This window comes from Arachis hypogaea, chromosome 17, assembly GCF_003086295.3.
Source record: "Arachis hypogaea cultivar Tifrunner chromosome 17, arahy.Tifrunner.gnm2.J5K5, whole genome shotgun sequence".
Lineage (NCBI taxonomy): Eukaryota > Viridiplantae > Streptophyta > Magnoliopsida > Fabales > Fabaceae > Arachis > Arachis hypogaea.
Genome location: NC_092052.1, coordinates 111,953,821 through 112,025,909, shown reverse-complemented (window position 1 = coordinate 112,025,909; position 72,089 = coordinate 111,953,821). Strand labels below are relative to the sequence as shown.

The 72,089-nt window shown below is 36.0% G+C and overlaps 1 non-coding gene and 1 pseudogene across 1 annotated transcript; one reads left to right on the top strand and one right to left on the bottom strand.

Moving 5' to 3' along the window:
• Nucleotides 1-5,883: 5,883 nt before the first annotated feature.
• Nucleotides 5,884-5,992, bottom strand: LOC112767581 (small nucleolar RNA R71). The gene has a single exon (XR_003185023.1). It is a non-coding gene; the product is annotated as a small nucleolar RNA R71 (small nucleolar RNA).
• A 52,000-nt stretch (nt 5,993-57,992) lies between these two features.
• Nucleotides 57,993-62,228, top strand: LOC112765349 (uncharacterized; annotated as a pseudogene).
• The last annotated feature ends 9,861 nt before the right edge of the window (nt 62,229-72,089 follow it).

The following is a 72,089-nucleotide window of genomic DNA, read 5'->3' as shown; positions in this document are numbered from 1 at the left end:
CCATTCATTGAGCTCAAGAGGCGTATGAAGCTCATCACCATGAGATCCCGGAGATGCCTCAAATGCACTTTCCTCCACAAAACTATTGGGAGCAAATCAACACCTCCCTAGGAGAATTGAGTTCCAATATGGGACAACTAAGGGTGGAACATCAAGAGCACTCCATCATGCTTCACGAAATAAGAGAAGATCAAAAAGCAATGAGGGAGGAGCAACAAAGACAAGGAAGAGACATAGAAGAGCTCAAGGACATCATTGGTTCCTCAAGAAGGAAACGCCACCATCACTAAGGTGGATTCATTCCTTGTTCTTATTTCTTCTGTTTTTCGTTTTCTATGTTATATACTTATCTATGTTTGTGTCTTCATTACATGATCATTAGTAGTTAGTAACTATGTCTTAAAGTTATGAATGTCCTATGAATCCATCACCTCTCTTAAATGAAAAATGTTTTAAATCAAAAGAACAAGAAGTACATGAGTTTCAAATTTATCCTTGAACTTAGTTTAATTATATTGATGTGGTGACAATGCTTCTTGTTTTCTGAATGAATGCTTGAACAGTGCATATGTCTTTTGAAGTTGTTGTTTAAGAATGTTAAATATGTTGGCTCTTGAAAGAATGATGACTAGGAGACATGTTATTTGATAATCTGAAAAATCATAAAAATGATTCTTGAAGCAAGAAAAAGCAGCAAAGAACAAAGCTTGCAGGAAAAAAAAATAGGCGAAAAAAAATAGAAAGAAAAAGAAAAAGCAAGCAGAAAAAGCCAATAACCCTTAAAACCAAAAGGCAAGGGAAATAAAAAGGATTCCAAGGCTTTGAGCATCAGTGGATAGGAGGGCCTAAAGGAATAAAATCCTGGTCTAAGCGGCTAAACCAAGCTGTCCCTAACCATGTGCTTGTGGCGTGTAGGTGTCAAGTGAAAACTTGAGACTGAGCGGTTAAAGTCAAGGTCCAAAGCAAAAACAAAGAGTGTGCTTAAGAACCCTGGACACCTCTAATTGGGGACTTTAGCAAAGCTGAGTCACAATCTGAAAAGGTTCACCCAATTATGTGTCTGTGGCATTTATGTATCCGGTGGTAATACTGGAAAACAAAGTGCTTAGGGCCACGGCCAAGACTCATAAAGAAGCTGTGTTCAATAATCATCATACTGAACTAGGAGAGTCAATAACACTATTCGAAATCTGAAGTTCCTATAGATGCCAATCATTCTGAACCTCAATGGATAAAGTGAGATGCCAAAACTATTCAAGAGCCAAAAAGCTATAAGTCCCGCTCATATGATTGAAGCTATGTTTCATTGATAATTTGGAATTTGTAGTATATTCTCTTCTTTTTATCCTATTTGATTTTCAATTGCTTGGGGACAAGCAACAATTTAAGTTTGGTGTTGTGATGAGCGGATAATTTATACGCTTTTTGACATTGTTTTTAATATATTTTTAGTAGGATCTAGTTACTTTTAGGGATGTTTTCATTAGTTTTTATGTTAAATTCACATTTCTGGACTTTACTATGAGATTGTGTGTTTTTCTGTGATTTCAGTTATTTTCTGACTGAAATTGAGGGACTTGAGCAGAAATCAGATTCAGAGGTTGAAAAAGGACTGCTGATGCTGTTGGATTCTGACCTCCCTGCACTCAAAGTGGATTTTCTGGAGCTACAGAACTCGAAATGGCGCGCTTCCAATTGCGTTGGAAAGTAGACATCTAGGGCTTTCCAGAAATGTATAATAGTCCATACTTTGGCCAAGAATAGACGATGTAAACTGGCGTTCAACGCCAGCTTTCTACCCAAATCTGGCGTCCAGCGCCAGAAAAGGAGCCAAAACCAGAGTTGAACGCCCAAACTGGCACAAAAGCTGGCGTTCAACTCCAAGAAGGACCTCTACACGTGCAACACTCAAGCTCAGCCCAAGCACACACCAAGTGGGCCCCGGAAGTGAATTTATGCATCAATTACTTACTCATGTAAACCCTAGTAGCTAGTTTATTATAAATAGGACCTTTTACTATTGTATTAGACATCTTTGATCAGTTGTATGCTATCTTAGATCACATTTGAGGGCTGGCCTCTCGGCCATGCCTGGACCTTTCACTTATGTATTTTTAACGGTATAGTTTCTACACTCCATAGATTAAGGTGTGGAGCTCTGCTGTTCCACAAAGATTAATGCAAAGTACTACTGTTTTCTATTCAATTCATCTTATTTCGCTTCTAAGATATTCATTCGTACTTCAATCTGAATGTGATGAACGTGACAATCATCATCATTCCCTATGAACGCGTGCCTGACAACCACTTCCATTCTACCTTCGACTGAATGAGTATCTCTTAGATCTCTTAATCGGAATCTTCGTGGTGTAAGCTAGAATGATGGCGGCATTCAAGAGAATCCGGAAAGTCTAAACCTTGTCTGTGGTATTCCGAGTAGGATTCAATGATTGAATGACTGTGACGAGCTTCAAACTCGCGAGTGCTGGGCGTTAGTGACAAACGCAAAAGGAGGGTGAATCCTATTCCAGCATGATCGAGAACCGACAGATGATTAGCCGTGCTGTGACAGAGCATGTGAGCATATTTTTCACTGAGAGGAGGGGATGTAGCCACTGACAGCGGTGATGCCCTTGCATAAAGCCAGCCATGGAAAGGAGTAAGACTGATTGGATGAAGACAGCAGGAAAGCAGAGGTTCAGAGGAACGAAAGCATCTCTATTCGCTTATCTGAAATTCTCACCAATGATTTACATAAGTATCTCTATCCCTATTCTATTAATTATTATTCGAAAACTCCATAACTGTTTTATATCTGCCTAACTGAGATTTACAAGGTGACTATAGCTTGCTTCATACCAACAATCTCCGTGGGATTCGACCCTTACTCACGTAAGGTATTACTTGGACGACCCAGTGCACTTGCTGGTTAGTTACACGGAGTTGTGAACCATGGTCTTGGCATCATGTTTTTGGCGCCATTTCCAGGGAAAGAAAGAGCAATGAATTTTACATAATTAAAGTGTAATCACGATTCCGCGTACCAATTAGTCGTGCAGAAACCGTAGAGGACCACTTTCACTGAGAGGATCTTACAGCTTGCCATGGAAAGGAGCACGCATGGTTGGAAGAAGGCAATAGGAAAGCAGAGGTTCAGAAGAAACAAAGCATCTTCAGACGCTTATCTAAAATTCCCACCAATGAATTACATAAGTAACTTTATTTTATTTTATGTTTTATTTATATTTTAATTATCAAAACCTCATAACCATTTCAATCCGCCTGACTGAGATTTACAAGATGACCATAGCTTGCTTCAAGCCGACAAACTCCGTGGGATCGACCCTTACTCACGTAAGGTTTATTACTTGGACGACCCAGTGCACTTGCTCGTTAGTTGTGCGGAGATGTGAAAAGTGTGAATCACAATTCCTTGCACCAAGTTTTTGGCGCCGTTGCCGGGGATTGTTCGAGTTTGGACAACTGACGGTTCATCTTGTTGCTTAGATTAGGTAATTTTATTTTATGTTTAAGCTTTTTATTTTTATTTTCGAAAAAAATACAAAAAAAATTAGTTTTCGAAAAATTCATAAAAATTTTCAAAAAATTTTTTATGTTCTTCAGAGTTTTTAAGAACGAATTCTAGAGCTTCATGAGATATGGTGAAACCTAGCTGGCTGTTAAGCCATGTCTAATCTTTTGGACTAAGGTTTCTACCTTCTATTGTAAAAAGGACATGCTTGTATGTGTTATGTTAAAGCTTGGCTGGCCACTTGGCCATGCTAAATCTTTTGGACCGGAGCTTTAGAATCACATTGCATGAGCCTTTGGATTCTCATTCATAACTCTATGCTGAAGCTTGGCTAGCCATTGGCCATGTCTAATCTTTTGGACCGAAACTTTAGACTAACATTACAGGAATCCTGGAATTCTTATTAAAAATTTTGAATTTCTTTATTTTCCTTTTCTAAAATAATTTTCGAAAAATACAAAAAAAATTAATAAAACCATAAAAAAAACCAAAAATTTTGTGTTTCTTGTTTGAGTTTAGTGTCAAATTTTAAGTTTGGTGTCAATTGCATCTTTTTAATTTTTCTTTAAATTTTCGAAAATTCATGTATGTGTTCTTTCATGATCTTCAAGTTTTTCTTGATGATTTTCTTTGTTTGATCTTTAATTTTTCTTGTTTTGTGTCTTTTCTTGTTTTTCATATGTATTTTCGAATTATTAGTGTCTAAAGTTTAAAAATTTTTAAGTTTGGTGTCTGGCATATTTTTCTTTTCTTAAAAATTTTCAAAAATATGTTCTTGATGTTCATCATGATCTTCAAAGTGTTCTTGGTGTTCATCTTGACATTCAAAGTGTTCTTGCATGCATTATTAGTTTTGATCTTAATTTCTTATGTTTTGTGTCATTGTTTTGTTTTTCTCTCTCTTCATTAATTCAAAAATAAAAAATAATATCTTTTCCTTATTTTACTCATAATTTTTGAAATTTTGAATTGATTTAGTCATAAATTTTCAAAATTTGGTTGTTTCTTGTTAGTCAAGCCAAAATTTCAATTTAAAAATTCTATCTTTTCAAATCTTTTTCATTTTTCTTCTTAATATTTTCAAAAATTTCAAAATTGATTTTCAAAATCTTTTTCTTATTTTTGTTTCATATTTTCGAATTTATTGCTAACAATTAATATTTTGATTCAAAATTTTCAAGTTGTTACTTGCCTATTAAGAAAGGATCAATCTTTAAATTCTAGAATCATATCTTTTATTTTCTTGTTAGTCAAGTAATCAACTTTAATTTCAAAAATCAAATCTTTTTAATTTCTTTTTCAAATATTTTTCAAAATGATTTTCAATCATATCTTTTCAAAATTGATTTTCAAATCTTTTTTCAATTAACTACTTGACTTTTTGTTTGATTTTAAAAGTTTACTATTTCTTATCTTTTTCAAAACCACCTAACTACTTTTCTCTCTCTCTAATTTTCAAAAACCCTTTTTTCCAAAATTCTTTGACTAATTGTTTTAAATTCTATTTTTATTTTATTTTTCTTCTTAAATTCGAATTCTAACTAATAATTAAAATAAAAACAAAAATATTTTTTCCCTTCTTTTAAATTAAATTTCGAATTTCTTCTCTCTCTCATCTCTTTCTATTTATTTTATTTATTTACTAACACTTCTCTTCTTCTTATAATTTGAACCCTCTCCCTCTCTCTGTGTTCGAATTCTTCTCCTCCCTTCTTCATTCTATTTCTTCTATTCTTCTACTCATATAAAGGAATCTCTATACTGTGACATAGAAGATTCCTATTCTTTTTTGTTCTCTTCTTTTTCATATGAGCAGGAACAAGGATAAGAACATTCTTGTTGAAGCTGATCCTGAACCTGAAAGGACTCTGAAGAGGAAGCTAAGAGAAGCTAAAGCACAACACTCTGGATAGGACCTAACAGAAATTTTCGAAAAAGAAGAAGTTATGGCAGCCGAAAATAACAACAATGGTGGAGATGCAAGGAAGATGCTTGGTGACGTTACTGCACCCACTTCTGACTTCTATGAAAGAAGCATCTCAATTCCTGCAATTGGAGCAAACAACTTTGAGCTTAAGCCTCAATTAGTTTCTCTAATGCAGCAGAACTGCAAGTTTCATGGACTTCCATTGGAAGATCCTCATCAGTTCTTAGCTGAATTCTTGCAAATCTGTGACATTGTCAAGACCAATGGGGTTAATCCCGAGGTCTACAGACTTATGCTTTTCCCCTTTGCTGCAAGAGACAGGGTTAGGATATGGTTAGACTCACAACCTAAAGAAAGCCTGAACTCTTGGGAAAAGTTGGTCAATTCTTTCTTGGCCAAATTCTTTTCACCTCAAAAGTTGAGCAAGCTTAGAGTGGAAGTCCAAACCTTTAGACAGAAGGAAGGTGAATCCCTCTATGAAGCTTGGGAAAGATACAAGCAATTGATCAGAAAGTGTCCTTCTGACATGATTTCAGAATGGAGCATCTTATGTATATTCTATGATGGTCTGTCTAAATTGTCCAAGATGTCATTGGATCACTCAGCTAATGGATCTCTTCATCTAAAGAAGACGCCTGCAGAAGCTCAGGAACTCATTGAAATGGTTGCAAATAACCAGTTCATGTACACTTCTGAAAGAAATCCTTTGAATAATGGGATGACTCAGAAGAAAGGAGTTCTTGAGATTGATACTCTGAATTTAATATTGGCTCAAAATAAAATATTGACTCAGCAAGTCAATATGATTTCTCAGAGTTTGACTGGAATGCAAGCTGCATCCGGCAGTACTAAAGAAGCTTCCTCTGAAGAAGAAGCTTATGACCCTGAGAATCCTGCAATGGAAGAGGTGAATTACATGGGAGAATCCTATGGAAACACCTATAATCCTTCATGGAGGAATCATCCTAATTTCTCATGGAAGGATCAGCAGAAGCTTAATCAAGGCTTCAACAATAATAATGGTGGGAGGAATAGGTTTGGCAATAGCAAGCCTTTTCCATCATCTTCTGAGCAACAGATAAAGAATTCTAAGCAAAGCCTCTCTGACTTAGCAACCATAATCTCTGATCTAAGTAAGACCACTCACAGTTTCATGACTGAAACAAGGTCCTCCATCAGAAATTTGGAGGCACAAGTGGGTCAACTAAGTAAAAGAGTTACTGAAATCCCTCCTAGTACTCTCCCAAGCAATACAGAAGAGAATCCAAAGAGAGAGTGCAAGGCCATCAATATACCTAACATGGCTGAATGCACAGAGGAGGAAGAGGCAGTGAATACCAGTGAGGAAGACCTCAATGGACGTTCATTGGCCACTAAGGAGTTCCCTATTGAGGAACTAAAGGAATCTGAGGCTTATACAGAGACCATAGAGATTCCACTAAACTTACTGTTGCCATTCATGAGCTCTGATGAGTATTCTTCCTCTGAAGAGGATGAAGATATTACTAACGTCCAAGTTGCTCAGTATCTAGGAGTAATCATGAAGTTGAATGCCAAGTTATTTGGTAATGAGACTTGGGAGGATGAACCTCCATTGCTCATCAACGAACTAAATACCTTGGTTCAACAAAAATTACCTCAGAAGAAATCAGATCCCGAAAAATTCTTAATACCTTCATCATATGCACCATGACCTTTAAGAAGGCTCTATGTGACCTTGGTTCAAGTATAAACCTCATGCCACTCTCTGTAATGGAGAAATTAGGGATCTTTGAGGTACAAGCTACAAGAATCTCACTAGAGATGGCAAACAATTCAAGAAAACAGGCTTATGGACTTGTAGAGAATGTCTTAGTGAAGGTTGAAAGCTTTTACATCTCTGCTGATTTCATAATCCTAGACACCGGGAAGGATGAGGATGAATCCATCATCCTTGGAAGACCCTTCCTAGCCACAGCAAGAGCTGTGATAGATGTGGACAGAGGAGAGTTAGTCCTTTAATTGAATGAGGACTACCTTGTGTTTAAGGCTCAAGGATCTTCTTCTGTAACCATGGAGAGGAAGCATGAAAAGCTTCTCTCAATACAGAGTCAAACAGAACCCCCACACTCAACTTCTAAGTTTGGTGTTGGGAGGCCACCATTAAGCTCTGAGTATCTGTGAAGCTCTCTAAGAGCTCATTGTCAAGCTATTTTGACATTAAAGAAGCACTTGTTGGGAGGTAACCCAATGTTATTTAACTATATTTATTTATATTCCATTGTCATTTTATGTTTTCTTTAGGTTGATGATCATGTGAAGTCATAAAAATAGCTACAGAATTAAAGCAAAATGAAAAACAGCATCAAAAATAGCACACCCTGGAGGACAGGCTTACTGGCATTTAAACGCCAGTAAGGATAGCAGAATGGGCGTTTAACGCCCAGCCTGGCAGCATTCTGGGCGTTAAACACCAGAATGGGCAGCACTCTGGGCATTTAACGCCAGAAAAGGGTGTTTGGCGTCTGGTTGGCGTTAAACGCCATAAATGGCAGACAGACTGGCGTTTAATGCCAGGAAAGGTAGCAGAGCTGGCGTTTAACGCCAGAATTGGCACACAGAGGGCGTTTGAACGCCAGAATGGTGCAGGGAGCAGAATTCCTTGACACCTCAGGATCTGTGGACCCCACAGAATCCCCACTTACCCCACCTCTTCTTCTCTACTCTTTACACCTTTCCATAACACTCTTCCCCAAATACCCTTGACCAATCCCATCAATAACTCTTTCCCAAATACCCTTCACCTATCAAATCCTACCCTCTTCCCCATATCCTTTTTACCACTCACATCCATCCATCATAAACCTCCACCACTCACCTCCATCTCTCCTCCAAAACCATCATACAAACCACCTACCCCCACCCATTCAAATTCAAACCATCTCCCTCCCAAACCCAACCCCTATTCCAAGAAGCCCCTCATCACTCCTTCCTTTTCACACATCATAACCACCTAAACCCCCCTGGCCAAACCATTCACACACCTCCATCTCCTCCATCTCTTCTTCTTCTAATCCCTTCTTTCTTCTTTTGCTCGAGGACGAGCAAAACTTTTAAGTTTAGTGTGGAAAAAGCTCTGCTTTCTGTTTTTCCATAACCATTAATGGCACCTAAGGCCGGAGAAACCTCTAGGAAGAGGAAAGGGAAGGCATTTGCTTCCAACTCTGAGTCATGGGAGATGGAGAAATTCATCTCAAAAGCCCATCACTAGAAAAAGGATGGAGCAAACATGAGAGCCCACTCATGGACCTCAACAAGAGTATGAGGAAATTTCTCATCAAGAAATCCCTAAGATACCCCAAGGGATGCACTTTCCTCCACATAATTATTGGGAGCAAATCAACACCTCCTTAGGAGAATTGAGTTCCAACATGAGGCAACTAAGGATGGAGCACCAAGAGCATTCCATCATCCTCCATGAAATTAGAGAGGACCAAAGAGCCATGAGGGAAAAGCAACAAGGGCAAGAAAGAGACATAGAGGAGCTCAAATACTCCATAAGATCTTCAAGAGGAAGAACTAGCCGCCATCACTAAGGTGGACCCGTTCTTTAATTTCCTTGTTCTTATTTTTCTGTTTTTCATTTTTTTTATGCTTTATGTTTTGTCTATGTTTGTGTCTTCATTACATGATCATTAGTGTTTAGTGTCTATGTCTTAAAGCTATGAATGATTCCATGAATCCCTCACCTTTCTTAAATGAAAAATGTTTTTATTTGCAAAAGAACAAGAAGTGCCTAATTTCTAAAATCATCTTGAAGTTAGCTTAATTATTTTGATGTGGTGGCAATACTTTTTGTTTTCTGAATGAATGCTTGAACAGTGCATATTTTTTATAGTGAAGTTTATGAATGTTAAAATTGTTGGCTCTTGAAAAAATAATGAAAAAAAAGAGAAATGTTATTGATAATCTGAAAAATCATAAAATTTATTCTTGAAGCAAGAAAAAGCAGTGAAAAGCTTGCGAAAAAAAGAGAAAAAAAGAAAGAAAAAGAAAAAGCAAGCAGAAAAAGCCAGTAACCCTTTAAACCAAAAGGCAAGGGTAAAAAAGATCCAAGGCTTTGAGCATTAATGGATAGGAGGGCCCAAAGGAATAAACTCCTGGCCTAAGCGGCTAAACCAAGCTGTCCCTAACCATGTGCTTATGGCGTGAAGGTGTCAAGTGAAAAGCTTGAGACTGAGCGGTTAAAGTCGTGGTCCAAAGCAAAAAAAGTGTGCTTAAGAGCTCTGGGCACCTCTAACTGGGGACTCTAGCAAATATGAGTCACAATCAGAAAAGGTTCACCCAGTTATGTGTCTGTGGCATTTATGTATCAGGTGGTAATACTGAAAAATAAAATGCTTAGGGTCACGGCCAAGACTCATAAAGTAGCTGTGTTCAAGAATCAACATACTAAACAACGAGAATCAATAACACTATCTGAATTCTGAGTTCCTATAGATGCCAATCATTCTGAACTTCAAAGGATAAAGTGAGATGCCAAAACTGTTCAGAAGCAAAAAGCTACTAGTCCCGCTCATCTAATTAAAACTAATCTTCATTGATATTTTTGAAACTTATTGTATATTCTCTTCTTTTTATCCTACTTTGTTTTTGGTTGCTTGGGGACAAGCAACAATTTAAGTTTGGTGTTGTGATGAGCGGATAATTTATACCCTTTTTGGCATTGTTTTTACATAGTTTTTAGTATGTTTTAGTTACTTTTTATTATATCTTTATTATTTTTTATGCAAAAATCACATTTCTGGACTTTACTATGAGTTTGTCTATTTTTCTGTAATTTCAGGTATTTTCTGGCTGAAATTGATGGACCTGAGCAAAAATCTTATTCAGAGGCTGAAAAAGGACTGCAGATGCTATTGGATTCTGACCCTCTTGCACTCGAAGTGGATTTTCTGGAGCTACAAAAGTCCAATTGGCGCACTCTCCATTGCGTTGAAAAGTAGACATCCTGGGCTTTCCATCAATATATAATAGTCCATACTTTCCCTGAGATTTGATGGCCCAAACTGGCATCCAAAGCCAGCCTAAAACATCTTGGCGTAAAACGCCCAAACTGGCACCAAAGCTGGTGTTTAACTCCAAGAACAGCCTATGCACGAAAAAGCTTCATTGATCAGCCCAAGCACACACCAAGTGGGTCCCGAAAGTGGATTTCTGCACTATCTGCACTTAGTTATTCATTTTTTGTAAACCTAAGTTACTAGTTTAGTATAAATAGCACTTTTTACTATTGTATTCGCATACTATCTTAGACTTTTATCATCTGTTGTTCATGTTTTAGAGGCTGGCCTCACGGCCATGCCTAGACCTTTTTCACTTATGTATTTTCAACGGTGGAGTTTCTACATCCCATAGATTAAGGTGTGGAGCTCTGCTGTTCTTCATGAATTAATGCAAGTACTATTGTTTTTCTTTCAATTCACGCCTAATTCTTCTCTAAGATATACTCTCATACTTAATTCAGTTAAGTCAGAATGAAGGGGTGACCCGTGACAATCACCCAATCTTCGTTACTCGCTTAGCCAAGATCCGCTTGCCTGACAACCACAAAGCGGTCTACATGATGTTCAACGTAGTCATTGGACGACAGTTGGAGTATATTCTCTTGGATATCTAATACACGGACCAAGTCTGTGAGATTAGTATCTTCGTGGTATAGGCTAGAATCATTGGCAGCATTCCTGGGATCCGAAAAGTCTAAACCTTGTCTGTGGTATTCCGAGTAGGATCCAGGAAGGGATGACTGTGACGAGCTTCAAACTTGCGAATGTTGGGTGCAGTGACAGTGTGCAAAAGGATCAATGGATTCTATTCTGATGCTAGCGGGAACCGACAGATGATTAGCCATGCGGTAGCCGTACCTGGTATTTTTCATCCGAGACGAGAAATCCAACAGTTGATTAGCCGTGCAGAAACCGTAGAGGACCATTTTCACTGAGAGGATCTTACAGCTTGCCATGGAAGGGAGCACGCATGGTTGGAAGAAGGCAATAGGAAAGCAGAGGTTCAGAAGCAACAAAGTATCTTCAGACGCTTATCTGAAATTCCCACCAATGAATTACATAAGTAACTTTATTTTATTTTATGTTTTATTTATATTTTAATTATCAAAACCTCATAACCATTTGAATCTGCCTGACTGAGATTTACAAGATGACCATAGCTTGCTTCAAGCCGACAATCTCCGTGGGATCGACCCTTACTCACGTAAAGTTTATTACTTGGACGACCCAGTGCACTTGCTGATTAGTTGTGCGGAGATGTGAAAAGTGTGAATCACAATTCCGGGCACTAAAGCTTCACTAAGAAACCTGGAAAGACAAATAGGCCAATTGTCCAAACAGCCTGAAAGACCAACCAACACTCTCCCTAGTGATACCATTCCAAACCCCAAAGAGAAATGTAAAGCAATACAACTGAGGAGTGGAAGAATATTAGAGGATGGCAAGGCTAGCAGTAAGAAGCAAGTGACAATTGAAGAAAAGAACCAGAAAGAGCTCAAGGAGAAGGATGAGGAACCACCAGCTTCAAAGAAGGGAAAGCAGGCTATTGAGGAACATTCACAAGAACAGAGGAAAGAAGTGAAGGCTTACACTCCTCCTCTGTCATACCCTCAAAGATTGCAAAATGAGCTCAAAGATCAATATTTCCCAAAGTTCTTAGAAGTTTTTAAGAAGCTGGAGATCAACATTCCTCTTGCTGAAGCATTGGAGCAAATGCCCTTGTATGCAAAGTTCTTAAAAGAACTTATCAACAAGAAGAGGAGCTGGCATGAAAAAGAGACAGTGATCTTGACACAAGAATGTAGCACAGTGATCCAAGAAGGCCTCCCACCAAAACTCAAAGACCCTGGGAGCTTCTTCTTGCCTTGTACCATTGGTAACATAATCATTGACAAGGCACTGTGTGATTTAGGATCCAGTATCAACCTAATGCCTTTGTCTATGATGAGAAGGCTATTTATAGAAGAAGTGAAGCCTACACAAATGTCATTGGAGCTAGTGGATAGATCTCTGGTAATTTCCAAGGGGGTAATTAAAAATCTCTTGGTCAGAGTTGGGAAATTCATATTTCCAGCAGATTTTGTAATCCTAAACTTAGGTGAAGAGGGGAATGACTCTATTATATTGGGAAGACCTTTCCTGGCCACAGCAAGGGCTATCATTGATGTGGAACAAGGAGAAATGACTTTGAGGGTAAATGATGAGAAGATCACTCTAAATGTCTTCCAGGAAATACAGCATAATGTTAAAGAGAAAAGATGTATGAGGGTTGAAGAAGAATTTCTACATTGGAAAGAAAAACCCAATGAAGCACTTATCAGCTCACCTCCGAAGCAAAAGACAAACAATGAAGAAGAACAAAAGGGAAAGGAGGATGTAAAGAATGAGAAGAGAAGGCAGGAAGAAAGTGAGGAGTTGATCATAAGGAAGATAGACCCTGATATAAAGCCTGCTGTAAAGACAAAAGAGCCACCAAAGAAAGGAAAGAAGAGCAAAAAAAGGATTCCAAAAGGGTGGAGAAACAAAAGAATCCCAACTGAAGGGTTCTCTAAAGGAGACAAAGTGCAACTGATATACTAACAATTGGAGACAGGTCCACAAACTGATGATTACTACACTGTCAATAAAATACTCTCGTTGGAGCATATAGAGATTGACCATCAAGGCACAGGAAGAAGGCTTACAGTGAGAGGGGACAAACTGAGGCACCATAATCATCAACCACCTTAACAAGGAACCAATGTCAAGCTAGTGACAGTAAAAGAGCGCTCCATGGGAGGCAACCCATGATTTAATTTTCTTGCCATTATTTTAATTTCAATAATTAATGGTTTTTCTAGCATGAAATTGAGCTCTCATGAGTAGATTTGATAATTGCACACATCATTTTGAAGCATATGTCTGATTCCTAAGTTTGGTGTGCCTAAAGGCACTCTAAAATGGCTTTTCAAGTATGCTGATCATATAACCATTCTAAGATACATACTCATTCATTTTATTGAAGTATGTAGCCAAACATTAAGTTTGATGTTCTGCATATGCTATGAATTTTTAGAAAGTCACTTTTGCTCAAAGACTCAAATTCATGAAAGAGATAAACCATATAGTGCATCATTTTATGAATTTATTTTGTTAAGGTAGAAAATAAAATGTCCCTTGTAATGAATATACCAACCACAGAACAAAAAAAATTTGGTGTTCACCAATGTTTTGCTCAATTCCTTGTGACACGGTTAGATATTCATGTATAAGAAACATATGGCTGAGATTTCCAATTTCCTATAGCTAGTCATTTAGTTGAATTTTTTTTCTTTAAACCACCACCTCTGTGAACTAAATCTTTGTTATATTAATTTAGGTGGATAAACATGAGGAAGAGAAGACTGAAGGAGAAGACAAGACCATGCATGTACAGTTGTTACAAAAGTAAACAGTATGTCACATGTGCTTGGAAGTAGACCCTTGGGAAGTACAAACCTACACAATAGTAGAGAAGGGTCATTACCTAGAAAATCAAACCCGTGTGCCCAATGAAGAGGTAATCCTTGTCCTTACTCACCCTTACATGCAAACCGTTCATTCCCATGATCTTAACAAAGACTTGCCCAATCTTCACCCTTCATTGCAACTTAACCAAACTACCAACCTATTATTCTGTTTCAATGATTCATGTCACTGCTATAAAAATTGGCTAGCAATACCTCCTGAGCCACACATCTTTGCCTGCTTCATATAACTCCTTCATACAATTTACATCCTCTTTTCTTCCCTTCATCACACGGTACCTACTTATCCTTCCTTTCATCCTAAACTGTGCTTTAACCAAAGCATCATTACCCTTATTCTTTGCCCCATTCAAATGGCTTCATCAAGCTCCAGAACAAGAAAAGGAAAGCAACTAGCTCTAGCCGAACCATCAACTTATGATACCAAGAGATTTAAGTCCCCGTTCTATGAATCACAGTATCATAGGTGGATGGAGGAGAAGAAAATAATTCCAGAAGTCAGATTCAGAATGAAGGATGGTGAGTATCGTATCATGAGGAAAATCATTGAGAAGAGAATATGGGAACTCCTCTGTGAACCCCTCACAGATATAACCGCAACTATGATACGAGAGTTCTATGCTAATGCAGTACGATAAGGAAAAATTGAACTTCCCTACAGAAGTTATGTGAGTGGGGTGGAAGTGGACTTCATTCCAGCTACAATCATGCGGGTCTTACAAATAAGAATAATACCTTTCAGAGAACCCAGTTTTGATGAGAGAACAAATGGTAAAAATAATCCTGATGAGCTCATAAATGACATATGTCTGGAGGACAGAGATTGGGTGAGAGATTCAAATGGGGAGCCATGTCACTTAAAGAGGATGGACCTCTCGCCTGAGGCCAAGGGCTGGTACGAGATAGTGAGGAGATCAATCCTTCCCACTAGAAACCCCTTAGAAGTCACTATAAGAAGGGCAATTATGGTACACTGCATACTAAAAGGAGGAGAAATAAATGTCCCTCAACTTATTGCAGACAGCATCCAAGAGATGGCCGAAAGTAGCAGCAAGTCAGCTAGGCTTGGCCACCTAAGTACCATATTGCGTTTGTGCAATAGAGCAGGGGTGCTTTTTGAAGATTCAGACACAGATTGGGTGCAGGATGGAAGGACACTCACCAGGCAAAGACTAGAAGATCCCAAAGAAGAAGAAGGAGGCCACAAATAGAAGAAGAACAAGCCTCTGAACCACAAATGGAGGAGGAACAAGCTTCTGGTGCAATGGACTTAAGCCAAATGCAAAGAGCCATTGAAGAAATATCTCAACAATACATGAGAGCACAGGAGCAATATTTGAAGCAACAAGAGCAGTATTTGAAAGCCCAAGAGCAACAAAAGCATTGGCAACAGCAAATGATGGAACAACAAGAAAACTTCCAGCTCAAGATGTTGGATCAACAAAGAGAGTTTCAAGCAAGAACTCTTGATTGGCAAAGGGAACAATCGGCACACTCTCAAGAATCATTTAATAGATTATCCCTACAACAAGCCAAGCAAGGAGAGTACATCCAAAATCTTTACCAATGGAAGAATATATATCATACAATTGGAGAGCATAAGAACTTGGACAGGATGGAGTATGATATAGAAACTCAAGCAAAGTTAGACTATGTAGTCTATGGCATACCAATATTGAACCGAGAGATCAAGCCATATGTTCAATGCCAAGAATTGGTAGACCATCAGAGAGCAAAAGCCAAGAAAAATTCAGCACATATGCAACAAGAATTGAAGGATGCTGGGCTCTGGGATCAGGTAGACCACATTTGGGATCGTAGATGCCTTGTTGAAGAACCCCAAGAAACAAGCAAGAAGCGGAAGAAGAAAGGAGAATCCAGCAGAGGAAAAGAGCACAACAACTAGAGGTGGTGGAGTCCCTTTTATAGTTTTAATTAAATAAGGAAGATGCATATCTAAAACATGATATGCCTCTAAATATTTTATATTCTGCACTTTCATATCTTGAGTAGATTTCTTATTAGGATTTGCATTATGCTTGTTATCACTCATCTGCATTAAATTCTGTCTTATTTTCCTTTTGCATCAATAAGAGAAAATGTTTGAAATAAAAAGTGATTGTCCAATGTAGTAGGAATTAGAATAAACTTCAATGGTGGTAATTGCTTGATTTGATGATAAGCTCAATAATAAAGGCTGCAGGATAGGATGTATATTTGTAGTGTGAGCTTAGTTGCTGTTGTAAAGCCTTCAATTAATAATCATCCTTGGAAAAAGAGAAAGCAAGAAAGGAAAGGAAGAAAAGCCAAGAATTGGCAACAAGAAAAAAACAAATAATAAGGCTAGACACCAATAGCTTAGACCTTAGGACATATGCCTGTGGTGCTTCTTGTACTAGGATATGCTTGGACAATTAGGTTCTGAGGAGTCTTTTAAAACTTGGTAACTTGGATTAACTAATTCGGGATTACCAACCGAAAGTTCATTATCAAAAGCAACCTAGCTACAAAGCATTTAGTGACCCAAAGAGGTGCTGGGCATCAATGTTCCTAAGAAGAAGTGTGAGCCAAGTGTCTGTAGTAAATAGGTGATGAATTAAGCCAAAAAGCTTCTGCAACACTTAGCTACAATTGAAAAACAAGCTGCTGAAGCAAAAGGAAGAAAGAAAAAGTTAACAAGGATCAATAAAGAATAAGGCAATATAGCAGCAATTCTAGTTAACACTCAAAGAGATATTTCTTGATTGGAAGCTGGTAATAATTGAGCTGCATCATGTCTGCATAAAACCCCATGAATTAAAATTCAATTATCTGCTGAATAAGGACATATATGCTTCTCTGTTTCATTTTATTTCTTCTCATGTTTTAGTGCTTGCTTGGGGACAAGCAAGATTTAAGTTTGGTGTTGTGATGACAAGTCATCTTATGCTAGTTTCACAAGTATTTTTCATTTGTTTCATTAGGTTTTATGCACTTTCTTGCATAATAAGTAAGTGATTGGAGTAGAATTTCATGTTTCCTAAACTCAATTAAACATTGTAGATTTTTGTATAAAATCATGACATTTATGCACAATTTAATTGATTATTATAGATGATGCAAAACCTTATGATTTTGGTGAGACTTTGATGGCATGTTTAATTGATAACAGGTAAAGAAATGAGAAGAAGAAACAAAGAGGAAAGCAACATGCAGAAGAACACTGCGTTCACTCAATGAACACTACGTTCACAAGGCGCATACGCGCACTAGCCTCCCCCGCGTGACGAAGCAAGTTTGGAGATCCACGCGCACGCGTAGATGGCGCGCCCGTGTGTATCGAGGATCAGCGTTCACCAACAATGAACGCTACGTTCATTTCGAGTGAACGCCTACGATACTTCCAGAGTGGGAACTTTAAAAAGGAAATCGACGCGCACGCGCACATGCCGCGCCCGCGCCGATGGAATAAAAGTGGTGATGGATGCAGATGCGTACAAGACGCTGGAACGCAGAATTGATATTTTGCTATACATGCGCAAGCGCACAAGGCACGCACACGGACATAGCGTTCATGGCGCGAACGGAGCGTTCAGTTAATGAACGCTGCTCAAGGGCGCGCTCGCGCATAGTACACGCCCGCATCAATAATGAGGAATGCCAGGGACGCGCTCGCACACAGGACGTGCCCGCGTCGGTGAAAGAACGCTGCGTTCAATTTGAGAACGCTACGTTCACCTGAAGCTGCAACAAATGGCCATTTTGATCTACTTCATGCAAGACCAAAAAGCCCACTCCAAGTGCTGAAGGCCTGAAATAGAAAGTGTAAATATAGATAGGAATTTAATTTCAGAGGAGCTCTCTTTTAGTTTTCAATTTCTAGAATTTAGAATTGAGATCAGATCTAAAATTTTCTTTTCTGTTTTCGTTTTCTCTCTTCTGTAATCTTTTACTTTCTGTTTTGGATCTGGAACTTGGATTGAAGAATTCTTCTGAATTATTTCAATTCGAAGTCATCTTTTACCGTGCCTTTTTGCATTTTGAAGAATTGGAGATCTGATCATAGCTTTTCTTTCACTTTCATTTCATTTGCAATTTCCTATTTTCTGTTTTGTGAAGAAAGCAATTGAGATTTACATTTTCATTTTATTTTCATTATTCTACTACAATTGTCAATTTCTGTTTCCAGTTATGTTTTGATTCCCAATACCCAAATCCCTTTATTCTTCATGCAATTTAAGTTTCCTAGCAATTTAGATTCTGTAATTTAAATTACTTGCACTTTAAGTTTCAGTTATTTACTTTTCTTGCCATTTAAGTTTCAGCTCTTTTACTTTCTTGCACTTTAAGTTTCTGCAATTTTACTTCTTCTACATTTAAGATTCTGCAATTTCCTTTCTACTCTTTAGTTTACTTGCAATTTCACTTCTGTTAATTAAAATTCACTCAAATCATCAAATATTCGCTTAACTAAATTCATCACCATACTAAAGTTGCTCAATCCATCAATCCCTGTGGGATCGACCTCACTCTTGTGAGTTATTACTACTTGATGCGACCCGGTACACTTGCGGGTGAGTTTTGTGTGAAATCATTTTTCCCTCATCAGTCACTATCCATTCTGCGCAATGCACGCGTACGCGTCGCATGCGCCGCCTCACCAATACAGTACGCCACCCAGATTTTATCTTCCCCCCTCCTAAATCCTACGTCTTTTTCATTCCTAATTCTTTCTTCTTTCTTCTTTCTTCTTCCTTCTTTCTTCATTATTCCTTCTTACTATCTACTACTTTCTTCCTCCCTTTTTCATCTTCTACCTCAGGTTCTTTTCTTCCTCCCATCTACTCTTTCATTCTTCTTTCATTATTGCATATTAATAATTTATCTTTCTTCTCAAAATTTTCTTAGCTTAGTTATTTGTGGTTTCTTTTACATTCCTTTTTCATGCACTTTTATGTTGATGTTGGAGTTCTATTTGGGCATTACCTTATTATCATAAAGCTTGTGGATACCATGAGGAGTGATTTGACAATTGACATGTAATTTTGGCTCTCATATACATTTGGATCCATTATTTTCATTCCTATTTTAACTTGCACACCAAGTGTTTGTGAAAACGCTCTCATGGCATTCTGAATCCTATTTTATTTTACTCTTACACTTTAATGCCTCTTTTTCACAACACTTGTACTCCACATGTATTTGGGATTATCATTCACAATTGTCATCATACAAGTGCTCTTTAATTTGGCACATTTAATAATTGATGCTTGAGTTATGCTTCTCATGCCTATTACTTGCATACTTTTACCCTCTTGCATCTAATTATTATGAATTGTCTTCTTGCTCTTAATTGATGTCTTACCTACATGTTGTAGCTACCATGTATTTAAGCTATCATCTTTTCTTTGGCATTCATTATCACTTGGAATTTTTTTCTTCCGGTTCTTTAGTTATCTATATTTAACATTCTCCCTCTTTCTTTCTTCCTTAGGCATGGGTACCAAGAAAGGAAAAGAGAAGGCCACTGACAAGACACCAGCAAAGAGAGGAACCAAGCGAACACCGGCTAAGGTGCCACCATCTACAAGTGTCAAGTCGCCAACAAAGCGGGTGAAGAGGATCATTAAAGTTGATGAAGCAGAGAAAGCCTTTCCCGCACGGGACTCCACATGGTTCACTAACTATTACTGCGAGCAGATGTTCCACATCCTAGCTGATAGGAACTACAATAATGAGCATCTACTCATTGTCCCAACACACTTTATTGATTTTGTGAAACCCCGCATCGAGAGGAGACAGTGTGGATTTTTTAGGAGGCAGCCGCGGGAGGCCAACTTATCATGGGTAGTTGAATTCTACTCCAACTTCTACTCGCCTACCCTGCAGACTGTCTATGTTCGTTAGCAGCAAGTCCATGTCTCCGAGGGTGCCATACAGAGAGTACTAGATCTTCCACATAGCCCAGAGGGATTGGATGCATATCAAGAGGCCTCTCTTAAGCGCCAGATGTATCAGTTCGACTGGGATAGCGTCCTTGGAGTTATAAACCAACCTGGCAGTACCTGGATCTACGGGCAGCATCGGTCAAAACCTAAGAGCATCTTAGCCCAATCACTTACCTTGGAGGCTTGCGTGTGGGCACAGATTATGTCCCACTATATCTTTCCGAGCACTCACGAGTCCACCTTCACAGGGACATGGATGTTCTCATCTGGTGCATCCTGACAGAGCAACCCCTCACCCTGCCCCGACACATCCGGCAAGCCATGGGACACGTGCAGATAGCGGATAACCTGCCTTTCCTCGTATTGGTTTCAAATTTAGTCTCTGCAGCAGGTGTGTCCTATCAGGTAGGAGACACAAAGGTCATGATCCCTAGGGCCGATCAGTATGTCCCGAATGGGAAATATATCAGACCACCAGTTCCTTCTGCGAGCCGGCCTCTAAGCCCATCTCTGGATACTCCTCCTTCTTCTACTCTACCTTCATCCACACCACAAGCACTATCCACCCATCAGATGTTCCTTCAGATCCTTGAGCAATTCGACCGACAAGACCGGCGGATGAAACAAATGGAGCGCCGTAACAAGCGCTGATACAACTATCTGAAGGAACTCATCGTTGGTACTCACCCACCTCTAGAACAGAAGGACACCCCGGACTCCCCTTCACCTAGTAGCACAGGGAGCCATGGCAAACCAGATAGCGGAGGCGATGCTTCCAGCCCTACCTTGCTCCTTACTGATGGCACGGAGGACCGTGCCAAGCCTTAAGTGTGGGGAGGTCAGTCCTTGACTTCTGGAGGTAATTTCTCTCTCTTAACACCAACATTTTAGTTTTTCTTTTGTTAGATAGGATAGATTGCATGGTAATAACTGCTTGCATGTATGTTCTGCTTGGTTAAAGTAATGAGTTTCTTTTCAAGACCTTATTTTATAATATTTCACTAATTTAAATTGAAAATTTGTGTTAAACTTGTTTGAAGATTGTAATTTGGAACATGGTTTATAGCTAAAACACACAACCTGTGAGATTTTGAGCTTAATTATATGGTTACATTATTTAACCTTGATTCCTATTCTTGTGTGTTTTCTTATCTATGATTGCAATCTATAGTTTGTTCCATTCTATATGTCCATTGTTTAGTGTATTTGCATGCATACATATGATTGAGGCCATTAATTATTATTAGCTCACTTATTCTAAATAGCCTACTATTTCAATTACCCTTGTTTGCCACGTTGAGCCTTTTAATCCCTATTTGTTCTTTATATTACCACATCACTAACCTTAAACGGAAAAACAATTAACTATCCCATTTGAATCTTTGGCTAGCTTAGGATAGAGATTGTGTGTCAACTAAGTGTGAAAAAATGTGGGAACTTGGGTTGATGAGAATATGTTGTGTTTTATTGACAAAAATATTGGGAATTTGGGTACATACTCATGTGGAACCAGAAAAACCATATGCATTGACATGTTATGTTTGCTTTCATGTTCAAAAAAAAATTAAATAAATAAATAATAAATAGGAGACAAAATTACCCCAATGTTAAGTTTGATAAAAGATCAATACATATGTGGTGAAATTAAGGAAAATTTGATATATGAGTATGTGAAAAATACAAAAGTCTGATTTTAGATAGCTAGGCATGATTTTAGAGTTATATAGAGTGTGTGTATGTTAGGTGAAAACTTAGGTTAGTCAAAGATTCATATTATAGCTCACTTGGCCATACATATATCCTCACCCTTACCTTAGCCCCATTACAACCTTGAAAAGACTTCATGATGTTTGCATTGGTACACTAAATAATTGTTGATTGGTTAGATGAAGAACAAAATTTTAGAAAGCATGACTAGAGAAGAGTAGAGTGGATTAACCCTAAACACTTGAGCGATTAGAGTGCGTATACACTACCAGTGAGGGTTCAATGCTTGATTCTATGTTCCCTGCTATCATGAGCTATCTTCTTACAAGTTTACCTGTCTTTTATTGTGTGATTTGAATTAGTGGAATCTGATTTATATTTGTCTTGGAGAACTTGTTTACTTTTAACCAAGTAGATAGAAACATCTTAGCATATAGTTGCATTCACATACATAGGTTGCATCTCATGAGTCCTACTTTCCCCCATTCATTTCTTTTGTCTCCTTGAGCTTATCATGAGGACATGCTAATGTTAAGTGTGGGGAGATTCATAAACCACTATTTTATGGTTTATTTTGTGCTAATCTGAGTGGTTTTTATCAAGTCTTTGCACACTTATTCAAACAATTTGCATGATTTTATAATTCCTTCCCAATTTTGTTCTAATGGTTGAAAACTTGCTTCCTAAGCCTTTAAATTGTGTATTTTAATTCCCCTTTATACCATTCGATGCCGTGATCCGTGCGTTAAGTGTTTTCAGGCTGTATAGGGCAGGAATGGCTTAAAGGATGGAGAGGAAGCTTGTAAAAATGGAAGGAACACAAGAAATAAAGGAGATGATCAGCAAGGATCGACGCGCGTGATTTGAAGATTTTCACAGCGACGCGTGCGTGTACCTGATGCGTACGCGTGACAAGCGAGATCAGCGACGCGTGCGCGTAGCTGACGCGTACGCGTGACATGCGAAGAGGACCATCGACGCGTATGCGTGACTGACGCGTACGCGTGACGTGCGCCATGTGCAGAAATTGCAGAAGACGCTGGGGGCGATTTTGGGCTGAGTTTGGACCCAGTTTTTGGCCCAGAAACACAGACTAGAGCCAGGGGACAAGCGGAGACTCAAGACACATTCACTTTTACACAGTTTTTAGTTTTAGTTTTGAATCTTAGAAAGAAAATACTACTTCCTCTAGGGTTCTTCACATTCATAGTTTTAGAGCTTTATGCTTTGGATTTGGATATTGAGAAGAGTTACTACCTCCGTTGAAGTTTCTATCATTCTAGTTTGTTTTCTTATTTCCTTACTCTTTTATCACCTATTTACCCTGTTCAAATTTACATATGGATATCTTTGATTTTTGAATTATTAATGCAAGAATTATTTTTACATTTAATTTCATTATTGGTTTGAGTATCATCTTTCCTTAATTTATTACTCCAAAATCAGCTTTTATTAATTTAATTTTAGTTACCATGTCTCTTCTCTTTTCCCCTTATATGTCTGCGACATTGGCATCCATGTCAATGGAGTAGGCTCTTAACTTGACCTTGGAGTTGATTAATAGGAGACCCTTGAGTTGGAATACTCAAGTGTTAATTTGCAATTGGAAGTTGTTGGCTAACTCCCTAGTCACTAACGCTAATCCTTCCATAGGAGAAGATTAGGACTTGTGGATTAGAGTTGGCTCAATTACTTGACTTTTCATTATTCGGTAAAGGTTAACTAAGTAAAAACAACAACCTCTTACTATTACACTTGGGAGAATTCAACAAGGATAGAACTTCCGATTAATCTTCTCCTGGTCAAGGCTCCTTTAGTTAAATTACACAAAACCTCTTGTTTATTTTCATTGTCTTAATTTATAATCATTTATTTTTCTGTTCTCCAACTCTAAAATCTCTCAGAAAAATTCCTGACCAATAAAATAGCACTCTTTTGTCAACTCGTTAGGAGATGACCTGGGAATTCTACTCCCAGTATTTTATTCTTAAATTGTGGCAACTCTTTCTAAATTGATAAGCGGAATTTTCGTCGATTAAGAACTGTACTTGCAACGCTGTTCTTATTATAAATTCTTAATTGGCAATTTTCCGCCTGTCACTGCCATTCCCAACTTGTGCATGCGCACATGTTGTAAAACCTCATTGGGTATATGCGCGCACAAGCTATGCTAGCGCTCTAAACAGGAAGCCTTCCCCTGCCTGTGTGTATGCACAGGGCTGTGCGTGCGCACAGATTTAAATTTTCACAGGGTGTGCATGCGCACATACCAGAAATCACAAAATTCTGAAACTTTACAGAATTTCAGATTTTGACACCAAACTTTAAATGATCATAACTTCCTCTACGAAAGTCCAAATTTTACAAACTTTATATCAATTTGAAGAGTTCTCAATGGACTTTAATTCTAAACAAGTTTCAACAACTTTCGAAAATTGAGGCACAAGTTGTAACCCGTCAAAATTCACTAAAAACCAATTTTTACCAAAAAGTCTTTAAATCTCAACTTTACCAAACTCTAAATCCAAAATCACTTAATCCACATTCCAAATAGTCCCCAAGGTATCCAAATCATATTCATATACTTTTCCTTCATTCCACAACTTAGCAACACGTAAAATCATCAATCTCATATACCAAATTCTACTTGTAAACTCAATCTCGACAAATTACATCACATAATATCATTCCACCATCCTCTATCAATAAACCCCATCAATCATTAACAATCCTCAAAAATCATCATTACCCAATTCCCACATCATACATCAACATCATCATCACCATACTCATCACATTCATCAAAATCATCATACGTCACAAGTATCAACAATCAAAATCACCATCATCATCCGCCAACGCCGCAACACATCAGAAATCAATGTTATCTAACCACATCAACAATATTTCTCATCTCAATTTTATCACACATCATACCCAACACATACATTTTTCTCACTCTCATCATTATACATATATCACAAACAACCACATATCCATTCCAATCCTATGGACCACTAGTCTAAGTATCCATGAATAATATATATTACACAGAGAAAACTGAAACCATACCTTGGCCGATTTCCAATATGCACAAACCACCACTTTGAGTCCAAACAAGCTTCCAAAAGCCAAACCAACTCCAACAAGCACCAAAACTCAAACTAGCATCACATATATCGCCAAAATCAAAACATAGAAACCACAATATACAATACTACAAGGGTTTATGAGAAACTTTACCTTGTCCAAAGAAGATTGGAGCAATTTCTAATAACTATCCGCTACTAAAGACCACTTAAACAACCAAAATCACAAAATCTACTAAAAAACCATAACCCAAAAATGCATAATTCTAGGGCTGGAATCTAGAGCGTGAGTTGTGAGATCCTACCAGATTTTCTTAGATAGAAAGAAAGAGCTCGTCAAGAGCTTCACGTGGCCACAAATGGCTCGTCAATTGGAGCTCCGTAGCTCAAGTTATGATCAAAACAAGGTTTGGGTGAATAGTGAAAACCCCAAACCCTTCTCTTCTCTCTTCTCACCATCCCTCTCTCTTTCCTTTCTGAAAAATGAGGCTAAATGCCTCTTAGTTAGAGAATTTATATGGTGGACTTGGGTCCACTTGGGCCCGGTCCAACCCGCTAAGCATTTTTGGTCCGTGATGAGCGGATAATTTATACGCTTTTTGGCATTGTTTTTACATAGTTTTTAGTATGTTTTAGTTAATTTTTAGTATAATTTTATTAGTTTTTATGCAAAAATTATATTTCTAGACTTTACTATGAGTTTGTGTATTTTTCTGTGATTTCAGGTATTTTCTGGCTGAAATTGAGGGACCTGAGCAAAAATCCGATTCAGAGGCTGAAAAAGGACTGCAGATGCTGTTGGATTCTGACCTCCCTGCACTCGAAATAGATTTTCTGAAGCTACAGAAACCCCATTGATGCACTCTCAATTGCGTTGAAAAGTAGACATCCAGGGCTTTCCAGAAATATATAATAGTCTATACTTTGCCCGAGTTTTGACGACACAAACTGGCGTTTAAATGCCAAATTCCTGCCCTATTCTGAAGTTAAACGCCAGAAACAGGCTTCAACCTGGCGTTTAACTCTAAGAGAAGCCTCTACACGTGTAAAGCTCAATGCTCAGCCCAAGCACACACCAAGTGGGCCCCGGAAGTGGATTTCTGCACTATCTACCTCAGTTTACTCATTTTCTGTAACCCTAGGTCACTAGTTCAGTATAAAAACTACTTTTAGAGATTTATTTTGTACCTCATGATATTTTTTACATTTCATATTGTATTTCTGACGGCATGAGTCTCTAAATCCCATGATTGGGGGTGAGGAGCTCTGCTGTGTTTCGATGAATTAATGCAATCACTACTGTTTTTCATTCAATCACGCTTGTTTCTATTCTAAGATATTCACTCGCACTTCACCCTGATGAATGTGATGATCCGTGACACTCATCATCATTCTCACCTATGAACGCGTGCCTGACAACCACCTCCGTTCTATCTGCACTAGCTTGAGTGTGTATCTCTTAGCCTCCTGGTTCATGATCAGAGTCTTCGTGGTATAGGCTAGAATTATTGGCGGCCATTCCTGAGATCTGAAAAGTCTAAACCTTGTCTGTGGTATTCCGAGTAGGATCTGGAAAGGGATGACTGTGACGAGCTTCAAACTCGCGAGTGTTGGGCGTAGTGACAGACGCAAAAGAATCCACGGATTTTATTCCAACATGAGTGAGAATCGACAGATGATTAGCCGTGCGGTGACAGCGTATTTGGACCATTTTCACTGAGAGGACGGATGGTAGCCATTGACAATGGTGATCCACCAACATACAGCTTGCCATGGAAGGAGATCTGCGTGCGTGAAGAAGAAGACAGTAGGAAAGCAGAGATTCAGAAGACAGAGCATCTCCAAAACCTCAATCTATTCTCCATTACTGCATAACAAGTATTATTTATTTTATGTTAATTAATTTTCATAAACCCAACCATTTTTATTATTAATTTCCTGACTAAGAATTACAAAATAATCATAGCTTGCTTCAAGCCGACAATCTCCGTGGGATCGACCCTTACTCACGTAAGGTATTACTTGGACGACCCAGTGCACTTGCTGGTAAGTGGTACGAGTTGTGAAAAGTGTGATTTACAATTTGTGCACCAAGTTTTTGGCGCCGTTGCCGAGGATTGTTCGAGTTTGGACAACTGACGGTTTATTTTGTTGCTTAGATTATGAAAAATTTATCTTTTTAGTTTAGAGTCACTAAAATTGTGTCTTCTATTATTGTTTTTGGTTGAATTTTTTTAAAAAAAATCCTTATTTTCTCTTTTTAAATTTTTTGAAAATTTTTATAAACTAATAATTGAGTTTTTCTGTTTGAGTTTAGTTTCATATTTTAAGTTTGGTGTTAATTGCATGATTTTATTTTTCTTTCAATTTTTTTTTCAAATTATTAGTGCTCAGAATATAAAAAATTTTAAGTTTGGTATCCTTTGTGTTTCTGTTTCTTAAAAAATTTTTCAAAAGTTGTTCTTAGTGTTCATTGTGATATTCAAAGCTTTCCTGTTTGTTTTCTTTGTTTTGATCTAAAAATTTAAGTTTGGTGTCATTTTTACTGTTTTTCTCTTTCTTCATTAAATTCAAAAATATCTTTTCTCTTCATTCTAATTAATTTTCGAAATTTCTCTTAAAAATTCAGATTTTTATTTTAAAACTTTTTACTCTATCTTATCTTAGTTTTGAAATTTCAAAATTCAAAATCTTTTTCAAAAAATCATATCCAAAGTTTTTTAAATCTTTTTAAATCTTCTTAATTAAGTAATTATTTTAGTTTTCAAATTTATTTCTCTCTTAGTTTTCGAAATTTATATTTTAATTTCTAATTATTTTATTTTATCTTATTATTTTTATTTTATTTTTAATAATTCGGTTTGTTTCTACTTAAATAAAATAAAAACAAAAATATATTTTATTTGCAATTCATATCAATTCCCTTTTATCCATCATGGACCTAAATAGAAATGAACAGTCTAGAAGGACTTTGGGGTCATATGCTAACCCCATTACTGCTGCATATGGGAGTAGCATCTGTATACCTCCCATCAAAGCAAGCAATTTTGAGCTAAATCCTCAGCTCATTGTCATGGTGCAGCAAAATTGTCAGTATTCCGGTCTTCCGCAGGAAGAACCTACTGAGTTTCTGGCGCAGTTCTTGCAAATTACTGACACATTGCGTGACAAGGAGGTAGATCAGGATGTATACAGGCTGTTACTGTTTCCATTTGCTGTAAAAGATCAAGCTAAGAGGTGGTTAAATAACCAACCCACGACAAGCATAAGAACATGGAAACAGTTATCAGACAAATTTCTAAATCAATATTTCCCTCCAAAAAGGATGACACAGCTAAGGCTGGACATCCAAGGCTTTAAACAAGAGGATGATGAATCCCTTTATAACGCTTGGGAGAGGTATAGAGGGATGCTAAGGAAATTCCCCTCTGAAATGTTTTCAGAGTGGGTGCAGTTAGACATCTTCTACTACGGGCTTACAAAAAAAGCTTAGATATCTCTAGACCACTCAGCTGGTAGATCTATACACATGAGAAAGACTATTGAAGAGGCTCAAGAGCTTATCGACATAGTTGCTAGAAATCAGCATCTGTATATAAGTAATGAATCCTCCATGAAAGAAGAAGCTAAGGCAGTATCAACTGACTTTAGTCCTCAGGAACAAGTTGCTGAACTCAATCAGCAACTATCTTCTATAACAAGGCAGTTAGCAGAATTCAAAGAGATGCTACAAGAAACCAAAAATGCTAACAAGGATATGGAATCACAATTGAATTAGACAAAACAACAGTTATCAAAACAGATAACAGAGGAGTGCCAAGCAGTTCAATTAAGAAGTGAAAAAATATTAAATATCTCAACTCAAAGCAGCAAAAAGCCAAGAAAGGAACAGCTGGCAGAGGATGAGCAACCTGCTACCCAAAATCCCTCTGAGGACAGTAAGAGCCTAGAGAGGAATAAGTCTGGCGTTCAAACGCCAGAAACGGGTGAAAAACTGGCGTTAAACGCCCAATCCATGTCCAGTTCTGGCGTTCAAACGCCAGAAAAGGGTAGGAATCTGGCGTTAAACGCCGAATCCATGTCCAGTTATGGCGTTCAAACGCCAGTGAGGGATCAGACACCTGCAAGTGCTGATAATAACTCCCTCAAGAAGGCTTCTCAACCTGCCTCTGTAGGAAATAAACCTACAGCAACTAAGGTTGAAGTATATAAAGCCAAAATGCCTTATCCTCAAAAACTTTGCCAAGCAGAATAGGATAAACAATTTGTCCGCTTTGTAGACTATCTCAGGACTCTTGAAATAAAGATTCCGTTTGTAGAGGTACTTGAGCAAATACCCTCTTATGCTAAGTTCATGAAAGAGATCTTAAGTCATAAGAAGGATTGGAGAGAAACTGAAAAAGTTTTTCTCACTGAAGAATGCAGTGCAGTCATTCTAACAAGCTTACCAGAAAAGCTTAAGGATCCCGGAAGCTTTATGATACCATGCACATTAGAGGGTACTTGTACCAAGACAGCTCTATGTGACCTTGGGGCAAGTATCAATCTAATCCCTGCATCCACTATCAGAAATCTTGGCTTGATTGAAGAGGTCAAACCAACCCGGATATGTCTTCAACTTGCTGATGGCTCCATTAAATATCCATCAAGCATAATTGAGGACATGATTGTCAAGGTTGGGCCATTTGCCTTTCCCACTGACTTTGTAGTGCTGGAAATGGAGGAGCACAAGAGTGCAACTCTTATTCTAGGAAGACCCTTCCTAGCAACTGGACGAACTCTCATTGATGTCCAAAAAGGAGAAGTGACCCTGAGAGTCAATGAGGATGAGTTCAAGTTAAATATTGTCAAAGCTATGCAGCATCCAGACACATCAAATGACTGCATGAGTGTTGATATTATTAACTCCTTGGTGGAAGAGATCAATATGACTGAGAGTCTCGAATCAGAGCTAGAGGACATCTTTAAAGATGTTCAGCCTGATCTGGAGAAACCAGAGGAAATAAAAGAACCTCTGAAAATTTCTTAGGAAGAGGATAAGCCTCCTAAACCCGAGCTCAAACCACTACCACCATCCCTGAAATATGCATTTCTGGGAGAAGGTGACACTTTTCCGATGATCATAAGCTCTGCTTTAAATCCACAAGAAGAGAAAGCACTAATTCAGGTGCTGAGGACACACAAGACAGCTCTTGGGTGGTCCATAAGTGATCTTAAGGGCATTAGCCCAGCAAGATGCATGCACAAGATCCTATTGGAGGATGATGCTAAGCCAGTGGTTCAACCACAGAGGCGGCTAAATCCAGCCATGAAGGAGGTGGTGCAGAAAGAGGTCACTAAGTTACTAGAGGCTGGAATTATTTATCCTATTTCTGATAGCCCCTGGGTGAGCCCTGTCCACGTTGTCCCCAAGAAGGGAGGCATGACAGTGGTTCATAATGAAAAGAATGAACTGGTTCCTACAAGAACAGTTACAAGGTGGCGTATCTGTATTGACTACAGAAGGCTCAATACAGCCACCAGAAAGGATCATTTTCCTTTATCATTCATTGACCAGATGCTAGAGAGACTAGCAAGTCATGAATACTACTGCTTTTTGGATGGCTATTCAGGTTACAACCAAATTACAGTAGATCCTCAGGACCAAGAGAAAATAGCATTCACATGTCCATCTGGAGTATTTGCCTACAGGAGGATGCCATTTGGTCTATGTAATGCACCTGCAACTGATGAACGAGACTTTTGTGTGGTCTAGAATTCACAATTGAAATCTCGTTATAAGTATAGTTTCTAAACCAACAATAGTCCTTTCATACAAAAGATTGTTTGTCACAAGTAACAAACCCCTAAATTTATAAACCGAAGTATTGAACCTCGGGTCGTTCTCCCTAGGAATTACAATAAAGTGTCTCGTTATTGGTTATGAAGTATGTTTTATGGTTTTTGAGATGACGGACAAGAAATATAAATGGCAAATGAAATAAACTAACAAAAAGGTCTTGGCAAGGTTAGGTGGTCAAGGATCTCTATCCTAATCACTAACCACAACATGAGAATTGGCAAGGATCAATCCCACTAAGTTAACATCTAACTAATAGTAGAGGAAAGTCAAGTGAGCTATATCAATCCAAGTCCATAAGTCCTAGTTCTACACCTAATCAATTGGTGAGATCTAGCATTAATGGCTCCCAATCGTTAATCACTTGGACATTAGTGACTCAAGAGTTCCTAAGTTACCTTCCCAAGCCAAGAGCACAAAATTCTACTCTAAGATCCAACCAAGCATTTTATCAAACACTTGGAAGGCATAAAAGGAAAGCATTGTAAAATTGCAAGGAATATAAATCTACACTACTCAATTGCAAGGAATTAAACAACAATAAAGCAAATCAATGATAAAAGAACATGAATCATAAATTGCATTCAAAGAAAATAGAAGAAGGAAGAGTGCATCAACAACAAAGCAAGCAATTAAAAGAATGAAATACAAAATTAGAGAGAGAAAGAGTAGAGGAACAAGAAATTGTAAAGGAAAAGTAAATCAAAGCATGAATTAAACCTAGATCTAAGAAATTCTAATCCTAATTCTAGAGAGAAGAGGGAGCTTCTCTCTCTAGAAACTACTCTACATGATGCTAACACTTCAAATAATTGCTCCCCCTTTTGCCCAAGCTTGAATTCTTCATGAAATAGCATTAGAAATTAGTTGGGTTTGGCCCAAAGTGCTTTAGAAATCGCTGGGGGCGAATTCACTTTAGTGGGCCACGGCAGCATCGGCGCGCACGCGTACATGGCGCGTGCGCGCCCCTGAGCGCGAAATAACATATGGCAAATTTTATATCATTTCGAAGTCCCGGATGTTAGCTTTCCAACGCAACTAAAACCGCCTCATTTGGACCTCTGTAGCTCAAGTTATGGTCAATTGAGTGCAAAGAGGTCAGGCTTGACAGCTTTACGGTTCCTTCATTTCTTCATGAGTTCTCCCACTTTGCATGCTTTTCTCCTCACTTCTTCCATCCAATACTTGCCTTATGAACCTGAAATCACTCAACAAATACATCAAGGTATCGAATGGAATTAAAGTGAATTGAATTTAGCTATTTTAAGGCCTAAAAAGCATGTTTTCACATTTAAGCACAAATCAAGGGAGAATTGCAAAACCATGCTATTTCATTGAATAAATGTGGGAAAAGGTGATAAAATCCCTCAAATTAAGCACAAGATAAACCACAAAAGTGGGGTTTATCAGCAACCTTTCAGAGGTACATGCTATCTATTTTCTCTGACATGGTAGAGAAATTTCTGGAAGTCTTCATGGATGACTTCTCAGTATTTGGAGACTCATTCGGCTCCTGTCTTGACCATCTAGCACTTGTTCTGAAAAGGTGCCAAGAGACTAACCTAGTTTTAAACTGGGAGAAATGTCACTTTATGGTGACTGAAGGAATTGTCCTTGGGCACAAAATTTTGAACAATGGAATAGAGGTGGATCAAGCTAAGGTAGAGGTAATTGAAAAATTACCACTACCTGCCAATGTTAAGGCAATCAGAAGCTTTCTGGGGCATGCAGGATTCTATAGGAGGTTTATAAAGAATTTTTCAAAAATTACAAAACCTCTGAGCAATTTGCTAGCTGCTGACACGCCATTTGTCTTTGACACAAAGTGTCTGCAGGCGTTTGAGACTCTGAAAGCTAAGTTGGTCACAGCACCTGTCATTTCTACACCAGACTGGAAATTACCATTCGAATTAATGTGTGATGCCAGTGACCATGCTATTGGTGCAGTATTGGGATAGAGGCATGACAAGCTTCTGCACGTCATTTACTATGCTAGCCGTGTTTTAAATGATGCGCAGAAAAATTACACAACCACAGAAAAGGAATTGCTTGTAGTGGTTTATGTCATTGACAAGTTTAGATCTTACTTAGTAGGATCAAAAGTGATTGTGTACACTGACCATGCTGCTCTAAAATATCTCCTCACAAAGCATGATTCAAAACCCAGACTCATAAGATGGGTGTTGCTTCTGCAAGAGTTTGATATAGAAATAAGAGACAGAAAAAGGACAGAGAATCAAGTAGCTGATCATCTGTCTCGGATAGAACCAGTAGCAAGAGCGTCCCTCCCTCCTAATGAGATCTCTGAAACCTTTCCGGATGAGCAATTGTTTGCTATTCAGGAAGCTCCGTGGTTTGCAGACATTGCAAACTATAAGGCTCAGTAATGTCAATCTATTGACAGTAAAGAAGCACTTATTGGGAGGCAACCCAATCTTATTTATCTATGTTAATTACTTTTTCATTTCATTTTCCATTATTATTTTATGTTTTCTTTAGGTTGATGATCATATGGAGTGGTGCACGAATTGTGAATCACACTTTTCACAACTCGTACCACTAACCAGCAAGTGCACTGGGTCGTCCAAGTAATACCTCACGTGAGTAAGGGTCGAATCCCACGAAGATTGTTGGTTTGAAGCAATCTATGGTTATCTTGTAAATCTTAGTCAAGAAGTCAATTCTGTTTATCATTTGAATTGCAAATAAACAATAGAGCATGGATCAAAGGTTACTTGTTATGCAGTAATGGAGAATATGTTGGAGTTTTGGAGATACTTTGTCTTCTGAATCTCTGCTTTCCTCTGTCTTCTTGTTCACGCATGCACGTCCTCCTATGGCAAGCTGTGTGTTGGTGGATCACCGTTGTCAATGGCTACCTTCCTTCCTTCCAGTGAAAACTACGCTCACGCGCTCTGTCACAGCACGGCTAATCACCGGTTGGTTCTCGATCCGGTTGGAATAGGATTTACTATCCTTTTGCGTCTGTCACTAACGCCCAGCCTTCAGGAGTTTGAAGCTCGTCACAGTCATTCAATCCTTGAATCCTACTCGGAATACCACAGACAAGGTTTAGACTTTCCGGATTCTCATGAATGCCGCCATCAGTTCTAGCTTATACCACGGAGATTCTGATTAAAGAATCTAAGAGATACTCATTCAATCGGATATAGAATGGAGGTGGTTGTCAGGCACACGTTCATGGTTTGAGGAAGGTGATGAATGTCACGGATCTTCACCTTCATCACAGTTAAGCGCGAATGAACATCTTAGATAGGAACAAGCGTGTTTGAATGGAAAACAGAAATACTTGCATTAATTCATCGAGACACAGCAGAGCTCCTCACCCCCAACAATGGGGTTTAGAGACTCATGCCGTCAGAGAATATAAAGTTTAGATCTAAAATGTCATGAGATACAAAATAAGTCTCTAAAAGTTGTTTAAATACTAAACTAGTAGCCTAGGTTTACAACAAATGAGTAAACTATGATGGATGATGCAGAGGCCCACTTCTGGGGCCCATTTGGTGTGTGCTGGGGATGAAAATTAAGCAATCCACGTGCAGAGGCCATTTGTGGAGTTGAACGCCAGCTTTTGTGCCAGTTTGGGCGTTCAACTCCAGCTTTTGATCCTTTTCTGGCGCTGGACGCCAGAATTGGGCAGAGAACTGGCGTTGAACACCAGTTTACGTCGTCTATCCTTGTGAAAGGTATGGACTATTATATATTGCTGGAAAGCCCTGGATGTCTACTTTTCAACGCAATTGGAAGCATGCCATTTCGAGTTCTGTAACTCCAGAAAATCCACTTTGAGTGCAGGGAGGTCAGAATCCAACAGCATCAGCAGTCCTTTTTCAGCCTGAATCAGATTTTTGCTCAGCTCCTTCAATTTCAGCCAGAAAAATACCTGAAATTACAGAAAAACACACAACTCATAGTAAAGTCCAGAAATATGAATTTTTCCTAAAAACTAATGGAAATAAACTAAAAACTAACTAAAATATACTAAAAACTATATGAAATTAACCCCAAAAAGCGTATAAAATATCCGCTCATCACAACACCAAACTTAAACTGTTGCTTGTCCTCAAGCAACTAGACAAATAAAATAGAAGACTAATAGGTTGAGAAGCAATAATATCTCAGAGTTTTTTGCATGAAGCTCAGATTCTAATTAGATGAGCGGGGTTAGTAGCTTTTTGCTTCCGAACAGTTTTGGCATCTCACTTTATCCATTGAAGCTCAGAGTGATTGGCATCTATAGGAACTCAGAATTCAGATAGTGCTATTGATTCTCCTAGTTCAGTATGTTGATTCTTGAACACAGCTACTTTATGAGTCTTGGCCGTGGCACTAAGCACTTTGTTTTCCAGTATTACCACTGGATACATAAATGCCACAGACACATAATTGGGTGAACCTTTTTAGATTGTGACTCAGCTTTGCTAAAGTCTCCAATTAGAGGTGTCCAGAGTTCTTAAGCACACTCTTCTTTTTGCTTTGGACCTTGACTTTAACCGCTCAGTCTCAAGTTTTCACTTGACACCTTCACGCCACAAGCACATGGTTAGGGACAGCTTGGTTTAGCCGCTTAGGCCAGGATTTTATTCCTTTAGGCCCTCCTATCCACTGATGCTCAAAGCCTTGGGATCCTTTTTATTTGCCCTTGCCTTTTGGTTTTAAGGGTTATTGGCTGTTTGCTCGTGCCTCTTGGTTTTAAGAGCTTTTGGCTTTTTCTGCTTGCTTTTTCTTTTTCTTTCTTTTTTTTTTTCTGCAAGCTTTGTTCTTTGCTGCTTTTTCTTGCTTCAAGAATCATTTTTATGATTTTTCAGATTATCAATAACATGTCTCATGTTCATCATTCTTTCAAGAGCCAACATATTTAACAGTCTTAAACAACAAATTCAAAAGACATATGCACTGTTCAAGCATTCATTCAGAAGACAAAAAGCATTGCCACCACATGTTACTAATTAGAATTTTTCTTATTAAAGACTCGAAATTTTATTGCCTCTTATTCAAAAGATCTACTATTTTATTCATGTTTGCTGATGATGAGAAAAATAGACTATAACTTAATTGGGGATAAAATCAAACTAGACACTAATTACTATTAATGATCATGTAATGAAGACACAAACATAGATAAGCACTTAACATAGAGAAAACGAAAAACAGAGAAAGTAAGAACAAGGAACGAGTCCACCTTAGTGATGATGGCATTTCCTTCTTGAGGCACCAATGATGTTCTTGAGCTCTTTTATGTCTCTTCCTTGCCTTTGTGGCTTGATTCCTAGTGATTTTCGGTATTTCTATCCTCAGTTGCTTCCAATAATTATGTGGAGGGAAGTGCATCCCCTGAGGTATCTCAGGGATCTCTTGATTTGCAGCCACATGTTCTACCACTAAGCTATAGATCCTTCTCATAATTGTTTTACCACACCAAACTTAGAATGTTGCTCGCCCTCGAGCAAAAGAAGAATGAATAGATAAAGAAGAAGATGTGGAAAAAAAACTAGGATTATGAGGAGGGAAGGTGGGGATCCTGTGGTGTCCACAGATCTTGAAATGATCCTGTGAGGTCCACAGATCTTGAGGTGTCAAGGCATTTACATCCCTGCACCAATTTAGGCATGCAAAATGCCCTTGCACACAACTCTGGGCGTTCAGCGCCAGGTTGGTGCCCATTTTGGGCGTTCAACGCCCATTTACTAGCCATTTCTGGCGTTGAACTCCAGAACCATGCTTGTTCTGGGCATTCAGCACCAGGATGTTGCCCATTTTGGGCATTCAGCGCCAGAACCATGCTCTGTTCTGGCGTTGAACGCCAGACAGGTGCTTCCTCCAGGGTGTGATTTTTCTTCTGCTGTTTTTGATTCCGTTTTCAATTTTTGATATTTTATTTTGTGACTCCACATGATCATGAACTTAATAAAACATGAAAAACCATGAAAATAAATAAAAATTGGGTTACCTCCCAACAAGCGCTTCTTTATTGTCTTTAGCTGGACCTTGCTGAGCTTTTAATCTAGCTTCAGCCTTGAGCATTCTTGCTCAATGTTGCCTTCAAGATAATGCTTGATTCTCTGTCCATTGACAATGAACTTCTTATCAGAATCAATATCTTGAAGCTCCACATAGCCATATGGTGATACACTTGTAATCACGTATGGTCCCCTCCATCGGGATTTCAGTTTCCCGGGAAATAGCCTGAGTCTAGAGTTAAACAACAGAACCTTCTGTCCTGGTTCAAAGATTCTAGATGACAGCTTTCTGTCATGCCACTTTTTTTATTTTTCTTTATAAAGCTTGGCATTTTCGAAAGCTGTGAATCTGAATTCCTCTAGCTTATTTAGCTGGAGCAATCGTTTTTCTCCTGCTAGTTTGGCATCAAAATTTAGGAATCTGGTTGCCCAGTAGGCCTTATGTTCCAGTTCCACGGGCAGGTGACATGTCTTACCATACACGAGTTGGTATGGAGAGGTCCCTATAGGGGTCTTGAATGCTGTCCTGTAAGCCCACAGAGCATCATCCAAGCTCCGTGCCCAATCCTTTCTACGGGTATTTACTGTCCGTTCCAGGATTCTCTTTAATTCTCTGTTAGAGACTTCAGCTTTCCCATTGGTTTGTGGATGATATGGAGTGGCCACCTTGTGGCGAATTCCATACCGAACCATGGCAGAGTAAAGCTGTTTATTGCAGAAGTGAGTGCCCCATCACTGATTAGTACTCTATGAACACCAAACCTGCTAAAGATATGTTTCTGGAGGAACTTCAGCACTGTTTTAGTATCATTGGTGGGTGTGGCAATGGCCTCAACCCATTTTGACACATAGTCAACTACCACCAGAATATAAGTGTTTGAGTACGATGGTGGGAAAGGTCCCATGAAGTCAATTCCCCATACGTCAAACAACTCAATTTCCTAGATTCCTTGTTGAGGCATGGCATAACCATGAGGCAGATTGCCAGCTCTTTGGCAACTGTCACAGTTACGTACAAACTCTCGGGAATCTTTATAGAGTGTGGGCCAATAGAAGCCACATTGGAGGACCTTGGTGGCTGTTCGCTCACCTCCGAAATGGCCTCCATATTGAGATCCGTGGCAATGCCACAGGATCCTCTGTGCTTCTTCTCTAGGCACACACCTACGGATAATTCCGTCTGCACATCTCTTAAAGAGATAAGGTTCATCCCACAAGTAGTACTTTGCATCAGTAATTAATTTCTTCTTTTGTATCATGTTATACTCCTTGGGTATGAACCTTGCAGCATTATAGTTTGCAATATCGGCAAACCATGGTGCTTCCTGAATGGCGAATAAATGCTCATCAGGAAACGTCTCAGAGATCTCAAGAGAAGGGAGGGACGTCCCTTCCACTGGCTCTATCCGGGACAGATGATCAGCTACTTGGTTCTCTGTCCCTTTTCTGTCTCTTATTTCTATATCAAACTCTTGCAGAAGCAATACCCATCTGATGATCCTGGGTTTTGAATCCTGCTTTGTGAGTAGATATTTAAGAGCAGCATGGTCAGTATACACAATCACTTTTGATCCTACTAAGTATGATCTGAACTTGTCAATGGCGTAAACCACTGCAAGTAGTTCTTTTTCTGTGGTTGTGTAATTTTTCTGGGCATCATTTAGAACGCGACTGGCATAATAAATGACATGCAGAAGCTTGTCATGCCTCTGTCCCAATACTGTACCAATGGCATGATCACTGGCATCACACATTAGCTCAAATGGTGATGTCCAGTCTGGTGCAGAAATGACTGGTGCTGTGACCAGCTTAGCTTTCAGTATTTCAAACGCCTGCAGGCACTTTGTGTCAAACACAAATGGCGTGTCAGCAGCTAGCAGATTGCTTAGAGGTTTTGCGATTTTTGAAAAATCCTTTATAAACCTCCTATAGAATCCTGCATGCCCCAGAAAGCTTCTGATTGCCTTAACATTGGCAGGTGGTGGTAATTTTTCAATTACCTCTATTTTTGCTTGATCCACCTCTATTCCCTTGTTTGAGATTTTATGCCCAAGAACAATTCCTTCAGTCACCATGAAGTGACACTTTTCCCAGTTTAAAACTAGGTTGGTCTCTTAGTATCTTTTCAAAACAAGTTTCAGGTGATCAAGACAGGAGCTGAATGAGTCTTCATATACTGAGAAGTCATCCATAAAGACTTCCAGAAATTTTTCCACCATGTCAGAGAAAATAGAGAGCATGCATCTCTGGAAGGTTGCAGGCGCATTACATAGCCCAAATGGCATCCTTCTATAAGCAAACACTCCGGATGGACATGTGAATGCTGTTTTCTCTTGATCCTGGGGATCTACTGTAATCTGGTTATAGCCTGAGTAGCCATCCAAAAAGCAGTAATAATCATGACCTGCTAGTCTTTCTAGCATCTGGTCTATGAATGGTAAAGCAAAATGATCCTTTCTGGTGGCTGTATTGAGCCTTCTGTAGTCAATACACATGCGCCACCCCATAACTGTTCTTGTAGGAACCAGTTCATTCTTTTCATTATGAATCACTGTCATGCCTCCCTTTTTTGGGATGACTTGAACAGGGCTCACCCAGGGGCTATCAGAAATAGGATAAATAATCCCAGCCTCTAATAACTTGGTGACCTCTTTCTGCACCACTTCCTTCATGGCTGGATTTAGCCGCCTCTGTGGTTGAACCACTGGTTTGGCATTATCCTCCAATAGGATTTTGTGCATGCATCTAGCTGGGCTTATGCCCTTAAGGTCACCTATGGACCACCCAAGAGTTGTCTTGTGTGTCCTTAGCACTTGAATAAGTGCTTCCTCTTCCTGTGAATTTAAAGCAGAGCTTATGATCACTGGAAAAGTGTCACCTTCTCCCAGAAATGCATATTTCAAGGATGGTGGTAGTGGCTTGAGCTCGGGTTTAGGAGGTTTTTCCTCTTTCAGAAGAAAGTTCAGAGGCTTTTTCATGTCCCCTGAATGCTCCAAATTAGGCTGAACATCTTTAAAGATGTCTTCCAACTCTGATTCGAGACTCTCAGCCATGTTGATCTCTTCTACCAAAGAGTCAATAAGATCAACTTTCATGCAGTCTGTTGATGTGTCTGGATGCTGCATGGCTTTGACAGCGTTCAACTTGAACTCATCATCGTTGACTCTCAGGGTTATTTCCCCCTGTTGGACGTCAATGAGGGATCGTCCAGTTGCTAGGAAGGGTCTTCCTAGAATGAGAGTAGCACTCTTGTGCTCCTCTATTTCCAGCACAACAAAGTCAGTGGGAAAGGTGAATGGCCCAACTCTAACAATCATGTCCTCAATCACGCCTGATGGGTATTTAGTGGAACCATCAGCAAGTTGGAGACATATCCGGGTTGGTTTAACTTCTTCAGTTAAGCCAAGCTTCCTGATAGTGGATGCAGGTATTAGGTTGATGCTTGCCCCAAGATCGCATAAAGCTGTCTTGGTGTAATTATCTTCTAATATGCATGGTATCAGAAAGCTCCCAGGGTCTTTAAGCTTTTTAGGAAAGCTCTCCAGAATGACTGCACTGCATTCTTCAGTGAGGAGAACTCTTTCTGTTTCTCTCCAATCCTTCTTATGACTCAAGATCTCTTTCATGAACTTGGCATAAGAAGGTATTTGCTCAAGTGCTTCTGCAAATGGAATCTTTATTTCAAGAGTCCTGAGGTAATTTGCAAAGCGAGCAAATTGCTTATCCTGCTCCTCTTTCCGGAGTTTTTGAGGATAAGGTATCTTGGCTTTATATTCTTCAACCTTAGTTGCTGCAGGTTTATTGCCTACAGAAGTGGTTGAAGAAGCCTTTTTAGAGGGGTTGTTATCAGCATTTGTGTGTGTCTGATCCCTCACTGGCACTTGAGTGCCAGAGTTAGAAGCTGGAGTGAAACTGGACGCCAGCTCCTTGTCTGCTCCTGGCGTCTGAACGCCAGAATTGTGCCCTTTTTGGGCATTCAGCGCCAGATCCTGCCCATTTTGGGCGTTCAACGCCAGATCCTTGCCCATTTCTGGCGTTGAACGCCAGTTTTGGCCATGGTCTGGGCGTTCAGCGCTAGCCTTCCACCAATTTTCTGGCGTTTTAGTGCCAGAATTATTTTTCCCTGGGCTCTTACTGTCCTCAGGTGAATTTTGGGTGGTTTGCTCATTTCTTAGCTTTTTGCTGCCTTGAGGTGGGGTATTTAATGTTTTCCCACTTCTTAGTTGAACTGCTTGGCATTCCTCTGCTATTTGCTTTGACAGCTGCTGCTTTGTTTGCTTAAACTGTTCGTCCATATGGATATTAGCCATCCTTGTCTCTTGTAACCTTTCTTTGAATTCGGCTAACTGCTTTGTTAGAAAGTCCAATTGCTGATTGAACTCAGCAACTTGTTTTACAGGACTGAGTTCAGCAGTTGCTGTCTTAACCTCTTCTTTCATGGAAGGGTCGCTGCTTAGGTACAGATGCTGATTCCTGGCAACTGTATCAATGAGCTCTTGAGCCTCTTCAATTGTCTTTCTCATGTGGATAGATCCACCAGCTGAGTAATCAAGAGACATCTGAGCTCCTTCTGCAAGCCCATAATAGAAGATGTCTAACTGAACCCACTCTGAAAACATTTTAGAGGTGCATTTTCGTAGCATCTCTCTGTATCTTTCCCATGCATCATAAAGAGATTCATTATCTCCTTGTTTAAAGCCTTGGATGTCCAGCCTTAGCTGTGTCATCCGTTTTGGGGGAAAGTATTGATTCAGGAATTTTTCTGTCAGCTGTTTCCATGTCTTTATGCTGGCCTTAGGTTGGTTATTCAACCACCTCTTAGCTTGATCTTTTACAGCAAATGGAAACAGTAATAGTCTGTAGACATCCTGATCTATTTCTTTATCATGTACTGTGTCAGCAATCTGTAGAAACTGTGCCAGAAACTCTGTAGGTTCTTCCTGTGGAAGACCGGAATACTGGCAACTTTGCTGCACCATGATAATGAGCTGAGGATTCAACTCAAAGCTACTGACTCCAATGGAGGGTATGCAGATGCTACTCCCATATGAAGCAGTAGAGGGGTTAGAATATGACCCCAAAGTCCTCCTAGACTGTTCATTTTCGCTTAGATCCATGATGGAGAAAGGGAGATGATGTAAAATAGAGAAAATATTTTTATTTATTTAATTTATTTATTTATTTCGAAAACAAAATAAATTAAAATAAAATAAATAAAAATGGGTGAAGATTTTCGAAAAAATGAGGAGAGAGAAAGTGGTTAGGAAGTTTTGAAAAGGATATGATGATTTTTGAAAAAGGTTTTAAATTTTGAAATAAAAATCTGAATTTTTAGAAATATATTTCGAAAAATTGTTTTTAAAATAGAGAGAAAAGATATTTTTGATTTTTAAGAGGAAAGAGAAAAACAATAAGATGGCACAAGATTTAAAAATTTTAGATCTAATGCTCCTTATTTTCAAAAATTTTGGAGGGAAAACACCAAGGAACACCAAACTTAAAAATTTTAAGATCAAGTCACAAGGAAAACTCAAGAACACCAAACTTAAAAATTTTTAGAAAACCAAAATAAATTTTCGAAAAACACAGAAAAATCAACAAGAAACCACCAAACTTAAAGTTTGGCACAAAATTTTATAGAGAAAATATTATTTATGAAAAAGGTTTTAAAAAGAGTGTACCAAACTGTCACGGGCTTAGACTAACGCTCCAGCCAATTGGACAATAAATGTATCACTTGTTTTAAAGAAGGATATTTTTAACCAAGAACAATAATAAGAGACTCTAGACCAAAAAGAAAAATTTTCCTAATCTAAGCAACAAAATAATCTGTCAGTTGTTCAAACACGAACAATCCCCGGCAACGGCGCCAAAAACTTGGTGCACGAATTGTGAATCACACTTTTCACAACTCGTACCACTGACCAGCAAGTGCACTGGGTCGTCCAAGTAATACCTCACGTGAGTAAGGGTCGAATCCCACGGAGATTGTTGGTTTGAAGCAATCTATGGTTATCTTGTAAATCTTAGTCAGGAAGTCAATTCTGTTTATCAGTTGAATTGCAAATAAACAATAGAGCATGGATCAAAGGTTACTTGTTATGCAGTAATGGAGAATATGTTGGAGTTTTGGAGATGCTTTGTCTTCTGAATCTCTGCTTTCCTCTGTCTTCTTGTTCACGCACGCACGTCCTCCTATGGCAAGCTGTGTGTTGGTGGATCACCGTTGTCAATGGCTACCTTCCTTCCTTCCAGTGAAAACTACGCTCACGCGCTCTGTCACAGCACGGCTAATCACCGGTTGGTTCTCGATCCGGTTGGAATAGGATTTACTATCCTTTTGCGTCTGTCACTAACGCCCAGCCTTCAGGAGTTTTAAGCTCATCACAGTCATTCAATCCTTGAATCCTACTCGGAATACCACAGACAAGGTTTAGACTTTCCGGATTCTCATGAATGCCGCCATCAGTTCTAGCTTATACCACGGAGATTCTGATTAAAGAATCTAAGAGATACTCATTCAATCGGATATAGAACGGAGGTGGTTGTCAGGCACTTGTTCATGGTTTGAGGAAGGTGATGAATATCACGGATCATCACCTTCATCACAGTTAAGCGCGAATGAACATCTTAGATAGGAACAAGCGTGTTTGAATGGAAAACAAAAATACTTGCATTAATTCATCGAGACACAGCAGAGCTCCTCACCCCCAACAATGGGGTTTAGAGACTCATGCCGTTAGAGAATATAAAGTTTAGATCTAAAAAATCATGAGATACAAAATAAGTCTCTAAAAGTTGTTTAAATACTAAACTAGTAGCCTAGGTTTACAACAAATGAGTAAACTATGATGGATGATGCAGAGGCCCACTTCTGGGGCCCACTTGGTGTGTGCTGGGGCTGAGAATTAAGCAATCCATGTGCAGAGGCCATTTGTGGAGTTGAACGCCAGTTTTTGTGCCAGTTTGGGCGTTCAACTCTAGCTTTTGATCCTTTTCTGGCGCTGGACGCCAGAATTGGGCAGAGAACTGGCGTTGAACGCCAGTTTACGTCGTCTATCCTTGTGCAAAGTATGGACTATTATATATTGCTGGAAAGCCCTGGATGTCTACTTTCCAACGCAATTGGAAGCATGCCATGTCGAGTTCTGTAACTCCAGAAAATCCACTTTGAGTGCAGGGAGGTCAGAATCCAACAGCATCAGCAGTCCTTTTTCAGCCTGAATCAGATTTTTGCTCAGCTCCTTCAATTTCAGCCAGAAAAATACCTGAAATTACAGAAAAACACACAACTCATAGTAAAGTCCAGAAATATGAATTTTTCCTAAAAACTAATGAAAATAAACTAAAAACTAACTAAAATATACTAAAAACTATATGAAATTAACCCCAAAAAGCGTATAAAATATCCGCTCATCATGGAGTCATAAAAATAGCTGCAGAATTAAAGCAGAATAAAAAACAACATCAAAAATAGCACACCCTGGAGGATAGACTTACTGGCGTTTTAACGCCAGAAGGAAGCAACAAGCTGGTGTTTAACGCCAGAAACAGGCTGCAACCTGGCGTTTAACGCCAGAATTGCATTCTAAGGGCATTTTGCACGCCTAAATGGAGTAGGGATGAGAAGTCCTTGACCCCACAGGATCCCTACCAACCTCAACTTATTCTCTCTCCCCCAGGATCCCCACCTACCTCACCATTCAAATTCAAACCATTCCCCTCCAAACCCACCCATTCACAAACCTCCATCTCCACCACTTCTCCTTCTACTCCCTTCTATCTTCTTTTGTTCGAGGACGAGCAAACCTTTTAAGTTTGGTGTGGAAAAAAAGCGTGGCTTTTTGTTTTTTCCATAACCATTTATGGCACCAAGGCCAGAGAAATCTCTAGAAAGAGGAAAAGGAAGGCAGTTGCTTCCACCCCCGAGTCATGAGAGATGGAGAGGTTCATCTCAAGGGTCCATAGTTCAGTGGTAGAGCATTTGACTGCAGATCAAAGAGCCATGAGGGAGGAGTAACAAAGACAAGGAAGAGACATAGAGGAGCTCAAGAGCACCATTGGTTCTTCAAGAGGAAGAAGACGCCACCCTCACTAAGGTGGACCCGTTCTTTAATCTCCTTGTCTATTTATTTTTCTATTTTTCGATTTATATGCTTTATGTTTTATCTATGTTTGTGTCTTTATTACATGATCATTAGTGTCTAGTGTCAATGTCTTAAAGATATGAATGTCCTATGAATCCATCACCTTTCTTAAATGAAAAATGTTTTCTGAAAAAGAAAAAGAAGTACATGAATTTCGAATTTTAAAATAGTTTAATTATTTTGATGTGGTGGCAATACTTTTTGTTTTCTGAATGAATGCTTGAACAGTGCATATTTTTGAATTTGTTGTTTATGAATGTTAAAATTGTTGGCTCTTGAAAGAATAATGGAAAAGGAGAAATATTATTGATAATCTGAAAAATCATAAAAATGATTCTTGAAGCAAGAAAAAGCAATGAATAAAAAGCTTGCAAAAAAGGGCAAAAAAAATTAAGAAAAAGAAAGAAAAAGAAAAAAAGCAAGCAGAAAAAGCCAATAGCCCTTTAAACCAAAAGGCAAGGGTAAAATAAAAAGGATCTAAGGCTTTGAGCATCAGTGGATAGGAGGGCCCACAGGAATAAAATCCTGGCCTAAGCGGCTAAACCAAGCTGTCCCTAACCATGTGCTTGTGGCGTGAAGGTGTCAAGCAAGAAGCTTGAGACTGAGCGGTTAAAGTCGTGGTCCAAAGCAAAAAGAGTGTGCTTAAGAGCTCTGGACACCTCTAACTGGGAACTTTAGCAAAGCTGAGTCACAATCTGAAAAGGTTCACCCAGTTATGTGTCTGTGGCATTTATGTATCCGGTGGTAATACTGGAAAATAAAATGCTTAGGGTCACGGCCAAGACTCATAAAGTAATTGTGTTCAAGAATCAACATACTAAACTAGGAGAATCAATAACACTATCTAAATTCTGAGTTCCTATAGATGCCAATCATTCTGAACTTCAAAGGATAAAGTGGATGCCAAAACTGTTCAGAAGCAAAAAGCTAATAGCCCCGCTCATCTAATTAAGACTGATCTTCATAGATGTTTTTGGAATTCATTGTATATTCTCCTCTTTTTATCCTACTTTGTTTTTAGTTGCTTGGGGACAAGCAACAATTTAAGTTTGGTGTTGTGATGAGCGGATAATTTATACGCTTTTTGGCATTGTTTTTACATAGTTTTTAGTATGTTTTAGTTAATTTTTAGTATAATTTTATTAGTTTTTATGAAAAAATTACATTTCTGGACTTTACTATGAGTTTTTGTGTTTTTCTATGATTTCAGGTATAAAATTGAGGGACCTGAGCAAAAATCCGATTCAAAGGCTGAAAAAGGATAGCAGATGCTGTTGGATTCTGACCTCCCTGCATTCGAAATGGATTTTCTGGAGCTACAAAAACTCAATTGATGCGCTCTAAATTGCGTTGGAAAGTAGACATCCAGGGATTTCCAGAAATATATAATAGTCTATACTTTTCCCGAGTTTTGATGACGCAAACTGGCGTTTAAACGCCAAATTCCTGCCCTATTCTGAAGTTAAATGCCAGAAACAGGTTACAAACCAGAGTTAAACGTCAGAAATAGGCTGCAACCTGGCGTTTAACTCCAAGAGAAGCCTCTACACGTGTAAAGCTCAATGCTCAGCCCAAGCACACACCAAGTGGGCCCCGGAAGTAGATTTTTGCACTATCTACCTCAGTTTACTCATTTTCTGTAACCCTAGGTCACTAGTTCAGTATAAAAACTACTTTTAGAGATTTATTTTGCACCTCGTGACATTTTTTACACTTCATATTGTATTTCTGATGGCATGAGTCTCTAAACCCCATGATTGGGGGTGAGGAGCTCTGCTGTGTTTCGATGAATTAATGCAATCACTACTGTTTTTCATTCAATCACGCTTGTTTCTATTCTAAGATATTCACTCACACTTCACCCTGATGAATGTGATGATCCGTGACACTCATCATCATTCTCACCTATGAACGCGTGCCTGACAACCACCTCCGTTCTATCTGCACTAGCTTGAGTGTGTATCTCTTAGCCTCCTGGTTCATGATCAGAGTCTTCGTGGTATAGGCTAGAATTATTGGCGGCCATTCCTGAGATCCGGAAAGTCTAAACCTTATCTGTGGTATTCCGAGTAGGATCTGGGAAGGGATGACTGTGACGAGCTTCAAACTCGTGAGTGTTGGGCGTAGTGACAGACGCAAAAGAATCAACGGATTCTATTCCAACATGAGTGAGAATCGACAGATGATTAGTCGTGCGGTGACAGCGCATTTGGACCATTTTCACTGAGAGGACGGATGGTAGCCATTGACAACGGTGATCCACCAACATACAGCTTGCCATGGAAGGAGATCTGCGTGCGTGAAGAAGAAGACAGTAGGAAAGCAGAGATTCAGAAGACAGAACATCTCCAAAACCTCAATCTGTTCTCCATTACTGCATAACAAGTATTATTTATTTTATGTTAATTACTTTTCATAAACCCAACCATTTTTATTATTAATTTCCTGACTAAGAATTACAAAATAACCATAGCTTGCTTCAAGCCAACAATCTCCGTGGGATCGACCCTTACTCACGTAAGGTATTACTTGGACGACCTAGTGCACTTGCTGGTAAGTGGTACGAGTTGTGAAAAGTGTGATTTACAATTCGTGCACCAGTCCGTTTGGCCCACTTTGGGCCAAAACCTTTAAGATTAGTGCCTGGTTTTCACCTTTAAATTATTTTTGTCCTTTCAAAACAATAAATCAATTTTCAAAATCTTATTTTTCTCAAAACACAGTACCGGACAGACTTGAACCGATTCGGTTGCCGGTTCGAGGTTTTTCTCAGTTTTTCGCAGAAAATACATTTTCTAACTCAGAAAAATTCATTGAAACCAAATTTTACCTTTATATTTTCAAATTAAAACTTCTAAATTTTGAATCTATTTCGGGCACTAAAATTATTTTATTAAAACGGTTTTATGTGAAAAACTCTGGTTTTTACATAATCCATCCTTGAACATCCACCAATGCTTGGTCTTCCATTGTGCTTCAAGATTTTCAATTAATTGCACCAAGTCTCGATGGAGTTCTTCACAAGCTCGGAGCTCCCAAATTTGATCCTCATATTGTAATCCGAGATCCCAAACCTTGTTTTCACACCCGTCTTCAAGTTGATCATGGTGGTTTCCTCCGGGTGGTAAGCAAGCCGAATTCTCACTAAGGTACCAAACGATCCTCCTAGACCCATATAATTGAGCACTAGTCCAACCTTTGCATCTACTCCTTGAAGCTTCAACCATATTGAGCCTAGATTTACATCGCCAACCACTAAATATCCTTCTCTTACGCTTCATTCTACAAAGCGTCCTAAGTTGGCCATCCGTTTCAAGCAAACCAAATTCAAGTGGGCTAATAAAGCTAAGAGTTATGAGTTTTACCCACTTAAATGAAGGATTAGATGGTAACTTAGGTGAAGGGGTCTCCAATGATCTTGATGACAAAGTGAATTCCACTCCCGTCCATCCTCTTCTAAGCACTTCCACCACTTGACAAGATTCTTCAAGCTCTACCTCTTGCCAAGCTTCCTCAATTTCACATTCTTCCTCACCAATTTATTCTAACTCTTCCCCATCACTCAAATTATAAATATGAGGTTGAGTAAAATCTACCTCAACATCAATTCCAAGTCCAATGGGGAAGGATTCATCAATCTCAAATGGATCACATGTTGATGCGGAATCATCGTAAGTAGGGGGACTTGGTGCTTGCTCCATTTCTTCCAATTCTTCACTCTCAATATGCCTTGAAGGTTGTGCACTATCCTCCTTGACATCACTTTCAAACTCCACGGAAGAAGGCTCTTCAACTTGAGATTCCTCTTTGCATTCAACATCTCCTAAATCTTCAACCACATCTTTTGGTCCAATTATCCCTACTTCCTCCTCTTTTTGCACTTCTTGCTTCAACTCCTCTTCTTCACCTTGAAACTCCAAATTCTCCTTCTCATTGTGTTCCTCAAATAATCCTCTACATTCAATAATTAGGATGTCTTGGATAGTTGAGCACAATGACGTCAATTGGCTTATCATTTCGGTTAAGTTAGCCAAGACTTCCCCTTGCTTTTGGCAACGAGCTAGAAGTTCTTGTTGTTCTTGCCTTAAGGGTTGGAGAGATTGGTCCATTGAAGGTAGTGGTAGAAGAGAGGGTTCATTGTTTGAGGGAAAGGTATTGTAATTGGAAGGTGGTTCATATTGGTGAAAGTCTTAAGGTGGTGTATATGGAATTTGTGGTTCATGGAAGTATTGGTGTTGGAATAGTGGTGGCTCTAGATATGGTTCATATGGTGGATATGAGGCTTGTGGGTAGGGTTGTTGAGGGGTATGTTAAGGGAAGGGGTCATATGTATGTGGTGGTTGTGGTTGACAATGACAATAACGGTCATAACATACATTAGATTGGTATGCATTAGGAGTTGGATTGTACCCATAAGAAACCGGAGGAGGTTGTTGTGAAGAAGATTGTCCATAAGCTTGGGCTCCTCCCATCTTTGATCTCCAATTCCTTGATGCATGTTGTCAGTGTAGCTTTTATTCCCTACAACATAGTTGTGACCACACTCATAGCCAAAGGGGTGAGAATTCATAGTAGCAAGAGAAAATAAAAACAAAAACTAATTAGAGACAAAGAAACCAAATCCTAAAACTAACAAAAACTAACAAAGAAACAAAAAGCAAATATATTCACAAAATTCACATATGAACAATATCCAATAACATAACACCATTGCAATTCCCCAGCAACAGCGCCAAAAATTTGACATAAGAATTTATACCGGTTCGGAATTTAGCAAAATAATTTCGTTGTGAGCATGGCCCAAATCGATAATCGATCCTCAAATCAAATTTTAATGTTTGGTTGTCACAAGTACAAATCCCAATGAAAATTAACCGAAGTATTCAAACCTCAGGTCATCTCACAAAGAATTGCAATGAAGTGATCAATTATTGGCTATGAAGGAACAAGGGGGTTTGATTTGGTAAAAAGGGCAAGAAAGTAAATGGCAAGAAAAGTAAAACAAACAATTAAAGAAAGCAAATAATAAAGAGAGACATTCATGGCAAGGATTGAGAATTAAGGCTTTCTATCCTAGTCATACAATGATTAACAAGAGCTAATCCTATTTCGTCATCTCCAACATCGGAAGAAGGTACAATGTTATCTTCAACATAGGGAGAAAGTCAAATAGGACTAGTTAATCTCAATCCAAAAGTCCTAATCAACTTACTAATTGAATTAGCAAGAGATTAGAGTCAATGGAAATAATATTAACTAATCACTCTAGATCACCAACATGAGTTGGATATTCATAACCCAAGATCACCCAATTTCTCTATCCAAGCCAAGAATGCTAAAAAATCTACTCTAACATCCAACCAAGCATTTTGTCAAATACTTGGAAGGCACAAAAAGAAAGCATGATAAATTGCAAGGAATAATAAAATCTACAACTACCCAATTGCAAGGAAACAATAACAACAACTCAAATTAACAATAGAAACATAAAATATCAAAATGCATTAAAAGGAATCCAAATCCAACAATGGTGTTCATAAAACTAAAGAGCAACAAAATAAAGGAAATGACAAGTAAAACTAGAGGAGCTAAGAAGAAAGAACAATAAATTGCAAGAAAAAGTAGATGAAAGCAAGAATTAAACCCTAGATCTAAGATGAGAATTAACCTAAGAATCCTAATTCTAGAGAGAAGAGGGAGCTTCTCTCTCTAGAAAACTAAACTACATGATGCTAACCTAAAACTAATTGCTCTCTCTTTGTTCAATCTTCAATTCTGCATGAAATAGCCTTAGGAATGAGTTCGAATTGGGCCTGGAAAGCTCAGAAATCGCCCCAGCGTTTTCACTTTAATGAGGTCATATGCCTGCTGTGATGCGTACGCCTGGGTCACACGTACGCGTCGTCTGGCTTTTTTCTTGTCACACGTACGCGTCATGTCACGCGTACGCATCACCTAGACGATGCACCTCTTCACGCGTGCGCATCTGTCACGCATGCACATCGCTCTAAGTACTCCAAATCCTTGTTTTCCCATGAATTCTCCACTTTGCTTGCTTTTCTCTTCACTTCTTCCATCCAATACTTGCCTTGTGAATTTGAAATCACTCAACAAAGATATCAAGGCATCGAATAGAATTAAGGTGAATTAAATTTAGCTATTTTACGGCCTAAAAAGCATGTTTTCACTCTTAAGCACAAATTTAGGGAGAGTTACAAAACCATGCTATTTCATTGAATAAATGTGAGATAAGTTGATAAAATTCCCCAAATTAAGCACAAGATAAACCACAAAATTGGGTTTTATCAATTATCATGGTAACAAATACAATTATTTAAACCCAAAAACATCTTTTTATAATCAGTTCGAATATATATATAACTTTAAATCCGTTTTTGAGTTTTACGGTTACCGATTCTTCACAGCTTTTAATTTAATCTCTCGCCCCTTTAATTACAGAAAATTTTACTTGATTTCAAAAATAATCCTAATCCCGAATTTATCAAAATTATGCAGTTCTTGGCTGAACTTAAACCGACCTAACCTCAAACTTATCACAAATATCAATATATCACAAGAATTTAACATAAATTAAATCGAATCCAATCAATAATCAATCACAACATCAATTCACTTATCTAATACAAATGTAACTGGTGAGAAATTACTAAAATCCTACTTTCGCATGAAATCAAAACAATAGAAACTTTGGAGAAGCTTTTTGACCGAGCTGCTGAAGAAGAAAACGTCAGAAATCGTCTGTGCCTCCTAGAACTTAATTTGGCCGAACTCAAGGGGAAGGGGAGATACATCATCGTCAACTTCTACCGAAAAAGTGATGCCAACATGTAGATAGGGATGGCAATACCACCCGAACCCGCGGGTACCCACCCCACCCCTACCCGCTCGGGGCGGGTTCTTAGGAGGGGCAGGGCGGGATCAGGTTTAGGTAATACCCGCCCCTACCCACCCCGCTATATATATAATATATAATTTTAATATATAATATGTATAATATATGTAAAATAATTAGTAAATAATTAATAATATTGTATCATATTTAAATTTTTACTTTAATTTATGTTATGTATGTGATGATAGTTATATAAATTTTGAAATTTAATTTTATTTATTAGATTTTAATAATTATAGGGCGGGTAGGGGCGGGGCGGGTTAGGGTTCAACGTTTTACTACCCGCGGGTAGAAGCGGGGCAGATTTTATGCGGGTTGTTGTACGGCGGGCGGGGTCGGGTAGAGCAAAAACCCGCCCCTACCCGCCCCGTTGCCACCCCTACATGTAGAGGAGGAAGATACAAATACTTTAATCAGACTAAATTTTTTATTGGAATTACGGATCACAAGAAATCGAAGCCAGAATTTGATGGAAGATCACGATTCTCTCAAGAACATTCTCGGTCTCTCTCTTTTTTTTCTTCAAGTTCATTCGGTGATGAATGAAGATGATTAAGGGCTGATGGTGATGGATTTGTGGTGGTTAAGACATCATTAGGTGTCAAGTTATATATATGCACATAAGCCATGTTTATTTCTTTCTTTTGTTCCCTTTGAGTCTCGGCCAAATGAATGGAAGAATTCAAAAGATGATGACATTAGATGATGATTAAGGATGATTATTTGTTAGGTGTCAAGTTCTGGAGCTGCTGAGTCAGCGGGTCAAGTTATAAATATCTTAAACGAATAATTATGAAAACTGAATATATTAAAACACAAGTAATAATATATGTAGGGTTAAATATATATGAGTTACTAATATAAATGACATTAGTAACTTAAGGATAAAAGATATTTGATGAAACATTAGCAACTCTAAACTTATCAAGAAATACCGATAATTACTTATATTAGTAAATATCAGACTTGATAATAATAATATTATTACCTAGTCTCTATTATAATTATAGCATATAAAATAAATTAATAACATAATAATAAATTATATTATCATTTATTTTATTTTGAAACTCGGAATTGACTCATCGAAATAAAACTAATTGCTGAGAATAACATTTTTTGAAAAACATCATGTTGGCATAAAAATTCGGGTTGTTATATCCTACCCTCCTAAAAGAAAATTTTACCCTCAAAATTTTCTTTTCCTATAAACAGGTGTGGCTAATCGGTCCTTATTTTATCTTCTAGTTCTTAGGTGTGTTCTGTTTCCTCATCTCATCCTTAAGCTACTTTGACTAAAGAAACTGTTTTACCTTGTAGATGCTTGCCGCTCGTGACTATTTTTCAAATCAGTTTGGCAAGATGTGTCAAGTTACTTCGAAATTATACCGTTTCTAATTGCAAAACATAGCTTTCGTCAAGTCCATTAAGTTTGTGTCAATTAAAACATGACCAACACTAGAAGACTTGCATAATTTTGTCACATTATCACATTTAAACACCTCTCCTCATTGGCTCCCAGTATTTTTGAAAGTCTCCCCCGACTATACATGCAAAGGGATGCCAAAGCACTCCAGCCACATTCTTCTAGTTTTACTCCTCTCCTGTTCTTTTCATCTTTATACATTGTAAAATATTTTCAACAGATTATTCATTTTAAATGTGTATGCATTCTTTGCACTTCTAACACTATCAAAGGTCAACATAAACTTGTATGCTCTCAATTCTTAGGCTTGTTCAACTTGAAGCCAATCCCTCTAAACTTTGGCTTCAATAAGCCAAAGCTAATTGTCATTATCGTACCTTGATAAACTCCAATTTTGTGGTTTATCTTATGTTGAATTTAGGGGATTTTATCAACTTTTCTCACATTTATTCAATGAAATAGCATGATTTTGTGAATTTTTTCTAATTTGTGCTTAAGAGTAAAAACATGCTTTTTAGGCCTTTAAATCGCTAATTTTAATTCACTTTAATTCCTTTCGATGCCTTGATATGTTTGTTAAGTGATTTCAGGATTAGAAGGCAAAGATTGGGTTGAAGGAATGAAGAAAAAGCATGCAAAAATGGAGAATTCATGAAGATGAGGATTTGCTGAACTCAAGGCCACGTGCACGCGTCACCCACGCATACGCATGAAAAGGAGATTCACCAGCGAGGCACACGCGTCACCCACACGTATGCGTGAAGAGGAATTTTTCCAGTGACGCGTACGCGTGACCGATGCATACGCGTGACAAGCGGCACATGACCTCACTAAAGACAATACGCTGGGGGCGATTTTTGAGCTCAATGAGGCCCAAATCCAACTTATTTCTTATGCTTTTGAACCCAAGGATTGCAAGGGAATGGGGGGAGGGGAGAAGGAATCATAGTTTAGTTTTCATCATGTTTTAGGTTAGAATTATGGAGACGGAAGTTCTCCCTTCTCTCTAGAATTTAGGATAGTTTAGGTTAAATTTTCTTAGATCCAATTTATATTTTATTGTTCAATTGTCTTAATCTTCTTAGTTTTCTTGTTAATTTCTTATTTGCTCTCTTTTATGTTTATGAACCCTTGTTGGATTTTATTTATTTTAATGCAATTTTATGTTTTTATGTCTTTTTATGTGTATCTTAATTGCCATTGTTGATTTCTTGCTCATGTTAGTTATAGCTTTTATTAATTCTTGCATTTTGTGATGTTTACTTTTATTGCACTCTAGGTGTTTGATGAAATGTTTTCCCTAGTATTAGAGTAGTTTTCTATACTCTTGGCCTAGGCTAAGGGAATTGGGTGACCTTGAGTCATTGGGTCTCATTGAATTGGTGATTTGAGAATCCTTAGTGGTCAATTTGATACCCATTAACGCTAGCCTACTACTAAGTCAATTAGTAGCTAGGTTAGAACTTATGGGTTGATGTTGGTCAAGCCTATTTGACGTACTTCAAGTATAGAAGTAGACTTGATGGGTTGGTCCCTCATAATTGTCAATATATGGTTTGTAGACAAGGATGGTGATCTCAATTTCCATGCCTTAGCCAAGAGTTCTTTTTCCTCCCTTTATTAGTTAATTGTCATTTACTTTCTTATTATTTACTTTTCTTACCAATCAACAAATCAAACCCCCTTGTTTCTTCATAGCCAATAATTAATCACTTCATTGCAATTCCTTATGAGACGACCCGAGATTTAAATACTTCGGTTTATTTTTATTGGGGTTTGTACTTGTGACAAACAAAATTAAACTTTGATTGAGAGTTATTAGTTGGTTTGGAACTATGCTTACAACGAAGTTCCTTTTTTATTAAGAAATTTATAGACCGATAATAATTCTCACATCATACCTCCAACTAGACTCCTCTATAACCAATTCATATTCTCTTTTGCTATTGCGACTTCTACCTTCTTTATCAATCCATTCCCATGCGGGTCCTCAACTTTTTTATTCTTTTAAAAAGTGTCCTTCGATTTTATCTTCGATTTTAAGCTGATAATTTGATGGGGATTGGCAGCATTACAATTTATTTTGTTCATGGCCTCACCTTTCGCTTCTCTACGCTGCACATCAGAATTCTTTTTGTATTTAGCCTCCCTTATAAATACTTTTTTTCCTTCTCAAATACAAATGGTTTATCTCTTTGATTGCCTTCAAAGTCCCTCCATTCATATGAAAGCAAACAAGTAGATCTGGCCATTTATTTGCTTGCACGATGGATAAATCTCATTTATCCGTTCTATCTAATTGAACAAGTTGAATAATTCTCTGTTAAAAATATCTTTCTGAGGGTTGTCTACGAAAATGAGAAATGACTCACTCTCTAATAATTAATATTCTTCTTGGTTTTAAATCCTACAATCATTATCATGGTATGCAGTTTGATCTCCTTTCATTATTAGCATGATTCTACGAGAATGTACAACTAAATATAACATCCTCACATTGCACAGGAGATCCTACACAATCGGCATCCCTCATAACTACTTTAATTGCATTATGATCATATCCCTATTTTGAATGATATTTATTTCATTCATTCAAATCTTCACCTGAAATTATCACTCTACCCTTTTAAGTCCATCTAAACTTTGCACCTCCACTACCAACTCTGTCGTTGCATTACAGCCCTTCAATGGTGGTTCTTAGCAAATTTCACCATTCTTTCCATCTTCGATGTCTAGATCATTTTCTCTTCTCTCTGATACTCGACTGCATCCTTCTTCAAGTGTCATCTTCGAGAAACACTCTTTTCCATACCTCACACTACTAGTTTCTTTAACAAAGACATCGAAACCACTGGTTTCTATTGTTATGTGAATCTATTCATTGATGAAGTCCATTATGCATGTGTCAATTAAAACACAACCAGCACTAAAAGCCTTGCATGATTCTATCACATTATCACATTTAAACACCTCCCCTCATTGCTCCCAATATTTTTGAAAGTCTTCATGGATCATACATGCAAAGGGATGCCAAAGCACTTCAGCCACTTTCTTCTAGTTTTACTCCCTTCCTATTCTTCTTATGTTTATACATTGTGAAATATTTTTAACAAATTATTCATTTTAAATGTGTATGCATCCTTTGCACTTCTAACACTATCAAAGGTCAACATAACCTTATATGCTCTCAGTTATCAGACTTGTTCAACTTGAAGCCAATCCCTCTAAACTTTGGCTTCAGTAAGCCAAAGTCAATCGTCATTGTCGTACCTCTAACTAGACTCCTCTGTATCCAATTCATATTCTTCTTTGCTATTGCGACTTCTACCTTCTTTATCAATCCATTTCCATGATGGTCCTCAACTTTTCTATTTTTCTGAAAATTATCTTTCGATTTTATCTCCGATTTTGAGCTGATCTTTCGATGGGATCCGTAGCATTATAATTTCTTTTGTTCATGGCCTCACCTTTCGCTTCTCTACGCTGCACATCAGAATTTTTTTTGTATTTAGCCTCCCTTACAAACACTTCTTTTCCTCTCAAATGCGAACGATTTATCTCTTTAATAGCCTTTAAAGTCCCTCCATTCGTATGAAAACAAACAAGTAGATTTGACCATTTCTCTACTTTCGCGACGAATACATCTCATGTATCCGTTCTGTCCTATTGAACAAGTTGAATAATTCTCTCTTAGAAATATCTTTCAGAAGGTTGTCTACAAAAATAAGAAACGACCCACTCTTTGATCATTCATACTCTTCTTAGTTTTAAATCTTAAAATCATTATCATGGTATTGTGTTTGCCTATTCTTATTCCACCGTGTGCCCCCTCTTCTCTCTTTTCCCCTTTTAAATTTTTTGAGATCGATCTTGATTCAAAGTTATTAGTATTGTTACTTTTTTTTACTAAAAAGGTATATAATTTCATTCACTTTGGCATAAAATATCTAACATAGCAAGACATTAAACATGGTCAGGGACTTTTTCTATCCACATTAAATTTGAAATAGTAAGAGCCATATTAGCTAACTCATGTGCCACTTTATTTTCTTTCCTTTTAACATGACTAAATAAAACAGAGCTAAACTCTTCCATTAGTGCTAGGCTATTAATGATAAAAATACTGAAACAAGTTTTTCTTGGGTTTCTTTGTTTAAGTGCTTTGACCACATTAATACTATCACTATCTAATATAATGCTATTAAAACAACAATCTTTGGCAAAGCTCATCCCTATGTATGCTGCATATGCTTTCGTCTCATGGGCTTCCAAAGAAAAAGGGATAGCCCAAGTTTTAGCACCCAAAATACAATCCATATAATCTGTTGTCATTATTCAACTCTCTCATTATTGTTATTCAGTATTGCAGCGTCTATATTGATTTTCACATGGGTGGTTAGTGGAGCTTTCCATCTTTCTTTCAATTGGAAAACAGGAACTACACTTAATCTGATCTCTTCACCTTGAATTTGTGTTGACCAAAATTCTCACAACTATTCTCATTTCAATTTCCTCCATAATTGGCTTTACGACACCTTCAAAGATAAGAAAATTTCGGGCTCTCCACAATTGGTTCATCAGCATACTGAAGAGTGTTTTGTCTTTTTCTTCAAGTTTTCTAACATCTCCATTATCCACTCCTTTTAGATCTTGCTCTTTTGTTATTTTTATTCTCAGAGAAAAAGGCAAGACAAACCAGAACATTCTAGCGAATTGACAGTTCTTAACGATGTGGCTTTCAGTTCCTTTCTCTGTCCAACACCTTGCACAAATTAGGGTGTGTCTGATTTCTCTACGACACAAATTCTGCTTCGTTAATAGCGATTTGTGCATGAGCCTCCAAATGAGGTTTGCTACTCTGGGTGATTTTTCACAATTTCTTTCAAGCATCTCCTTCCCCACTGTTTGTTACTAGATTGCTAGATTAATTCTGGTATTAGCTTCTAATTCCATGATAAGCTAATTTAACTCTAAATGTGTCATTTCTTGCCTTTTTCCAAATGTATTTATCTGTTTGCTCTCTTTTAGGAATTGAGATCTCCAGTATTTATTGTGCCTCAGAAGGTAGGAATATCTATTGAATTAGTTCTCTATTCCATTCCTTAACCCCTGCCTGCATGAGCTCTGAAACTGTTGAGTGAGGTTCCAAAACCTTTAGGGGATTCCATGTTTTGAAATCATTATGTTTTGGTAACCAAGGATCACCCCAAAGTTTAACTCTCCTTCCATCTCCGATCCTCCAGTAGCCTCCTCTTTCTAAAATAAGTTTCGCTTGCCAAATACTCCTTCACGTGTAACTTAGAGTGAAACCCAGATCAGAGTTTAGGTAACTCTTTCTATTGTAATATTTACTCCCAATCGTTCTTGATGCTAGTGATTTTGGGTTCTTAATAAGCCTCCAACATTGTTTTGCTAGAAGGGCCAAATTGAACACTTCAATGTCTCTGAACTCCAGCCCCTCTTCTTACTTTGACATACACATCTTATCCCATTTAATCCAATTTGTTTTCCTTTTTTCATTCTTCGTCCCCTAATAGAATTTGCTTATCATTGCTCCAATGTGTTGACATCCAATGTGCTGACATAGGCTAGTAGGTAGCTGAAAACATCGCATTATGTAAAAAACCTATTTCTTAGACCTTCCTATAAAAAATAGGAAGTCTAAGGTATTTCGAATGTCTCTTCACGATCTTAATTTCTAGTTTATCTTGAATGATCATTTTATCTGTTAGTGTGTACGTTTCGACTAAAAGATAATTCGAATTTCTCTAGGTTTGTGCATTGTTTCAAAGTCTTTTGGTAGGAAATAAAAACATCCTCCATTTGCTTGAATAGCTTGATCTGACATTTTTGTAAATAAGATAAATCGGCAAAAAAAAAAATTTTGTCTCAGGACAATTCTTTGCAATCTTGATTCTTAGAATTATCTAACTATGCTGTATTTTTATAAGAATACCCAATAAAACCTCAACACAAAAAATAAAGAGATATAGAGATAGTGGATCTCTTTGCCTTGAACCTCTTGTTGGTTGAAAATGCTTGGTCGGGTTCCATTTAGGAGAATTGAAAAATGAAAAGGATGTTGTTACTTGTTAAATAGAATCATATGTAGTGTGTAGTATATAGTATAGTATATATTATATAAATACAAAATCTTTTATTGTCACATGTTGAAAACATCATATAAAAGTTTAATCAACTCGCTTGATGGTTGATTTCAAATTAACAAAACCCTTTTTGTTCTTGCTTTTGCTTGTTTGAATAGTGACTGATTTTGTCTGGCGACTGGTGCGTAAGAGAGTCGCGCAGGAGGGGGTATTATTCTAGAGGCGGGGTCACGTGGAGGAGGAGCAGGGGAAGAGGGAAGAGCGAAGAGAGGAGACGCACGTGCACATGGTTGAGAACTGAGAAACAGAGAAAGAAGCCCCCGGGCGGTTGCGTCTTGCGTGGCGGTTGGAATTGAAATCGGGTGGTGTTTCCCACTCGACGGATCCGGTCTGTACTCACTTCCGTGGCCACTCCCCCCACCTTTCTTCTTCACTCGTAACTGGCGGCGCCTCTCTCTACCCCCTTTCTTCTGCCTGCTGCTTCCTAACCCCCGGCCCCATGGACCTCGATCCTCGTCAATACGAAAACATTGTACGTTTCCACTTCTTTCAACCACAATTTTATTTTTAAGTTATCTTCTCTTGTTATTTATTATCGTTAGTTTTTGGTTTCTTAAGTATTGCTATTTCGTAACCTAAAACCACCCTAGGTCACTCTTTAAACCAACCATTAATCTATGCTCATTCTACTTTCTTTTGGTTTTAATTATTGCTTCTGGACTCGTCTGGAGTGGACTCTACATTACTCTCTGGATTCAATTGATTTTTTCATGGTAAAAATGACACACATGTTACCCAAAGAAAGTTCTTTGTTCCACTTAGATAATTGCATTTTTGTTTAAAGGATTCTCAGGGCTATTATTTGAATCCCTGCACAGTGCATACCCTTAAGGCCTTGTGTTTCCCAATATTTAATTTGGGGATTGAAAATTTTAAAATATAAGGATGAGGATGTTATTCTAATGATGGCATATACTTTATAAGATACTGGGATGGATCAACAATTATGATATCTTATTACATGAATTCTCTTCTCTAAATAAGTTTTGTACAATTTTTTTACCCTCTTGTTATATTATTTTACAGGCTATAAATGATGATGACATCCATAGTATTATTCTGTCATATCTTATACACAATTGCTACAAAGAATCAGTGGAGTCATTCATTGCTTGCACTGGGATGAAGCAGCCAGCAAATTATATGGAGAACATGGAGAAAAGAAAAAGTAGGTTTCTCGGATTATTTGCAATTGTATTACCCTACTGAAAGGATATTGAATTATCCAGTAGTTCTTGACACAGCTACTGTTCTTTAAAATGGCAGCCGTCATTTACCTTAAACACATTTGGACTGTGACCTGTATGATAAGATACGTAGGCTTTTCTTGATATTTTTAATCCTCCTCTCAACCCCCGTCTGGAGTTAGAGGGTGCTAAGGAATGTTCATAACATGTATGAAGTTTATTTCATGTTATTGGAGCCTGTTATAGTCAGTAGATGACTCATCCTTGATGGTTACTGTTCCTTGATTTCAGGAATCTTTCACTTTGCACTAGAAGGAAATGCACTTAAGGCTATTGAGCTTACTGACCAGATGGCGCAGGAAATTTTACAAAATAATAAGGATTTACACTTTGATCTTCTAAGCCTTCATTTTGTGGAGCTCATATGCTCTAGAAAATGGTGAGCAAAGGTTAATTTTGATTCCAAGACAACGTTTTTATAAACTTTCTCTTCTCATAGAATCCTCTTTTTATTGACAGCTCAGAAGCCTTGGAGTTTGCACAGACCAAGTTGAGCCCTTTCGGAAAGGAGAAAAAATACATGGAAAAGCTTGAAGTATGTGTTTTGTATAAATTTCTTTTGATGTATTTGTGCATGGTTAACATTGAATGAACATTAACCACCTGATGTCATAGGACCTCATGGCTCTTCTTGCTTACAAGGACCCAGAGAAGTCCCCAATGTTTCATCTTCTTAGCTTAGAGTATCGACAGCAGGTTGCAGATAACTTGAATCGTGCGATTCTTGGTTGGTCCACTTGACCCCCCCCCCCCCCCCCTTTCCCTTTTTTTTCTTTTTCCTTTTTTCGTTTCTTTTTTTCTTATTCTATTTTATGTAAGTTATACTTCTTTCTTTCTACCCATGTTAATATATATGACTTTTTCGGGTGTATGGTGGTGATTGTCAGAACACTTGAACCTTCCCAGCTACACAGCAAATGGAAAGACTAATACAACAAACTACGGTGGTCAGGCAATGCTTAAATCAAGAGGCTGGCAAGGTATTGGGCATAGCTTGTGTACTATAAGATTTGACATGAATTTACTTCTAAGAAACCATTCGATTGCTCACCTCTTTTTGGCTGAGAACATTGAACATTTTTAACTTGATGTAACCACTTACTCGTGCAAATTTACTAGTAATCAACGATATTCTTTCAATTACTCTTTGCAGGATGGCCCCACACCATTTTCTTTGAAGGATTTCCTCAAAAGTTGATGGAAAATAGTCAAATATCTAAAGGCAAATGAGAGATGAAGCACCTTTACCCTAAGCATTTCTTGCCACATTATTGGATTGGTGTATGGTTTGATCATAGGTTTCAAGTTGTTTTCAATGCTTGCCCATCTATAACATTGGCTGTTGGTAGGCTATCTTGATCTTTGTGATGGGCCCACACTTTTGTCGTGGACGAATGATTTGGGTTGGTAGCAAATTGAGAAAATTCTTGTTTGGAGCAATTGATCTAATATGTGGCCCAATATCACCTGTCATAATTTTCCTTAATTTAGATTATTTTCAATGCATGCTCTGATATTTGATGTAAAATGCATCTGCATTTTTCTTTGAGTTTGCGACAGGATAGGAAAGATAGATTTAAGACAATGTTAGTGCTTGGCTTCAATGCCTCTGTGTTAGAACTTAGAAGTATCAGTGTTGTGGTATGTTTCTTATATATGTGCATGGAGGGAATGGATGCTATCATGTGAAAGTTTCATATGACTTTCTCACTTGTTAATTTTTTATTATTTTAGTTAAATATATACAATGAATTCCTTTATTTGGATATAAATTTGCTTTATCTTTACTATAGTTGAAATTTGAAAATAACCTTCTTTTTACCACATGATAATTAAACGAATTGAATTGAGGGTTTGAAGCATTTTATGTTATGATGCTATGTCTTATGAGATAAAGCATTGCCCTTTTTATAGTTGTTACAGGCTCCTAGTTCTTCACCAACCCAGGGTCGGTTGGAACATAGTTTGGATTAGCCTATAAGTTTCCGCTGATTTTGGTCCATACCTGCAATATGCAATATAGTAGTATATATATATCTTCTGTTAAATATTATATATACGTAATTTGTTCAGTGTTGGGACTTGCATGCAATTAAAGCGACGCCATTTTAATAGTCCCATAATCCAATAATCCGTATGTGATGTGTCTTCATGTGTTCAATTTTATGCGAGTTGTAGCTTGGTGACGTTGGTCCAGAATACCAGCCATATTTAACTTTTACAAGTTGAATATAAATATGATATGTTTGTTAACGCCATATATAGATTATAGACTTGGGACTTCCATACATATGCATATGCGTTGTGTTTCATGTGAATCCATAACATAACATGAACATTTACCATGCATGGTTCCTGCTTGCATGCATTGGGAAGTTGGGGAATTGGATATGGCGCTTATACAAATAATTAAATTAGGTGATGAACATAACTCCAAAGAGGTTATGGAGTTTGTTGGAACTGCACCCTTATTATCTTGCTGACACACTATCCCCCCACCCGTCCTTTCGCCCTTTTTTTCTTGATTCTATTCTATCCTTCTATTGTAGATATTCACTTCTCTTGCTATTTATTAATAATAATTGCTTCCACTCTACCGAAATTCAAAACATTATCCATCCATTCATAGTACTCCTGTTATTTAAGACACTCAAATTTTAAAAATTTGTTACATTTACAATTTAATATACTTAAAAAAAATTGTGTTTAAATGTAATAATGTATTAATATTTGAGTTTAATTTTAATGTAATGATAATGTAAAATATTTTATACAATTATGTATAAAATAATTTTATACTGATTCTGCATTAAAATTAAATTTTTAATATCTTTAAGATATAAAAGTCTTAAGTGTGATATTTTAAAAAAAGGTATGTAAAATTGTTATATAAGAAAGTCTGGTTATCTGTATCTCTCTCTCCATCCACCGCTAGTTTTTAGATATATAAATATACTAAGCGGCTATGTTTTACCATAATATTTGCATTTCCCTTGTGATAGAACAGGAACCACCTGTTCGTTTTTAATTAAGATGATGATCATGTATATGCTGCACGTATGTCTGGCATGAATTGGGGTATATTCTAATGGTGTATATTCTAACTTCGCCTTGGACAACCTCAACATCTTTGCTTTCTTTAATCACTGCTACATGACAAATTTAAAGAGACTAGACCCTGCTCTAGTATGAATGCAATGAACATGTACACACTACTACTAATAAATGATTATGATAAGATCTTGTTGAATATATCTATTGAGAAATGATACTTTTACAATTTTTTCCCTTACACCCATTAAATTAGATGTAAAATGTAATAATAATGAAAATGCATAAGAATTTAAGTATTGTACTCTCTTACTAAAACATTGAAGTACTTAAACAAAAATAAATATATTATATATTTATATTTATATTTTTATACACTATAATTAAATAATCGAGAAAAGTTGTATACAATTTTTTTTAAATATCATTCTTTATATATAATTTATAAAAAAATATTTTTTTTATTTCTAAAACTTAAACTCAGGAATTCAGCTAAATTATATAACTTATCATATAACTAATTTTATTTTTAATACTTAAAAACGCATTTAAAAAATAGAGTAAACCAATAGGTAAATACATTAGTGTCTTTTTATACACTAATAATATATAATGGGATATAAAAAAAGATTAGTTTACACTTTTTTTTTTCTAAAATATTTTTTATCATATATAAGAATTTAATTTTGATATACCATGTTCATCAAAAAAAAAGAATTTTTGATATACCATTAATAAAAAATAAATTTATACATTTATCTAATTAACTAAAGTCACAATAAAAAATAATTATCTTTTTATTAATTACATAAATGATCATTTAAAAAAAATACATATGATTAGAAATAAAAATGAAATAGACTATTTAGACGGGACTCATGACTTAGCTCGTTTTAGGTTTGGGCTCGTTTTATTAAATCGCTTCTTCAAAAGTCTATTAGCTAAAAAGCCTGTAAAATTTATGAAAAAAAATTTTAATAGTTATAAGATACAAAATGAAATTGAAAATTTGATAAATGATAAACTTTCAACTTAGCTACAGTAGCAGTAGCAGCTGATATTGCGACACAGGGAGGGCGGGTTCTTCAGCACGTGTTTCGTGCCTCTGCTCCCGTTTTTCTTCGCCCCAAGAAGATAGGATAATTTGCTGAATCTTAAAGATATATATGTCCAATTTCCAAGTGAAAAGCCGTTTTGCGGCTTCTGCCAGACCGCAGCTCATCTCCACCGCGATTCTGTCCATCTGCGTAGCCACAGACGGCTACTTTTACGCCGTTATTTTTCACTTTTGTTGTAGTATTGCAAGATGAGTCAAATTCATTTAAACCAAAACTTTACTGGATTCATTTTCATCCTTACATATAATTGGATCGTTATGTAAAATTTTTATACGCATTGAAATTAAACTTTATATCTAATTCATTGAAATAAATTTATTAATTGCAAGTTGCAAGTTGAGTAAAACACTAAAAATAGATACTTTTTAGCAGCACACTCATATCAAGTATTTATTGTTTCGGATAAAATTTAATTTTTGTTGTTTATTATGTCTGAGAAATCTATTTAATAAGATTGAGTACTTTTTTAAATTAATTTAAAATTATAATATTTTGAGTATTTTTTTTAGTTTAAAACTATTTAAATACTCTTCACACATGTTCTATAAATTTTTTTATTTTTTTTTTCTGGTATTAGAAGTAGTAACAATGAAATTACTCCAAAAAAATAATTGATTTCTTGATCTTGAGAAGTTGTAGTTGTGGTTGAGCTTCTTTCTCAAAATCCTTCATGAATATTGACGATAACTTTCAGTTTTGATTTCCAGTTCATCTTATTTACACTCAAGATATTCGTTGTCAGTCTTAGAGTTAGGGTGTTTTTTATTCGGAATTAGAAGTTATTCATTCTAACTTAAATATTCCATATCCCATGGTTTAAGTAATAAGTGCATGTATTGTTGATAGGGCTAGAAGTGAGCTGAGTTGAGCCGAACTAGATCAAGCTTAAACTCGACTCATTAACAATCGAGCCTATTTCTTAAACTCAAGTTCGACTCACCAAAAACTCACGAGTTGGCTTAAATAATAAAAACATAAATACATAATTTATAATTCTATATCAATAAATTATAACTTATATATTTTAAAAAATATTTTAAAAGATCAATTTTATATATTATTATCTATCAATAAATTATAAATTTTTTATTTATGTCCTACATCAAAATTATATGTAAAAAATAAATATTTTAAATAATTAAGATCATTAATATATATAAAATTATATATTACTATTTCATATGTATATATATAATATTAAAAGTATAGATTAAATGCATATAGAATATGTGTATTAATAATTATATATATATATATATATATATATATATATATATATATATATATATATATATATATATATATATATATATAATCGAGTAAGCTCACGAGCTAATGAGTTGAGTTTATTTAAGCTCAAGCTCGGCTCATTTAATTTATGAGTTCAATTCCAAACTCAACTTTGACTCACTAACTCACGAGTTTAGCTTATGAACTGACTTGATTCACTTCCAGTCTTAATTATTAGTGAGAATAGGTGGCATAAGTGGAAAAGGATTAAGAATTAGAAGTAAGATATATCGAGTTAAGTTAAATTAAAGCATATAAAAAATTAATTTAAAATATTTAGATAGTAATTCTTATAATAACGTAATAAGATACATTAATTAAGTAATCATAATACATTAATTAATTATTGATTAAATTTAATCACCAAAAATTATTGATTAAATTTTTTATTAACAAGAGACCTAAACAATAACTATTTTAAAGTGAGATGTTCTCACATCATCAATTAAAAAATATAAAATGATAAAAACAAATATACATAACAACTATCACTTAAATTAGGATCAAAACAAACTAATCTATTGTTAATGAATCATAAAATATATTTCTTTAATTAAAAAATAATAATTTAAAAACTTTTTTGTTTAAACTTTCGTATTCCAAACACTGTATGCAATTATAGTTATACTAAATATAGTTAGTGTACCCTTATTTATGTAATAATTTAGTTAAATTTTTTTAACTAAATTATAAATATTTTATTATTTTAATTAATTTAATTTTTATTTTTTATAAATATTTAATAAATTAAAAAACAAAATACTAAATAATAATTAAAATAATAATCCACAAGATGGATAGCGTATAAAATGAGGTTTCTATTAATTCCTAAGCTAATTTTTTTCTTTTTATTATTCTAAACTTCTTACTTGAGCATATGTTTAAATATGGATCTAAGTATATGGGATTTAGGTTTTTTTTTTTTTTCTCTACTTATTCTAAAGTCTTCCATGAAAAATAATTGTGACTAGTTTATTCCCACTAATACAAAAGACTAAAATTGTGACTTATTCTGAAGTCTTCCTCTTTCTTACGTGCAGTTTTTATGAATTCTTAAGCATTGATCATAATTTTTAGTTTATTTTCATTATGAGCAGATAATTGATATTTTGTCTGTCAATTTTAGATTCAGAAGAAGTATCAATGGCGCACTAAATTCTTATTGATCATAATCTCTGATTTATCTTTTTTATGAGTAGATAATTAATATTTCTTGTCATTTTTAGATTTAAAAGAAGTATTAACGGTGACACACTAAATTCTCAAATGTTAATCATAATCTCTTATTTATCTTTTTTATGAATAGGTAATTGATATTTTTTTTGTCAATCTTAAATTCTAAGAGAAGTATTAGGAGTGATCATATTCTCTGATTTATCTTTTTAACTAATAAGTAATTGATATTTTTTGTCGGTCTTAATCTTGATTCAGAAGAAGTATCAGGATGACATATTGAGTTTTTAAGTGTTGATCATAATCTCTATTTTATCTTTTTATGAACAGGTAGTTGATATTTATTTTTTTGTTGTCAGTTTTGGATTTAGGAGAAATACCAAGAGTAATCATATTCTCTAATTTTATCTTTTTAAAGAGTAGATAATTAATATTTTTTATCAGTCTTGGATTCGGAGAAGTATCAAGGTGATACATTGAGTTTTTAAGTATTGATCATCATCTCTAGTTTATCTTTTTTATGAGCATGTAATTGATATTTCTTGTCAATCTTGGATTCAAGAGAAATATCAACGGTAACACATTATTCTTTTATTGGGATTCGAAAGTTGTTGGTACTTGACCAATTTCAGTGTTTGATAGTAAAAGTAAATGACACCATAAGTTTAAATAATTCTTACAATCATTGTTGGTGAGAACTATGGGACAAGTGTAAAGACCAATCGTAAAAAAATTGAAGAATAGTGGAGTATGATTTGATAATTTTAAATAATTTTTTAATATTTAGATAATTTATTAATTGAAATTAATTTTTCATAGGTATAATATAAATTTTATTTTTTCATAAAAAATAATATTTAACATTCAATAAAAAATAATAAAAAGTTATAAGCTAAGAACACAAGTGCATATATTAAATTAGGAGTAGAATTCTAAAAAAAATTATCAAAAGTAGCACAAATAATTCTCATTTTATATGATAAGTAGTAAATATCTCAAATTAATTCTTAAAAAAAATTATGTTTGGTACTTTAATTTTTAATAATTTTTATTATTTTAAAATTTTTTAAAATATTCTGTCAATAACATACTAATATTTCTTATAATAGTGTTTATTAAAAATTTAATTATCATATAATTAAATTTATTAAGAATTTTTTATATGCATATTAAATATTTTATTGTAGTGATGAAATTAAATTATTTGACAAAAGTAATAATCAGAAATTTTTAATATAACAAAAAATATTAAAAATTAAAATATCTGATGTAAAATTTAATGAGAATAAATTAAATAAATGATAAAATATCCTCGTTAATAAACTATAATACACTAATTAGCCGGTGATTAATAAATTATAAAAAAATATTTTTTTAGTTAAAAATCTTTATTATTTAGAAAAAATAATATATAATTTTTTTTATTTTTGTACTCTATACCATTATACTTGATTATAATTGTATCGAGTTTATACTTATGTAATTTAGCTAAAATATTAAAGTCACGCTATAAATAATTTATTATTTTGGTTAATTTTATTTTTTATAAATATTAAATTAATTAAAAGTAAGTTAGTAAAAAATAATTGAAGTAGTAATAAATAGGATGAAAAATGTGTAAAAATAAAATATAAATAAGCTGTCTGAGTGTATTGGATTTAGTTTTTCATTTAGTTACTTATTTCAAAGTTCTCCATATGAAATATTGAGACTATTTTTCTACGCCTAAAAAGATTGTATTGTCTTGTGTTTCCAGTCTTATCGTTTGATGAAATATTATTTTTATTTTTTATATGTTTTTATCTTTAAACTCCTCTAGAAACTTTCAAGTGTTGATCGTAATTTTGTAGGAATAGGTAATAGATAATTTTAAATTTTAAAAAAAATAACACTGTAAAAACATGTCTTTTATTGAGAGTTGAAAATTGTTTTTCAATTGTCTAATTTTAATATTTCTCGTAGAATTGAAAGACACCGCATGTTTCAAATATTTCCTGCCAACATTGTAGATGACAACAAAGTGACACTAAAATTCAAAGAGCAAGTGAATTAGGATTAGGGATTGCAAATAAAATATTATAGTTTGATATTTTATACTTTTTCAATATTATAATTGAGTTAAGTTAGAATAAGAGGGATAGTTTGATAGTTTGAAATAATTTTTTAAAATTTATATAATTTTATCAAAATTTTTTATAAATACAATGTCAGTTTTATTTTTTTTTATAAAAAGTAATCTTCATCCTTTAACAAGCAAAAATAATAAAAAAATCATAACCTAAAAATAAATGCATATATCAAATTATAAGTAAAACCTCAAAATAAAAAAAATATAATAAGAACTCAAATATTTTATCTAAAATTTGTTAAGGATCAATTTTAATTTATACTCACATGATAAGATATAATTATTAATAAATTATAATACACTAATTAATTAATACTTAATGATCTATAAAATATACTTCTTTAATTAAAATTTTTATTTATTTAAAAAAATTATATATAAACTCTCTCTTTTTTAATTTTTGTACTTAATATATTTATATTTGGTCATGAAATTTATTGAATATTATATCTATATTTATGTAATTTATCTAAAATATTTTAGTTAAATTATAAATTATTTATTATTTTAACTCTACAATCAAGTAAAGTTTTTAACAAAGTCTAATAAAATATTATGCACACTTTTTTTTTTCTTAAGGTATTTTTTTCTTCCTCTTTCTTACACTCTTGTTACTTTTTCTTTTTCTTCTTCTCTTTTTTCTTCTTCGTCTTTTTTTTTTTTTTTTTGTTATCGTGGTCGTTATCAATTACCACCTCCTTCTTTCCCATCATTTGATTTTTTTTTCTCTTCTTACATTATTATCACCACCACCACCATTATCATCATTATCTTCTTCTTAGTTAAATATCACAAATTAGTTGAACGATTCATTTAATTATAAACACAACATTAAAAAATTTCAGTGGCAAAATTAGAAATTATAAAATACATTTAATGTTAATTTAGATTATTTTAAGTTTTTTTTGTTAAGTTGTAATTCACCAAATAAATATTTTAAATAGACTCATAAATTTATTAAACCTAGATTTTAGCTATATATTTACAACATGAGTTAAATTCTTCTAAATCAAAATTTTACTCGTTCATTTTCACCCTTACATATAATTGGATCATTATGTAAAAGTTTTATAGCATAAAAATTAAACTTTATATCTAATTCATAAAAATAAATTTATTACCTGTAAATTATAAGACTTGAGTAAAACACTAAAAATAGATGCGATTTAGCAACACACTCATATCAAATATGTATTATCTCAAATAAAATTTAATTTTTTTGTTTATTATGTCTGAGGTATCTATTTAATATGATTGAGTACTTTTTTAAATTAATTTAAAATTATAATATTTTGAGTAAATTTTATTTTTATTTAAAATTATTTAAATACTCTTCACACGTGCTCTATAAATTTTTTAATTTTTTGGTGGTATTAAAAGTAGTAACAATGAAGTTACCAAAAAAAATTATTGATTTCTTGATTTTAAAATGTTGCAGTTGTGGTTGAGTTTCTTTTTCAAAATTTATGGGTGTTGATGATAACTTCCAGTTTTAATTTTCAGTTCATCTTATTTACATGCACAGTTTTTTTATTGGGATTTAAAAGTTGTTCGTATTTGACCAACTTCAATATTGGATAGTAAAAATAAATAACACCGTAGGTTTAAGTAATCTTTATAATCATTGTTGGTGAGAATCATGTGACAAGTGTAAAGATTAAGTGTAAAATAACTAAAGACTGAGAGGGTATGATTTGATAATTTTAAATAATTTGTTAACATTTAGATAACTTATTAACTGAAATTAATTTTTTATAGGTATAATATAAATTTTATTTTTTCTTAAAAAAAATCTTTAACATTCAATAAAAAAATAATAATAAGTCATAAGCTAAGAACACAAGTGCATATATTAAATTAGGAACAGAATTTAAAAAAAATTATCAAAAATAGTACAAGCAATTCTCATATTAAATTAGGAACAGAATTTAAAAAAAAATTATCAAAAATAGCACAAGCAATTCTCATATTGATAGGCAGTAAATATCCAAAATTAATTTTTTTTAAAAAGATTATATTTTGGTACTTTGATTTTCAATAAATTTTTATTATTTTAAAAATTTTTGAAATATTCTGTGAATAACAGACTAATATTTTTTATAATAATATTTATTAAAAATTTAATTATCATATAATTAAATTTATTAAGAATTTTTTTGTATGCATATTAAATATTTTATTGTAAGTGATGAAATTAAACTGTTTGGCAAAAGTAATAATCAGAAACTCTTAATGTAACAAAAATGATTAAAAATTAAAATATCTAATATAAAATTTGATGAGAATCAATTTATATATATATATATACTCAAATGATAAGATTCACTCGTTAATAAACCATAAGATACTAATTAGCCAGTGATTAATAAATTATAAAAAATATTTTTTTAGTTAAAAATTTCTATTATTTTAAAAAAATAATATATAGACTTTTATCATTATACTTAAGCCTATAAATAATTTATTATTTTAGTTAATTTTAAATTTTTATAAATATTGAATTAATTAAAAAGTAAGTTAGTAAAAAGTAATTCAAGTAGCAGTAATAAGAAAGATAGATAATGTGTAAAAATAAAATATAAATAAACTATTTTACGTATACATTTGAATGGACAGGATTTAGTTTTTCGTTTAATTATTTATTTTAAAGTCCTCCACATGAAACATTAAAACTGTTCTTCCACGTCTGAAAAGGTTGTATTATTTTATGTGTTCAGTTTTATCATTTAAAAATATTATTTATATTTTTTATATGTTTTTATCTTTAGAGTTTTGTATGAACTTTCAAGTGTTGATCGTAATCTTGTTGGAGTAAGTAATAGATAATTTTAAATTTAGAAGAAATAACACTCCAAAGACACGTTTTTTACCGA